The sequence below is a fragment of the Salvia splendens genome, chromosome 17 (assembly GCF_004379255.2).
Source record: "Salvia splendens isolate huo1 chromosome 17, SspV2, whole genome shotgun sequence".
In the NCBI taxonomy this organism is placed as follows: domain Eukaryota; kingdom Viridiplantae; phylum Streptophyta; class Magnoliopsida; order Lamiales; family Lamiaceae; genus Salvia; species Salvia splendens.
This window is the reverse complement of record NC_056048.1, coordinates 15360106-15432194: the sequence shown is the minus strand read 5'-3', so window position 1 is coordinate 15432194 and position 72089 is coordinate 15360106. Positions and strand designations below refer to the sequence as shown.

The following is a 72089-nucleotide window of genomic DNA, read 5'->3' as shown; positions in this document are numbered from 1 at the left end:
GTGTTTCCCCGTTGTGATTTTGGCAATCCTGTCACAAAATCCATTGCTATATGCTCCCATTTCCATTCTGGAATCTCGAGAGGCTGCAACTTTCCATAGGGTCGTTGATGCAAAGCTTTCACTTGCTGACAAGCCAGGCATTTTTCCACAAATGACGCTATGCTTCTCTTCATGCCATCCCACCAAAATTGCTTCTTCAAGTCCTGATACATCTTCGTACTTCCAGGATGGGCAGTATAGGGTGTCTCATGAGCTTCACTCATGATCTCATTTCTGAGTGTCTCCTTATTGGGTACGCATAATCTCCCTTTGAAAGTGAGAGCATTATCCGCCTCTTCGTGGTAGTATTCCCCTTTTCCCGTCCTTACTCTGAGACGGATCTTTTCTAGAGCGTCATCGTCTCTCTGGGCTTCCACAATTCTGGCTCTTAAATCTGGTTCTATGACCAAGGTGGATATTCTGCTGTCCACTGTCTCCGGGGCTCTTACTATTTCCAGCCGCATCTTGGCGAATTCCCGGATAAGCTCTTCCTCTTGTGTGAGGAAAACAGCTGCTTGAGGCGCTGTCTTTCTGCTCAAAGCATCTGCTACTACATTGGCTTTGCCTGGGTGGTAGTTTATACCACAGTCGTAGTCCTTGACTAGTTCCAGCCATCTGCGCTGTCTCATATTCAGATCTTTCTGTTCGAAAAAGTATTTGAGACTCTTATGATCTGTGAAGATCTCACACCGAACTCCGTAGAGGTGATGTCTCCAAATCTTCAGCGCATGGACCACTGCTGCTAATTCCAGATCGTGCGTCGGATAGTTCAACTCGTGCGGCCTCAATTGGCGTGACGCATATGCTATCACCTTACCCCTCTGCATCAGCACGCACCCGAGTCCGACCTTCGATGCATCTGTATACACCACATAGTCGACTCCCGCCTCTGGTACGGCTAGCACCGGCGCTGTGGTCAACTTTTCCTTAAGCAATTGGAAACTTGCTTCACATTCTGGGGTCCAGTTGACTTTAACTCCTTTCTTGAGTTGTTGAGTCATCGGCCTTGCTATTTTAGAAAACCCCTCAATGAATCTTCGGTAGTATCCTGCCAGTCCTAGGAAACTTCGAATTTCATTGGGCGTTGCTGGTGACTGCCAACGTTGCACGGCTTCAACTTTAGCGGGGTCTACTCGGATCCCTTCTGCTGTCACTATGTGTCCAAGGAAATTCACTTCATTGAGCCAGAACTCACACTTGCTGAACTTAGCATAGAGTTTCTCGGCTCTTAACGTTTCCAAGGTGGCTCTCAAATGTTCCTCGTGTTCCTTTTCGTTCTTCGAATAGATGAGCACATCATCTATGAAGACCAGAACGAACTTGTCCAGGTACGGATGGAACACGCGGTTCATTAGGTCCATGAACACAGCTGGAGCATTGGTAAGCCCAAAAGGCATTACCGTAAATTCATAATGGCCATATCTGGTGCGGAACGCAGTCTTTGGTATATCGTCTTGTCGAACTCTCAACTGGTGATAACCCGATCTCAAATCCATCTTCGAGAACACTCCAGCTCCTTGCAGCTGATCGAAGAGGTCGTCGATTCTCGGTAAAGGATACTTGTTCTTGAGGGTTATTTTGTTCAGCTCTCGATAGTCGATACACATCCTTAAGGTGTCATCTTTCTTCTTTACAAAAAGTACTGGTGCGCCCCACGGCGACACACTGGGTCGAATGAAGCCCAGGTCTAGTAGTTCCTGTAATTGCATTTTGAGTTCCTCTAACTCCCTTGGTGCCATTCTGTAAGGCGCCTTTGATATTGGAGCTGATCCTGGTTCCAGATCGATGCTGAACTCCAATTGCCTGTTTGGTGGCAAGCCTGGTAGCTTTTCTGGGAATACATCAGGATATTCTCGTACTATTGCCACGTCCTCAATTTTCTTGTCCTTTTTCTCTTCTTCGTTCAAAAAGACGAGGTATGCAGGGCATCCTTTCCTCATCATGGTTGTTGCTTGCAGGGCAGAAATAATCGATTTTCGTTTCCTCATGGAGATCCCATGAAACATTACGGGTTCTGTCCCAGGGTATTGTAGCGCTATCTGTCTCTCCTTACAACGGATTGTGGCGTAGTTCTCGGCTAACCAATCCATTCCTAGTATAATGTCGACGCTCCACATCAACATCACATGTAAGTTATGAGCTACTAGGTTCAGGTTTCCCATGGAAAATTTTATGTTTGAGCACGTTCGTGTGATCTATCATGCCTCCTACGGGTGAGGACACCCTCATACTATGTTCCATCACGTCCGTAGGCAAGTTCAAAGTATCCACACAAGATGTTGATATAAAGGAGTGTGATGCACCGGTATCAAACAAAAGGGCGATTGGTACGTTGAGGAGAGTTCCCATACCTGCCAAATTGCCTTGCTCCCGTTTCCCTTCCTCGGCCCTGGCCTGCTTCTGCTGCAGTGCGAAGGCTCTTGCCTGTGGGGGAAGTCTCGGGCGTAGCTGTCGCTGAGGACGTGGTGCAGGGAGCATCGCCTTCTCTCTCCTTGGTTCAACCTGGAGTGCCCGCAGTTGCGGACGCTGTCCTCCCGTTCCAGTCGCCTTGCTCGGGCAGTTTCTGGCAAAATGTCCCTTCTGCCCGCAGTGGAAACATCCACCAGTCCCGGCCTTACACTCGCCGTCATGTCTCTTCGAGCATCTCGCACATAGAGGTGCCTGGGCTCCGCGCTCCGCAGCTGGAGTCGGGGCAGTTTGGTACCAACGGTTCTGCTGTGGCTTAGGGGCAAACTGTGGTTGCTTAGCATCAGTCGGGACTCGGTCTCCTTCCCATTTCCTCTTTTCTCGAGGGAACCGCTGCTGTGGCGGCGGTGGAGCAGTGGTGACATGTGTCGTCGGCCTCTCTTTGGGCATAGCTGCCTCAATGTCCAGGGCCCGGCCCAATGACTCGACATAAGACAGACCTCCATGACTGGCCAGAGCCATTCTTATTTCCGATCTCAGGCCAGTACAAAACTTTTCGGCCATTTTCTCGTCCGTGTCTACTAGTTCAGGCGCATAGCGTGACATGTCACAGAATAACCTATCGTACTCGGTCACTGTCATCTTTCCCTGTTTCAAACTGTAAAACTCCACCTCTTTGGCCTTGCGGTAGCTCTTGGGGATGTACTTGCCGTACAGCTCATTCTTAAACTCCTCCCAGGTCAGGTGCTCCAACTGTTCGCGAGTCATAACCTTTCGCCTAGCTTCCCACCAGAAGTCGGCGGACTCAACCAGCTGAAACTTCACACATGAGAGTCGCTCTCTGTCGGTGCACCGAAGAAAATCAAAGATGCGCTCGATCGCACGCACCCAGGTCTCTGCTGCAGCAGGATTCCCCAGACCATTGAACACAGGTGGGTTCTGTTTGAGAAATGTTTCTTCCACTCGCCTCTCCGGCACTGCAGGAGGCGGTGGTGGAGGAGGTGGCGGTTGTGCTCCTGCTCCCCCAGCCTGGTCTCTCCTAGGTATCTGCTCTGGTACTTGCGCGTACCTTCTCGGCCTGCCTGCTTGTCTTCTGGGAGGCATTCTGTTTATAAAGTGATGTTAGTACTAGTTATTCACTTTCTTCAATAACAAAGTGTGTATCTCTTTAGGATTCATTTCATATCTTATGCATTTTCTTTCATGCATATACTTAAAATAAATCAATAGGAGCCATAATTTGTGCAACGTCATATGCATTCATCATAGAGTGGAAAATTGCCTCTCGCGAGGTCTTAATATCTTTTACATATGACATCATCGAAGTTCTACAAAAGAAAGGAAACTAATCTACTACGCTAGCACGGCTATGACCCGTCTGACCGACCCCTACTCCAAGTCACTGTCGATCCACATCGGGTCGTCGTGGCTCGTCCCAGGGAGGGGCATCTCTATAGGTGACCATACCTCCTCCTCGCCCTCAGAGGCGACGACCGGCTGCGGGATCTCTGGGGCCATGCAAGGCGCCACTGGTACGTCGAGGTCGGAGACGAAATCCTTGTCCACATGCTTGGCGTAGTAGTATAGCCCCTTGTAGAACGCCTCATCTATTGGGTGGAGGGGCTGCTCCAACTCCTCGGGAAATGGCTCCATGGGTGGTGGAGGAATCTCTGGTGGTGGCTCGAGGGGCTGTGGAGGGTTGACCCCCACTATCTGGTCCGTGAGACTGCCAATCTGCGGCTCCTCGTCATCATCATCGTCCCCTACTATGTCCTCCTCGGGATCCTCCTCCTCTGGATCCTCCTCCTCTGGATCCTCCTCCTCTGGATCCTCGTTGCTCTCTCCACCTCCTGTGCCACTCTCCATCGGCTCAAACTCGTCGCTGGACTCCGACACATCTCCTATCTCTGCCCTACTCCTGCGACGGCCGGGAACTCGGGACGACTGTCCCTCCTCAAATACCCCGTCTGCCGCCCGCATCAGGGCCAAAGGTGGCAGGCTACGGAACCGCTCACTCCCCGGGGCCTGCATGTCTGGCGGGGGCCCGTTCCCAAAGTGGAAACACCCTGCCGAGACTGCACTCAAGAAGCCCGGCATGTCTCCTATCGGCTCATAGGTCGGAGGCCGCGAAGAAGTGTACAACTGGGCTGTGGTTGCCATCCACCCCTGCCACTCCGGTGGGAACAACTCCACCAGTCTCATGATGCCCTCATAGGGTTTCACCCCATGCCAATTCGCCTCCTCCCATAGCTTACCATAATGGGCGACGAATTCGGCGAGAGTGTCCCCGTGGCAACGCCGGTACGTCCTGTAGTAACGTACCACCGCATCTGGATCAGCACCTGTCCGGAGTGGGCGTCGGTGGGTAAAACGCTGTCGTGCCATCTCTACATAAAAGAAGAAAAGCCCTCAAAACGGCTCGTAACTGAAAGTATGCATATACAAGTATGCGAAAAGCTGTAAAAGATGGTATGAACTGAGTCGTTGTCTCTCGAAGAGGTCGTACTAGATTTGTCTGTGGCTATGTCTCATAACCGGCTGGTATACACATATATCTATATATGTACTATCTGTATGCTCAAAGGAATGGACTTCCTTTCTTTGCTGTCTATTGATATTGCAACGATACTTTCTGGTTCGTTGTTGATTGATTTTTTTTTTTTTTTTTTTTTTTTGAAATTCTGTGGAATTAGGGGTTCTCCCTAACTGATGAGTTCAGTTGGTCTCGTCGCCGTGGAAGGCGGTAACAAGTTCTCATTCTGCTAATACTTGATTCTGCATGTCTCACCTAAGGTACTTCTCTAAAGCACTCTAGGTTCACATACATAGTCCCCATGACATCTATACATTCATGTCAAGCTCATAAAACACAGATACAGTAAGCATATCTCATGCAAAGTATCAGCTATCACGTTGCATCTTGCAAGCATTTCAAATAAACATTTTCGTTCCCATGAGGGCTGTGAAAATTATTTTCTTTTTCTGGAAAAACTTAGAAAATTTCATTTTCTTTCTCAAAATGAAAAAAATATTTTCTTTCTTCAGAATTCTCTTTTCTGGACGAGCGGGCGTCGACCCCTGTTTCTGGTGCAGTTGATCGTGTCGAGCTGAGGTGTTGGGATCTTGTACTGATCATTCTGTTCACTTTCTAGCCTAGTGCTACTGTTCTGGACTGAGGCTTAGAAAGAAGGTTCTTGGGTCAGAGCGAAAGAAAAGTGCTCTGATACCACTCTGTCACGACCACAACTTCCTAGTCAAAGAAAGCGCAGCTATTTCGCGACTAAAAATTCTAAACGGTCTCAACACATCATCATAATTACTGAAATTAAGGAAATACTGTCTAAAAGTCATCAAAATAGCAAATTATTACATCAGAGTGAAAAGGGGGACATTGTCTTTACTGAGACAAAGCTAGGTCTATGCAGCGGAAGAGTTCCAAGACAAGTATAACATGTATGGAGACATACTACACTAGCTACCCTTCTTTTATTTCATCTTCAGTCCCAACACCTCCTCTGCCTCGATCGATCAACCTGCACATTTAGGAAAACAATATGCAGGGCTGAGTACTTGATATACTCAGTGGCTTATGCCGAAAACTGTTTTTCTTTTAATTGTCTGCCAAGCTGAGTGAACGCGGGGTTTTTCTGAAAACAAGTCCCGGTCACTAAAATCTGTTATTTCTTTCTGAAATAGACTGCAGTCTTTTAACTTTCTGATGATATACCATGTCAAGCTGTGTGAATCGGGAATGTGGCCACATTCCACGATCACTGGGTCGGCCAACCTGGCGCTAGCTCACGACCCACGAACCGGCCAACCTTGCGCTAGCTCACGGTCCCTATGTGTACACTAGTCCGAGTAGGATTTACTGACCTACTGGGACCCGAATTCGTTTTAACCATGAATGGCAATCACAAAATAAAACATGGCATGACAATTCATTCAAACGTTCACACTTATTCTCATAGAGTTCTGTAAATAAAAAGGAAAGAAGCCCACACCTCAATTGCTTAACTCTTGCAAAATAGGTGCTTTCCCCTGTTCTGAGATTATGCGTCGAATGACGACGTTCCTTTACAAAATTAATATATTTAAATTAGACCTCAAAAATCTTGCATGAATGCATGCCTAAGCGTGTGCTTATTATTTTAATTTCTGCCTTCTAAAATTAGAAGTCTTAAATCTTTAAATCGGTGATTTAATTTGTTCTGTAACCGGCTGACCCGTTCGGTATTAGAATTCTCGGATTATCTTAAGTATTTAAGAAATACTTTCTGTGACTATTATAGTCCGCCTTAATTATTCACTGGCCTTTATTTCACTCACGGCTTATAAGTTCTTTTCTTCCGTGGCTTAGGAAATAATTTCCATTATACTTGAAAAGAGGCTCTTCACTAAAAGTATTAAACCGAGAACTAATTTCTTAAGTCCAGCAAGGAGTTTACTTAATCTGGGCCAAGGTATTATTTCATTAAGCATTTTCGGTCCAGCTTAACTAATTGGCCCAATTCTTTTCTTCTTCTCATTTAATCTGGCCCAGCTTAATTAATTCCAGGCCCAAGTGATGAATAGTGGAAAAGGCCCAAATACCCCCTTCACCAACCATCGTCACTATCTCTCTCTCATTTCTCAAAAATCCCCAAATTGAAAATGAGGAACCCTAGCCCCCTTTCTCTCCTTCCTCTCGGCGATTTCGCACCCCGCCACCTTCAGCGCTCCTCGTCGGCGTGTGAGGAACCGGAGTCAGCCCATTTCTATTCCGTTCCTCTCCACATCGCACGACCGCTCCCACCCTCTGTCTCCTACTCGGCAAGAAGGGGTCTAAAATTCGGAAACCTGGGGAGGTGGAGGACTCGTCGCTGTCTAACCGGCGACCCACTACCCACCATCTCTTCCCCCTTTGAGGCATAACCTTGTACGGGCAATCTTGACGACGTTTTGTTCGCGGAGGGGTCACCCGTGGAGGGAAGACGTCGTATTCTCCGTCCTTCAGCGGCATCCCTCGGTCCACGCTGCCGTCGCCTCCATCTTCCTCCCTTCGGCGACGCTGGACCCCTCGGCTTAGGGGTGACACGCAGACGGCGGTTCTGCCGCTGCGGAGACCCTCGTAGCAGTGCGTCGTTTAATCAGGCAGTCGCCTCGCCGAAGCTAAGTTCCTACTAGTTATCTTCTTTCTCTTGTCATAGTCTAGTCCTAGTTCGCGTTTGAAAAGCAATGTGGTTGTGCTTCTATGTGACTGATTCTGTGTGGAAGACACCATTCCATGGTTCCTTTCCTCCAGTCTCAAAAGTGCTACACTACCCTAGACATGCATCCTAATGAGGCTGGGGTATGTGCAAGGGAGGTTTACTGATTTCTCAGATTCTCATGTTATCATAAATCGTTTCCATGTTTTGTTTCTATCATGCTCGAATGATGCCATTAAACTTGAGATTTAAGCTGATGGGTGTTACCTTTCCCTTGTAACTCCGCTGAACTTGCTAAGCTACTCCCTTCCTTGGTCTTGACCTCTCTTGCTCCTCCGCTTGCTGCTCCGTTTAGTAACTAGTTTGTTGTGTGGTGGGGGATGGAACTGAGGAGGAGATTGGCATATTTATGCACAGCTTGTAACTGAAAGCTGCACAATGACTGAGGTACTTGGCTGACCTTGCAGCATTCTTTAACTGATTTTGGTGTTTTGTGCTGCCTTGTACTCTGATTCATTCATGAATTTGTCTTCTTTTGCAGGTGCACACTAGAGGTGGCACTGTGGGGGCTGATTTCCGGACTATAACCGGTTTGGGTAGGGAAAGCAAGGGCTGTTACCTGCAGCTTTGCAGAGTATTAGCTGGAGGGGAGCCTGCTGGCTGGAGTTTGCTTCTTTCGGTCCAACACTCACTCACATTTCTGCAAGGTATTGTTTCCCCTTCCCTTTCTTAATACACTTCTCTTGTTGTCTCTGTAAACGATTGAGGAGATCTAACGGCTGTTGAAACGAGTTGTCATAACAGCCGAGCTCTTCTTCATGTTTTGATCTTTCTCTCCAGATCATGGAGTTGCCGAGCTTGGTGCCGAACTGCCGAGCTCGGTGCCGAACTGCCGTGCTTGGTGGCGAACTGCCGAACTCGGTGCCGAACTGCCGTGCTTGGTGGCGAACTGCCGAGCTCGGTGCCGAACTGCCGTGCTTGGTGGCGAACTGCCGAACTCGGTGCCGAACTGCCGTGCTTGGTGGCTGCTCGTTTGGCTGGTGTGAGCCGTGGAGTGCAGGGATAAAGCAACCTCTTACCTTTCTTTTTTTTCGGTAAGTTTTGGTCTTCAAAGCTCAAAGTAGGTTTGTTCCTTATCCTTGCTTACTTTGCCAACTAAAAGCTTTAGTGTCTTATGTAACCTCTTGTTTATCTTGTTGTTTTCTGGCAGGGACAAGAGGCTGACTCTTCTCGGTTGCTGTCTCGTCTGTTCAGCCCAACGGGCCATCGGAAACTGGGCCGAAACCATGCTAGAAGAAGGGCCCGAAGCTAGTAGTTTCATTTGTAAAGAGATAGGGTTTCTATTTGAAATTCTCTCTTTTTCTTAACATGTAAAAGTTTATTGGTGTGTATTTAATTCCAAACACTTGAAATTTGGTGGCTTTGAAATTTCTGAAGTTGTACTTGTACCCTTATTCAAGAAATAAAAATACTCTTTCATTCGTCAATAAAAGTTCTAGTATTTTATTTCATAATTCCCGAGAAATCTAAGTCTCGGCTATTACAGTTTTCAATGTAGGTATGTATGTTTGCAATACATGTGTTGTGTATTTTGTTTATAGTGTGTTTAACATTTGTGGTATGTACCGCGTATGTATACTGAATGTAGTGTGTATAGTGTGTGTGGTGCAGTGTGTGTATTGTGTACTTTGTGCGGGCATTGTGTGTATTCTTTCTATATAATGTGCGTAAAGTTTGTTATTTTTGTGTAGCGTCTTCACTATGTGTATAGTGTATTCTATTTATATTGTGTTTGTGTATTTTGTTTATAGCATATCTAATGTTTGTATTAAGTTTTGCATATGTATATATACCGAGTGTAGGGTTTTTATATTGTTTGTATTTTCTATATGTATCTCGTGTACAATGTGTAGTGTTTGTTTAATATATATGTGTGTAAAGTGTGTGTATATGTGTGGTGTATATACCTTGTGTGCAATGTGTAGTGTGAGCTATGATGTATAAGGTGTGCGGTGTTAGTTATTTTTTGTATAGTGTTTAGTATGTTTATTTGTGTATAGTGTGTGTGTGTTTGTTATTTATATTGGGTTTAATATTTGATGTATGTGCCACGTGTGTATAAATTGTGTATTTTATATGTATATTTGTTGTATAGTATATAAATAGTGTATGTATACTGAATGTAGTATGTATACTGAGCTTAGTGTGTATAATGTGTGTGTTGCACCACTGTGTATTGTGTACTTTGTGCAGGCAATGCGTGTCTATACAATGTGCGTAAAGTGTGCTATTTTGAGCATGAAAGTGAAGAAGATAGTTAATAAAAGACTCCGAATATATTATGTCCTCATACATAATATTATTCTTCTCTCGAATGCTTCCGCTGAATGTTGTTTCTTTCGATTTCAAGTATTGTAGAGTTAATATTCATTTTGAGTTGTTGATTGTCGAAATGATACTCTGAGTGTATTGTGTACTTCGTGCGGGCAGTGTGTGTATTGTGTTTATACAATTTGCGTAAAGTGTGTTATTTTGAGCATGAAAGTGAAGAAGATAGTAAATAAAAGATTCTGAATATATTATGTCTTCATACATAATATTATTCTTCTCTCGAATGCTTCCGCCGATTGTTGTTTCTTTCGATTTCAAGTATTATTGAGATAATATTCATTTTGAGTTGTTGATTGTCGAAATGATACGCTGAGGGTATTGTGCACATTGTGCGGGCAGTGTGTGTATTGTGTATATAAAGTATGTTATTTTTTTTGTAGTGTCTTTAGTATGAGTATTTTGTGTATAATGTGTGTAGTATGTGCAATCCATTTAGTGTTTATGTATTTTATTTAAATCGTTTTGTGTATTTTATTTATATTGTGTTTAATATTTGTAGATGTGCCACATATGTATAAATTGTGTATTTTATGAGTATATTTGTTGTATAGTATATAAATTGTGTATTTTGTGTTAATATCTCAAGTGTGTTCAATGTAGGTATGTATGTTCGCAATACATGTGTTATTTTGTTTTATAGTGTGTTTAATATTTGTGGTATGTACCGCGTATGTATACTGAGTGTAGTGTGTATAGTGTGTATGGTGTAGTGTGTGTATTGTGTACTTTGTGCGGGCATTGTGTGTATTTTTTCTATATTTTGTGCGTAATGTTTGTTATTTTTATGTAGCGTCTTCAGTATGTGTATAGTGTATTTTTTTTATATTGTCTAATGTTTGTAGTATGTGTTGCATATGTCTATATACCGAGTGTAGGTTTTTTATATTGTTTGTATTTTCTATATGTATATCGTGTACAATGTATAGTGTTTGTTTAATATATATGTGTGTAAAGTGTGTGTATTTGTGTGGTGTATATAACTTGTGTGCAACGTGTAGTGTGAGCTATGATGTATAGTATGTATAAGGTGCGCGGTGTTAGTTATTTTTAGTATAGTGTGTAGTATGTTTGTTTGTGTATAGTGTGTGTGTGTGTGTTTGTTATTTATATTGGGTTTAATATTTGAAGTATGTGCCACGTGTGTATAAATTGTGTATTTTATATGTATATTTGTTGTATAGTATATAAATAGTGTATTTTGTGTTAGTATATGTAGTGTGTGCAATGTAGGTAGGCAAGTTTGCAATACATGTTCTGTGTTTTTTATTTATAGTGTGTTTAATATTTGAGGTATGTACCGCGTATGTATATTGAGCGTAGTGTGTATAATGTGTGTGTTGCACCATTGTGTATTGTGTACTTTGTGCGGGCAGTGCGTGTCTATACAATGTGCGTAAAGTGTGCTATTTTGAGCATGAAAGTGAAGAAGATAGTTAATAAAAGATTCCGAATATATTATGTCTTCATACATAATATTATTCTTCTCTCGAATGCTTCCGCTGAATGTAGTTTCTTTCGATTTCAAGTATTGTAGAGTTAATATTCATTTTGAGTTGTTGATTGTCGAAATGATACTCTGAGTGTATTGTGTACTTCGTGCGGGCAGTGTGTGTATTGTGTCTATACAATTTGCGTAAAGTGTGTTATTTTGAGCATGAAAGTGAAGAAGATAGTAAATAAAAGATTCTGAATGTATTATGTCTTCATACATAATATTTTCTTCTCTCGAATGCTTCCGCTGATTGTTGTTTCTTTCGATTTCAAGTATTGTTGAGATAATATTCATTTTGAGTTGTTGATTGTTGAAATGATACGCTGAGGGTATTGTGCACATTGTGCGGGTAGTGTGTGTATTGTGTATATAAAATGTGCGTAAAGTGTGTTATTTTTGTGTAGCGTCTTTAGTATGAGTATTTTGTGTATAACGTGTGTAGTACGTGCAATCCATTTAGTGTTTAAGTATTTTATTTATATCGTTTTGTGTATTTTATTTATATTGTGTTTAATATTTGTAGATGTGCCACATATTTATAAATTGTGTATTTTATGAGTATATTTGTTGTATAGTATATAAATTGTGTATTTTGTGTTAATATCTCTAGTGTGTTCAATGTAGGTATGTATGTTCGCAATACATGTGTTATTTTTTTTATAGTGTGTTTAATATTTGTGGTATGTACCGCGTATGTATACTGAGTGTAGTGTGTATGGTGCAGTGCGTGTATTGTGTACTTTGTGCGGGCATTGTGTGTATTTTTTCTATATATTGTGCGTAATGTTTGTTATTTTTATGTAGCGTCTTCAGTATGTGTATAGTGTATTTTATTTATATTGTCTAATGTTTGTAGTATGTGTTGCATATGTATATATACCGAGTGTAGGGTTTTTATATTGTTTGTATTTTCTTTATGTATCTCGTGTACAATGTATAGTGTTTGTTTAATATATATGTGTGTAAAGTGTGTGTATTTGTGTGGTGTATATACCTTGTGTGCAATGTGTAGTGTGAGCTATGATGTATAGTATGTATAAGGTGCGCGGTGTTAGTTATTTTTAGTATAGTGTGTAGTATGTTTGTTTGTGTATAGTGTGTGTGTGTGTTTGTTATTTATATTGGGTTTAATATTTGAAGTATGTGCCACGTGTGTATAAATTGTGTATTTTATATGTATATTTGTTGTATAGTATATAAATAGTGTATTTTGTGTTAGTATATGTAGTGTGTGCAATGTAGGTAGGCAAGTTTGCAATACATGTTCTGTGTTTTTTATTTATAGTGTGTTTAATATTTGAGGTATGTACTGCGTATGTATACTGAGCGTAGTGTGTATAATGTGTGTGTTGCACCATTGTGTATTGTGTACTTTGTGCGGGCAGTGCGTGTCTATACAATGTGCGTAAAGTGTGCTATTTTGAGCATGAAAGTGAAGAAGATAGTTAATAAAAGATTCCGAATATATTATGTCTTCATACATAATATTATTCTTCTCTCGAATGCTTCCGTTGAATGTTGTTTCTTTCGATTTCAAGTATTGTTGAGTTAATATTCATTTTGAGTTGTTGATTGTCGAAATGATACTCTGAGTGTATTGTGTACTTTGTGCGGGCGGTGCGTGTCTATACAATGTGCGTGAAGTGTGTTATTTTGAGCATGAAAGTGAAGAAGATAGTAAATAAAAGATTCGGAATATATTATGTCTTCATACATAATATTGTTATTCTCTCGAATGCTTCCGTTTGTTGTTTCTTTCGATATCAAGTTTTGTTGAGATAATATTCATTTTGAGTTGTTGATTGTCGAAATGATACGTTGAGTGGATTGGGCACATTGTACGGGCAGTGTGTGTATTGGGTATGTAAAATGTGCGTAAAGTGTGTTATTTTTGTGTAGCGTCTTTAGTATGAGTATTTTGGGTATAATGTGTGTAGTATGTGTAATCCATTTAGTGTTTGTGTATTTTAATTATATCGTGTTTGTGTATTTTATTTATATTGTGTTTAATATTTGTAGATGTGCCACATATGTATAAATTGTGTATTTTATGAGTATATTTTGTTGTATAGTATATAAATTGTGTATTTTGTGTTAGTATCTCTAGTGTGTTCAATGTTGGTATGTATGTTTGCAATACATGTGTTATGTATGTTGTTTATAGTGTGTTTAATATTTGTGGTATGTACCGCGTATGTATACTGAGTATAGTGTGTATAGTGTGTGTGGTGCAGTGTGTGTATTGTGTACTTTGTGCGGGCAGTGTGTGTATTTTTTCTATATATTGTGCGTAAAGATTGTTATTTTTGTGTAGCGTCTTCAATATGTGTATAGTGTATTTTATTTATAGCATGTCTAATGTTTGTAGTATGTGTTGCATATGTATATATACCGAGTGTAGGGTTTTTATATTGTTTGTATTTTCTATATGTATCTCATGTACAATGTGTAGTGTTTGTTTAATATATATGTGTGTAGAGTGTGTATTTGTTTGGTGTATATACCTTGTGTGCAATGTGTAGTGTGAGCTATGATGTATAGTATGTATAAGGTGCGCGGTGTTAGTTATTTTTAGTATAGTGTGTAGTATGTTTGTTTGAGTATAGTGTGTGTGTTTGTTATTTATATTGTGTTTAATATTTGAAGTATGTGTGACGTGTGTATAAATTGTGTATTTTATATGTATATTTGTTGTATAGTATATAAATTCTATATTTTGTGTTAGTATATGTTTTGTGTGCAATGTAGGTAGGCATATCTGCAATACATGTTTGGTGTTTTTTATTTTTAGTGTGTTTAATATTTGTGGTATGTACCGCGTATGTATAGTGAGTGTAGTGTGTATAGTGTGTGTGGGGCACCACTGTGTATTGTGTACTTTGTGCGGACAGTGTGTGTCTATACAATGTGCGTAAAGTGTGTTAATTTGAGCATGAAAGTGAAGAAGATAGTAAATAAAAGATTTTGAATATATTATGTCTTCATACATAATATTATTCTTCTCTCGAATGCTTCCGCTGAATGTTGTTTCTTTCGATTTCAAGTATTATTGAGATAATATTCATTTTCAGTTGTTGATTGTCGAAATGATACTCTGAGTGTATTGTGTACTTTGTGCGGGCAGTGTGTGTTTTGTATCTATACAATGTGCGTAAAGTGTGTTATTTTTAGCATCAAAGTGAAGAAGATAGAACATAAAAGATTCAGAATATATTATGTCATCATACATAATATTATTCTTCTCTCGAATGCTTCCGCTGAATGTTGTTTCTTTCGATTTCAAGTATTGTTGAGATAATATTCATTTTCTGTTGTTGATTGTCGAAATGATACACTGAGTGTATTGTGTACTTTGTGCGAGCAGTGTTTGTTTTGTATCTATACAATGTGCGTAAAGTGTATTATTTTGAGCATGAAAGTGAAGAAGATAGTACATAAAAGATTCAGAATATATTATGTCTTCATACATAATATTATTCTTCTCTCGAATGCTTCCGCTGAATGTTGTTTCTTTCGATTTCAAGTATTGTTGAGTTAATATTCATTTTAAGTTGTTGATTGTCGAAATGATACTCGTGCACCACTTTGTATTGTGTACTTTGTGCGGACAGTGTGTGTCTATACAATGTGCGTAAAGTGTGTTAATTTGAGCATGAAAGTGAAGAAGATAGTAAATAAAAGATTCTGAATATATTATGTCTTCATACATAATATTATTCTTCTCTCGAATGCTTCCGCTGAATGTTGTTTTTTTCGATTTCAAGTATTGTTGAGTTAATATTCATTTTGAGTTTTTTATTGTCGAAATGATACTCTGAGTGTATTGTGTACTTTGTGCGGGCAGTGTGTGTATTGTCTCTATACAATGTGCGTAAAGTGTGTTATTTTGAGCATGAAAGTGAAGAAGATAGTAAATAAAAGATTCCGAAAATATTATGACTTCATACATAATATTATTCTTCTCTCAAATGCTTCTATTGAATGTTGTTTCTTTAGATTTCAAGTATTGTTGAGTTAATATTCATTTTGAGTTATTTATTATCGAAATGATACTCTGAGTGTATTGTGTACTTTGTGCGGGCAGTGTGTGTATTGTGTCTATACAATGTGCGTAAAGTGTGTTATTTTGAGCATGAAAGTGAAGAAGATAGTAATTAAAAGATTCCGAATATATTCTGTCTTCATACATAATATTATTCTTCTCTCGAATGCTTCCACTGATTGTTGTTTCTTTCGATTTCAAGTATTGTTGAGATAATATTTATTTTGAGTTGTAAATTGTCAAAATGATACTCTAGGTGCATTGTAGCACCCCGGAAATTTGTGACTTTTTTTTTATATTTGATGGCTTATTTTATTTGTTTTAATGTGGATGTTGAATAAGAATTTCTTTTGTGGAAATTGAGTCCTATGTGTTTGAGTTAATTAGGTGAAATTAGTTGTTGAGGGTTATGTGAGTTAATGTGATTAAGCTTCCAATGTGTGAATTTAATTAAATGGGATCATGCATAATCATTCTAGTAATTTTATTTGAAATTTTTGGCCCTCCTATTTATTGAAAATAATACTTTTTTTCTTGGATTTAATTAATTGCTTTGGGATATTTATCCAAATTAAATTCAAACCAAATTATCCTTATGCTATTCTACATGATTTTCGACCCCTTGGCCATCCCTTGAGATTTTCGAAATCTCCTATTAATTAGGAGAAGGAATTATTTTTGTAGATTTAATTGGTATCTTGTTTATCTCTTTCCTTGAATTAAAATCCAATTAAATCTTACCGTATCTTGCCAAATCTCTCCATATCTTATTTTAACTAGGATTTGATTCTTTTTATAAAAAAAAGAAAGAAAAGCCCTAACCCTAATCTTCATAATACACGCCTCTTTTCCTCCATCTCCTCCCACACGTTTTTCCCTCTCTTCCTCTCCTTATCCACCAATCCTTCACCAATTCCTTGTTCTTGCATCATTGTGGAGTTGGAAATTCAAGATTCATCGAAAAATCACATCATTCGTCATTCCTACCGATTGTTTTTCAAGAGAAAGGTATACTTTGATTCATCTTTCTCCTTCTTACCATTAAATCCATGTTTCTTGATCCCATCATGCATATAGTGAGTGTAGAAATCGTAGATCTAAAAATTAATCGGTTGGGAAGGATGTTTGCATGAGAAAGTATGTGTATGTGCGTGTATGTATGTGTGTGTGTGAGTTTGTGGATGATTCGTTGGTAAATGATATGTGAATATATGAGAACATGGTTGTGAGATCTTTTTTAAGCATGATTATGTGTTGGATGGATGAATATATGTGTCCAATGAGTTTCGTTTTTTTATTTTACCGACCTAAAGATGTGATTTTGATGTGAAATTTTAACTGGATGATGTTTGATGTGTCTCTACTGTGTTGTGGTAAGATTTCAGCCCCAACGGAAGTCGGATGGATTTTGAATGATTTTTTACAAAATGACTGCGCAGTTTTGCCAGATTTCATGTTAAAATAATACGTGTTGTCAAGTTTGAATGAATTACATGATGCATGTGTGATTAAGGAACGTATCTTATGGCGTGGTTATGTGTTAAACGTTGGGGTATACTATGGTGTGTTTCCTTATGTTGGTGAACGTTTGGGAATGGGCAATCTAAGAAAACGATGAAAGGAACGATAGGGCATGCATGAGTAATGTGTTGATAGAAAACTGATTGTGTTGTATTATGTGGTTATGATGTTGATAAGGGTTGTTGTGCGTACGTGGGTACGAAGAGCAAGGATTTCAATAAAATTGTGAACCGTGTTTGTAAGCAATCGAGGTGGACTTTCTAACTAAAATTTTATTGTGGGCTTTCCTTACTAAAACTCTTTTACATTTCAAAAATATGATTGTGGAGCTATAAGGGTGGTTTAAAGTGTTATGTCATGCCATGATTGTTTTTGATGTTGAGATTGTTGGCTGATGCCTAGTTCGTTTGAGCTTGCTCTGTTAGGCTATAGGACTGTGATTGTTTGATGTTGAGATTGTTGTCTGATGCCTAGTTCGTTTGAGCTTGCTCTGTTAGGCTATAGGGCTATGTGTGAAATGAATTCGGGCATGAGTAGGGCTGCAAACGCTATCAGGCTGTGTACACAGGTGGGATCGGGAGCCGTCCTTGCTAGTCGGCCGGTCTCGTGGGTGAATATTGTGGCCACACTTTCGTCGCACTATGGTAAGAGGATGTGATTGATTGATAGTGGAGAAAGTGGGGAGATTGTTTTGACTACCAGTCTACGAAAATGTTTTGTGATACTCGATGATATTCTTTTCTAAAATGTTAAAACTCGAGTTCACTATGGTATGGATGACATAACATTTATCAAATATTTTGGCATGTGCCCACTGAGTATATTAAGTACTCAGCCCTGCATTTCTTTTTAAAAAAATTTGCAGGTTGAGCGTTGATGTTGCGGCGGATGTTGAGTCGAGCCTTAAGAAATTCCGGATGCGTCGTGTTTTCATACATAGGCGTCTCCCTATGACTCTCTAGACACCTTTATTCCGATGCCTTGTTTCGAAAGTCTTTCATTTTTCTCTACACTACTTTATGACATTAATTACCTTGAGATATTAACCCACTGCTTAATTGTTTAAACAATTAAAACTTTTCTTTTGAAGCTTTGTTTAAGATGTTGTCTTTCATTGCGTCCCCCTTTTCTTCCCCGCTCCTTAGTCCCTCCCCATGTCACGTTTTCCCCGTCTTCATTATCCTTAGTAACGGCGGTCATGACAAAGTGGCATCAGAGCTTCGTTCTTTCGCTCTGGTCTGAGAGTCTTCTTTCAGATTAAGTCTAGATTAGTACCCCTAGACTAAAAGTGTCACGAAGGCTCAACACCCGAGGCATCACGCTCAACCACAAGAAAGTGAGGTATGTTTTAAGTTATTGAAAGAATATGGAATTGATGATGATATGATAAGGGTGTTGTCACGGCCGCCCTTCTAGGGTATAATAAATGCGGCGATCGCGACTTAAATGAACTTAAATGCAACAAGGAAAAATAGGCTAGGGTTTCATCAAAGAGGTTTGACCAAAGTATTTAATGAACAATTAAGTATAAGAGAAGGGGACGCTTTAACAATGAAATCCAATGAAGAGGGACTATCATACTTTAGGTAAAAAAGGCATGGCTTAAAATAATTCAAAACGTAACGTGTTTCAACATTCAAAATGAGAATCAAACATATCAGTATCAACTTAACGACAAAACAATCACGTTTTAGCGGAAGCATCCAAGAGAAGAGTGAAGTCATGTATGAAGACACGACGACACTCGGAGTTTCAAGACAATAGCATTTTTTTAATTGATTTGCTCAACACCGCCAACCGCTCGTCGCCGCTAAACCTGCACATAGGGAAAACACATGCAGGGCTGAGTACTATAAAGATACTCAGTGGGCTCTTGCCGAAAACATTTTCAATAAAAGTATTATTTATCATGCCGTACATAAGTAACTATCGGGGTTTAGCTTTAGAAAGGCCCGAGGCACTCAAAATCATTTCTCATAGTAAAGGTCGACTGATCAGTCATTTTCCCATAGACGTTAGCCATATCTGCTCATACATGACAAGGAATGCGGCCGCAAACCAGGTCACTAGACCGGCCAGCCCGTACGCTAGCACACGGTCTACCATAGGTGTAGACTAGTCAAAGTAGGGTTTGCGGCCCTACGAGGACCCGAATTCGATTTAAATAATAATGGCATAAAGCCATATCAGATAGGCACATTAAAATCAAACAAGGCATGATAAACACAGTTTCATATCCCATCGATAAAACATTTAGGACATCGTCCTTATTTAAAAGAAAGCCCACCTCGACTGCTTAGATTTCAAGTATCTCATTTCCCTTGCTATCACGCTGAGAGCGCGAGTTATCACCTTTGAATTATGAGTATCACAATCAGTCCCAAATACCGACTCAAAATCATGCATGTCCCCAACTTTTCCCCTTTTCCCATCGATTCATTTTGTCAACATGAGGAAACACACCATAGCATGTATCAATGCACAACTTTCTTTTAAATAAGGACGATGTCCTAAATGTTTTATCGATGGGATATGAAACTGTGTTTATCATGCCTTGTTTGATTTTAATGTGCCTATCTGATATGGCTTTATGCCATTATTATTTAAATCGAATTTGGGTCCTCGTAGGGCCGCAAACCCTACTTTGACTAGTCTACACCTATGGTAGACCGTGTGCTAGCGTACGGGCTGGCCGGTCTAGTGACCTGGTTTGCGGCCGCATTCCTTGTCATGTATGAGCAGATATGGCTAACGTCTATGGGAAAATGACTGACCAGTCGACCTTTACTATGAGAAATGATTTTGAGTGCCTCGGGCCTTTCTAAAGCTAAACCCCGATAGTTACTTATGTACGGCATGATAAATAATACTTTTATTGAAAATGTTTTCGGCAAGAGCACACTGAGTATCTTTATAGTACTCAGCCCTGCATGTGTTGTCCCTATGTGCAGGTTTAGCGGCGACGAGCGGTTGGCGGTGTTGAGCAAATCAATTAAAAAAATGCTATTGTCTTGAAACTCCGAGTGTCGTCGTGTCTTCATACATGACTTCACTCTTCTCTTGGATGCTTCCGCTAAAACGTGATTGTTTTGTCGTTAAGTTGATACTGATATTTTTTATTCTCATTTTGAATGTTGAAACACGTTACGTTTTGAATTATTTTAAGCCATGCCTTTTTTTACCTAAAGTATGATAGTCCTTCTTCATTGGATTTCATTGTTAAAGCGTCCCCTTCTCTTATACTTAATTGTTCATTAAATACTTTGGTCAAACCTCTTTGATGAAACCCTAGCCTATTTTTCCTTGTTGCATTTAAGTTCGTTTAAGTCGCGATCGCCGCATTTATTATACCCTAGAAGGGCGGCCGTGACAACACCCTTATCATATCATCATCAATTCCATATTCTTTCAATAACTTAAAACATACCTCACTTTCTTGTGGTTGAGTGTGATGCCTCGGGTGTTGAGCCTTCGTGACACTTTTAGTCTAGGGGTACTAATCTAGACTTAATCTGAAAGAAGACTCTCAGACCAGAGCGAAAGAACGAAGCTCTGATGCCACTTTGTCATGACCGCCGTTACTAAGGATAATGAAGACGGGGAAAACATCACTACATCATCGAATTGGTTTCTTAACACATATGCATCATGTATATCATTCAAAACTTAATCGTCAAGATCATTTGATCGTGGTAGGAACTGGCAGCACAGCGCAAGCGTTTTGTAAAAATCATTAAGAATTTCATCCAACCTCCGTTGGGGCTAACATTTTACCACAATGCAGTAAACATATAAAATACCATCCAGTTAAAATTTCACATGAAAATAACCTTTTTAGGTTGGTCAAATAAAAACGAAACCCACTGGTCGAGAAAACAATTTTTGGCAGAACTGCGCAGTCGATTTCAATAATTCACTAAATTTTCATCTTTTGTCCAAATAGGTTGAAATATTCACACAACACCGAAGACGCCTTAAAGTTTACTCAGAAAAAAGAATCGAACAAAAAGGAGTTCGTTTGGTCAGTCAAACACGCGTCTGAATCTACTGTCCGAACACTACAGATTTCAGGCTTCACAATTTCGAATTAGGGTTTACCAAATATTCATCCCAACACATATATTCATGCTTCAGCAAGATCTCACAATTGTGTTCTCACATATTCACATAGCATTCAACATAAATCATCCACAAGATAAATCATATACAACCATAACGCATAAACATATCTTTTCTCATGAAATCATCAATCCCGCCCGATTAATTTCTTAGACCTACGATCCTACACTCATTATGCATGAGGGAATCAAAATCAATTTTTGAATGGAGAGGATGAGGAAAAGAAGTTCAATTGTACCTTTCTTGATTGAAACGATCGGTAGAAACAAAGTATGAATCTTGATTCTTCAACAAATTCTTGGCAAAAATGAAGAGGTCTTGAGTGGAATAGAAGAACAAGTGGAAGAGGAGTGGAGAGGAGAAAGTGGCGTGTGGGATGTGGGGGGGTGGGGGGGGGGGGGGCGTGTAGTTGTAGGTTTAGGGTTTTCTCTACCTCATATGTAAAGAATTGAAATAAAATCCTAATTAATTACATGAAGATTTGGAGGAAATTTGATGGGGGGAATTAACGTGATTCTTGGGGAGGAATAAGGAGGATTTCGAAAATTATAGGTTATTTAATTAGCCTATGATTTAATTTGGTATTTCACGGAGTAGAATAAAATAATACGGAGCAGAAAAATTAATAATAATCCTCCCAAGATATAGGGAAATAGGCGTGTATTAAGTTCCTCCCACAAGGAATAAATTTCAAATCTTTAATTGAATAAGGTAATGCAAGATTTGCTAGAATATTTCAATTCACTCATGGAAAGAAATAGATAAGGGATAAAAATAAATAATTTCCTCCTCCAATAATTAGGAAAATTTCAAAATCTCCCTAGGAATAAGCATAGGGATCTATTTTTCTCATGAAGAAATAAGGTAATTGAACTTTGGATTTAATTTGAATAATTATCCCAAACAAATAATTAAATCCAAGAAAATAGAATTCCTCTCCAATATTTAATAGTGGTAGAAGATTCTAAATAAAATGGCCAAGATAATTATTGATGATCCTATTTAATCTCACTCACCCTTAGAAAAAAAAATAATTCACCGTAATATATTTCACCCCGCATCAAATATTCAAATAGCCATGTCATCAATTCAATGAAGTTGACTCCGTCAACCCGAAATCATAACGACGAATGAAAATTAGGTCACCAAAGAAATCACAAAACAATTCGTCATTTAATTCACGACATTACAAGAAATAAATGCAATCGTCTTAGGGTTCGAAAATTAGGGTTCAAAAAGTGGGGCGTTACAGGTGTATTGGCAAGAGTATGCATGTGTATGGAAGTTATGTGTTAATATGCTAATGTGATGATACTATTATGTTGGAACATGAGCATGAATTACATGATGTCATAAGTATGTGTTATGTGTGAAAGTACTACGACATAAGCATGCGAACATAGGAAGCCACGTGGGAGTTACAAGATAAGATGAAAGAGAAGTACCCCGATTTGTTTTTGTGAAACGACCAAATTTCGGGACGAAATTTCTGTTAAGGGGGGAAGGATGTAGCACCCCGGAAATTTGTGACTTTTTTTTATATTTGATTGCTTATTTTATTTCTATTAATGTGGATGTTGAATAAGAATTTCTTTTGTGGAAATTGAGTCTCTATGTGTTTGAGTTAATTAGGTGAAATTAGTGGTTGTGGGTTACGTGAGTTAATGTGATTAAGCTTCCAATGTGTGAATTAAATTAAATGGGATCATGCATAATCATTCTAGCCATTTTATTTGAAATTTTTGGCCCTCCTATTTATTGGAAATAATACTTTTTTCTTGGATTTATTTAATTGCTTTGGGATATTTATCCAAATTAAATCCAAACCAAATTATCCCTATGCTATTCTACATGATTTTCGACTTCTTGGCCATCCCTTGAGATTTTTGAAATCTCCTATTAATTAGGAGAAGGAATTATTTTTGTAGATTTAATTCGTATCTTGTTTATCTCTTTCCTTGAATTAAAATCCAATTAAATCTTTCCATATCTTGTCAAATCTCTCCATATCTTATTTTAACTAGGATTTGATTCTTTCTATAAAAAAAAAAGCCCTAACCCTAATCTTCATAATACACACCTCTTTTCCTCCCTCTCCTCCCACACGTTTTTCCCTCTCTTCCTCTCCTTCTCCACCAATCCTTCACCAATTCCTTGTTCTTGCATCATTGTGGAGTTGAAAATTCAAGATTCATCGAAAAATCGCATCATTCGCCATTCCTACCGATTGTTTTTCAAGAGAAGGGTATACTTTGATTCATCTGTCTCCTTCTTACCATTGAATCCATGTTTCTTGATCCCCTCATGCATTTAGTGAGTGTAGAAATCGTAGATCTAAAAATTAATCGGTTGGGAAGGATGTTTACATGAGAAAGTATGTGTATGTGCGTGTATGTATGTGTGTATGTGAGTTTGTGGATGATTCGTTGGTGAATGATATGTGAATATATGAGAACATGGTTGTGAGATCTTTTTGAAGCATGATTATGTGTTGGAAGCATGAATATATGTGTTTGGACGAATGAATAGATAAACCCTAATTCGAATTTGTGATGCATGAAAATTGTGGTGTTCGGACAGTAGATTCCGACGTGTGTTTGACCGACCAAGCAATCTAATTTTGGCACGAATGTTTAACTGAGTAACATTTGAGACGTCTTCTGTGTTGTGTATAAATCTCAGCCTCTTTTGACCAAAGATGAATTTTTAATGAATTTTTAAAGTTCACTGCGCAGTTTTGTCAGAAATTGTATTCTCGTCCAGTGAGTTTCATTTTTTTTATTTTACCAACCTAAAGATGTGATTTTGATGTGAAGTTTTAATTGGATGATGTTTGATGTGTCTACTGTGTTGTTGTAATTTCAGCCCCAACGGAGGTCGGATGGATTTTTAATGATTTTTACAAAATGACTGCGCAGTTCTGCCAGATTTCTGTCATGTTAAAATAATACGTGTTGTCAAGTTTAAATGAATTACATGTTGCATGTGTGATTAAGGAACGTATCTTATGGCGTGGTTATGTGTTATACGTTGGGGTATACTATGGTGTGTTTTCTTATGTTGGTGAACGTTAGGGGATGGGCAATCTAAGAAAACGATGAAAGGAACGATAGGGCACGCATGGGTAATGTGTTGATAGAAAACTGATTGTGTTGTATTATGTGGTTATGATATTGATAAGGGTTGTTGTGCGTACGTGGGTACGAAGAGCAAGGATTTCAATAAAGTTGTGAACCGTGTTTGTAAGAAATCGAGGTGGGCTTTCTAACTAAAGTTTTATTGTGGGCTTTCCTTACTAAAACTCTTTTACATTTCAAAAATATGATTGCGGAGCTATAAGGGTGGTTTAAAGTGTTATGTCATGCCATGATTGTTTTTGATGTTGAGATTGTTGCCTGATGCCTTGTTCGTTTGAGCTTGCTCCGTTAGGCTATAGGGCTGTGATTGTTAGATGTTGAGATTTTTGCATGATGCCTAGTTCGTTTGAGCTTGCTCCGTTAGGCTATAGGGCTATGTGTGAAACGAATTCGCGTCTGAGTTGGGGCAAACCCTATCAGGCTGTACACAGGTGGGATCGGGAGCCGTCCTTGCTAGTCGGCCGGTCTCGTGGGCGAATAGTGTGGCCACACTTTCCTCGCACTATGGTAAGAGGATGTGATTGATTGATAGTGGAGAAAGTGGGGAGATTGTTTTGACAGACCAGTCTACAAAAATGTTGTGATACTCGATGATATTCTTTCTAAAATGTTAAAACTCGAGTTTACTTGGTATAGATGACATAACTTTTATCAAATATTTTGGCGTGTGCCCACTGAGTATATTAGGTACTCCTGCATTTCTTTTTAAAAAAAAATTGCAGGTTGAGCGGTGATGTTGCGGCGGATGTTGAGTCGAGCTTTAAGAAATTCCGGATGCATCGTATCTTCATACATAGGCGTCTCCCTATGACTCTCTAGACACCTTTATTCCGCTGCCTTGTTTCGAATCATTCTTGATAAAGCCTTTCGTTTTGCTCTACACTACTTTATGATATTAATTAGCTTGAGATATTAACCTGCTGCTTAATTGTTTAATCGATTAAAACTTTTCTTTTGAAGCTTTGTTTAAGATGTCATTGCGTCCCCCTTTTCTTCCCCGCTCCTTAGTCCCTCCCCTTGTCACGTTTTCCCCGTCTTCACTATCCTTAGTAAGGGCGGTCGTGACATGCATTGTGTACTTTGTGCGGGCAGTGTGTGTATTGTGTCAATACAATGTGCGTAAAGTGTGTTATTTTTGTGTAGCGTCTTTAGTATGAGTATTTTGTGTATAATGTGTGTAGTATGTGCAATCCATTTAGTGTTTGTGTATTTTATTTATATCATGTTTGTGTATTTTATTTATATTGTGTTTAATATTTGTAGATGTGCCATATATGTATAAATTGTGTATTTTTATGAGTATATTTGTTGTATAGTATATACATTGTGTATTTTGTGTTAGTATCTCTAGTGTGTTCAATGTAGGTATGTTTGCATTACATGTGTTGTGTATTTTGTTTATGTACCGAGAGGCCTCAAGGACATCATTCGAATGGAGCAAATGGGGATCCCCAATATTCGGGTCTGGGAACAGGATGGAGAGCGTGAGTAGGAAAGGATCCCAAGGAAGGACTCTGCCGATTTCGTCGTCATCGAACACCGAAGAGTACGTAGGTGTCGTGCTACCATCGGCATGTCCCTTATCTACTCTTATGGTGTAATTGCTCTAGAAATTTGTACATGTTTTTTGACCTTCTAGGCATAGTTAGGGTGATCGGTTGTCTCTTAATCCTAATTATGTATCCTTTATCATTTATGCAATATAGGGATGAGGGACCCACGAACCCTCCACCGTGAAGGTGTTTGATTAAAAAAAAGCAGGTGGAGTTTTACTTCAGTGATGAAAATCTGCCAAATGATAAGTTTATGCTAAAATACGTTACAAGGAATGTGGAAGGGTTTGTTCCTATTGGAGTTGTTGCCTCATTTAGGAAAATGAAGAAGCTAACAAAAGACACATCGTGGATTGTGGCTGCACTGAAGGAATCTACTTTTCTTGTTGTCAGCTCTAATGGGAAAATGGTGAAGCGACTTCATCCTCTTCCATATGCTGAAATCAAGGATCCAATGGTATGCATTGTACTAGTGGAGTATCTACCCGAGGATCATTCATTGGACAACCTCAATCGACTGTTTGGTGAAGCTGGAATCATAAAGAATATTACCATTCGTGACCCACATGATGTAATTGATCCAAAAAAGTGTACCATTGCGGAGAAACTGATCAGCAAAAAGTTGCATGCTCTTGTGGAGTACAATACTATGGAGGCTGCTGAGAAAGCTGTGATCACTTTGAACAATGAAAAAGATTGGAGATATGGATTGCGAGTCAAGCTTCTGAAAAACCGAACAATCCGGGGCAGAAGAAAAAAGTATGGAGGGAGTTAGAGCCTGACAAGGGTAGCACTGTTCAGACACTAGAGCCAGCTGCCAGTGAGGAGAGAACCATGATGCAAGTGAGCATCATGAAGATTCACACAATGGGGTCGGGGAGGATGTGGATCTCTTATCTAGAGATAAGAACGGGCCGCATATTCCTAGAGACAAAAACGGGCAGAAGGGTCGCAACAGAGGTGGTGGATGGAAAAAGAAGAGCCGCCACAAATCTAGAGAGAGACGTTCTCCCTTCTCTCTAGCAATTCCCCCCCCCCCCCCACTTGATTTTGTCCATCCATACACACCCACGACCCGCCGTGACTCTTCTCACGCCGACCACCACACCTCACATCCCCACCCGCATAATCGTCGAGACCTTTTCCACGCCGGTCGTCACACCACCCGCCCTCAACCCCGCCGACTCCCTACCTTTGTACGGCGTTGCGGTCATACCCTCGAACGGCCATGCCGGACCCCCCCCCCCCCCCCCCCGAACCCACCCCGGCCCCTCCGCACCCCGAGGAGGCTAGGTCTATCCCGGACCAACTTATGGTTTTTCACTCAAGCGATGACCCAACACCGAAGATCTCGGCCAAAGAAGTGAAAATGCAAAGCAAGAAGCATAGGATGATGGCTAGGAAGAGCACGCCGGCACCCCTCACCAAAGGTCATGGTCGGAAAAGGTCCGTACCCTCCCCACTCCCGGAGGACAAACAACTTAGGAAGAAGCTCGATTTTGGAGGAGATGAGACCTCCGAGGCCGAGACCTTTGGCCCGAGCTCCACCCTTGATAGCCCTAAATGCAAGGTAACTCTATTGCCGGCTGGCTCCACCGATAGCAAGGAAGCACTAGGCCTAGGAACCCATCCTAAAGCCCCTACGTCCGAGGATGGAGCCCGAATAGAGGTGGTGGTTCACGGAAATGCACCGGCAGCGGCGGTGGTGCCACCCTCCGACCATGGACCTGTCATGAGCGAGACGACCGTTGGAGGAGATGATGTCGGATCCCTAAGCGTATCCCAAGAGGATTTGGCCGTAGCATGTGTGCCAAAAATTACATTGGAGAGTGAAATAGTCAACTTGCCCGAAATGGGCATGGGAACAAATCACCTTTCGGAAAGTGCTTTTGTCCCTTACCAAAACCGGAAGTCACATGTGGAGCCTTGTTCATCTCTACCGATGCAGCAAATGGAGACAAAAAAGAGTGATATCCTCCAAATCATAGACCTGGCCGCGGCGGAGATGCTTGATGCGACGGCGGCGCAGCCCCTCCTCGCCGGATCCCCACCGGCCACAGTTTACACGACGAAGGCCAACCCTCTTCCAGATCGGAGAGACAAAGATATTGAATCATGCGTGCCTCTCATTGAGAATGGCCCATCCCTTGAAGATTTCCCACCTCTCGAAATGGGAAGGACCCAGAAAATCCGAGCATCATTTGAAACCGGCTCGGCACTAGAGAGAACGGGATGGCCGAAGACCAAGACAATCCGCAACCCCCCTCGAGACACGCCCGCGCCTTCGGCCTCGGACTCGCAAGCGACGGACCAGACGCCGACCGAGATGGAAATGGAAACGCCGCGTCCTACCGATTAAATCATGGACGAGAGGGACCCGTGTGAAGGACCGCAAACCGACACAAACGATGGGGCTAAATCGAAAGGTAATCCGATAAACAACCCCTTAGGAGGCAATACCGAGCTGGGTGTGAGGAACCCCACCAAGCCAAAATCCATGGCGGACATGGTGCGGGTGCCATCGGCTGTTGAAGGCCCGCAAGTCTTTGTCCCGGAGAACATCCAAAATATCGGCTTTGCTTCCATGTCAAACGGAGTGCCATCCATCTACTTCTCCAGGTCAGAAATCCAAAGGTTGGCCTCGTCTCTCGGCCATTCTATTGTAGGTAAGTTCTCGCATTCAATCCCCGCTGCCTATCAAATCCAAAAGGCCCTAGACAATATTAAATTTTGTACATGATTTTCTTGGATTTAATTAATTAATGTACATGTGCCACGTGTGTATAAATTGTGTATTTTATATGTATACTTGTTGTATAGTATATAAATAATATATTTTGTGTTAGTATATGAAGTGTGTGCAATGAAGGTAGGCACGTCTGCAATACATGTTTCGGGTTTTTTATTTATAGCGTGTTTAATATTTGTGGTATGTACCGCGTATGTATACTGAAAGTGGTGTGTATAGTGTGTGTGGTGTACCACTGTGTATTGTGTACTTTGTGCGGGCAGTGTGTGTCTATACAATGTGCGTAAAGTGTGTTATTTTGAGCATGAAAGTGAAGAAGATAGTAAATAAAAGATTCTGAATATATTATGTCTTCAAACATAATATTATTCTTCTCTCGAATGCATCCGCTGAATGTTGTTTCTTTCGATTTCAAGTATTGTTGAGATAATATTCATTTTGAGTTGTTGATTGTCGAAATAATACTCTGAGTGTATTGTGTAATTTGTGCGGGCAGTGTGTGTTTTGTATATATACATCACACACTACAAATTGCACACAAAGTATATACACCACACAAATACACGGACTTTACACACATATATATTAGACAAACAGTACACATTGTACACGAGATACACACAGAAAATACAAACATTATAAAAACCCAACACTCGGTATATATACATATGCGGCACATACTACAAACATTAAACATGCTATAAGTAAAATATACAAACGTACACGAAACGCATGAATTGTAAAAATACATACATACATTACACACGCTACAAATAGTAACACAAAATACACTACTTATATACTATACAACAAATGTATACATAAAATACAACATAAAATACACAATTTAGACATACGTGGCACATATACTATACACATTAAACACAATATAAATAAAATTCACAAAGACAACATAAATAAAATATACTATAAACATACGAAATACGCTATAAAAAAAATAACACACTTTACGCACATTGTATAGACAAAATACACACACTGTACGCACAAAGTACACAACACACACTATACATACTACACTCATATACATATGCGGTACATACCACAAATATTAAACACACTATAAATAAAATACACAAAACATGTATTGCAAACATACATACCTACACTGCACACACTAGAGATACTAACGCAAAATACACAATTTATATACTACACAACAAATATACACATAAAATACACAATTTATACACAAGTGGCATATCTACAAATATTAAACACAACATAAATAAAATACACAAACACTAAATGGATTGCACATACTTCACACATTATACACAAAATACATACTAAAGACGAAATAAAATATACAAACATGATATAAATAAAATACACAAACATTAAATCTAATGCACATACTACACACTTTATACACAAAACGCTACACAAAAATAACACACTTTACGCACATTGTATAGACAAAATACACACAATTTATACACACGTGGCACATCTACAAATATTAAACACAACATAAATAAAATACACAAACTCTAAATGAATTGCCAATACTACACACATTATACACAAAATACACGTATAAAGTCACAACACAAAAATAAAACACTTTAAGTACAATGTATAGACAAAATACACACACAATCTGCATAAAGTACACAATACACACAGTGGTGCACCACACACACTATACTAGTATACATACGCGGTACATACCACAAATATTAAACACACTATAAATAGAATACACTACACATATACTGTAAACATATATACCTACATTGTGCACACTACAGATACTAAAATACACCTTCTATACTATACAACAAATATACACATAAAATACACAATTTATACATACGTGGCACATAATATAAATATTAAACACGATATAAAGAAAATACACAAACACTAAATGGATTGCACATACTACACACACTAAAATGCTACAAAAATTAACACACTTTACGCACATTGTATAGACAAAATACACACACTGCCTGCACAAAGTACATAATACACGCAGTGCACCACACTCTATACAAACTACCCTTATAACATAAGCGGTACATACCACAAATATTAAACACACTATAAATAAAAAATACGACACATGTATTGCAAACATACATAAAATACACCATTTATACATACTTGAAACATACTTCTAATATAAAACACAATACAAATAAAATACACAAACACAATATAAATAAAATACTTAAACACTTATTGCACATACCACTCACATTATATACAAAGTGTACACACTGTCCGCACAAAGTACACAATACACACATTGCACCACACACATTATACGCACTACACTCACTATACATACGTGTTACACACTACAAATATTAAACACACTATATATAAAATATACTACACATGTACTGCAAACATACATACCTACATTGCACACACTACGAATACTAACACAAAATATACAATTTATATACTATACAAAAAATATACACATAAAATACACAATTTATACATACGTGGCACATATTACAAATATTAAACACAATATAAATAAAATAAAAAAACACAATATAAATAAAATACGCAAACACAATATAAATAACATACATAAACAAATATAAATAAAATATAAAAACATTAAATAGATCGCACATACTACACACATTATATACAAAATACACACTAATACACAATTCACAAAATAAACATACGAAACACCACTACACAAAAATAAAAAGTATAAACAATAGACAAAATACACACAGACAACACAAAATACACACTACACACACTATACACAAGATACATGCACACACTTTAAACACATAAATATAAAACAAACAATACACACTGTACACAAAAAACTAAATACAAATATTACAAAACATACTATACATACTCGACACATACTACGAATATTACACACACTATAAATAAAATATGCAAAACACATGCACAACATAAATACATACACACATTGTGCACACACTACAGATACTAATACAAAATAAACTATTTATACATACTACAACAAATGCACAAATAAAATACACAACTAATACACACGTGGTACGTACTACAAACATTAAACACGTTATAAATAAAATACACAAACACAATATAAATAAAAAACACACACACTATACTCAAATAAGCATACTACGCACTATACAAAAACTAACACCGCGCACCATATACTACACAACAAATATACACATAAAATACACAATTTATACACATGTGGCATATCTACAAATATTAAACATAACATAAATAAAATACACAAACACTAAATGGATTGCACATACTTCACACATTATACACAAAATACACATACTAAAGACGAAATAAAATATACAAACATGATATAAATAAAATACACAAACATTAAATCTAATGCACATACTACACACTTTATACACAAAACGCTACACAAAAATAACACACTTTACGCACATTGTATAGACAAAATACACACAATTTATACACACGTGGCACATCTACAAATATTAAACACAACATAAATAAAATACACAAACTCTAAATGAATTGCCAATACTACACACATTATACACAAAATACACGTATAAAGTCACAACACAAAAATAAAACACTTTAAGTACAATGTATAGACAAAATACACACACAATCTGCATAAAGTACACAATACACACAGTGGTGCACCACACACACTATACTAGTATACATACGCGGTACATACCACAAATATTAAACACACTATAAATAGAATACACTACACATATACTGTAACATATATACCTACATTGTGCACACTACAGATACTAAAATACACCTTCTATACTATACAACAAATATACACATAAAATACACAATTTATACATACGTGGCACATAATATAAATATTAAACACGATATAAAGAAAATACACAAACACTAAATGGATTGCACATACTACACACACTAAAATGCTACAAAAATTAACACACTTTACGCACATTGTATAGACAAAATACACACACTGCCTGCACAAAGTACATAATACACGCAGTGCACCACACTCTATACAAACTACCCTTATAACATAAGCGGTACATACCACAAATATTAAACACACTATAAATAAAAAATACGACACATGTATTGCAAACATACATAAAATACACCATTTATACATACTTGAAACATACTTCTAATATAAAACACAATACAAATAAAATACACAAACACAATATAAATAAAATACTTAAACACTTATTGCACATACCACTCACATTATATACAAAGTGTACACACTGTCCGCACAAAGTACACAATACACACATTGCACCACACACATTATACGCACTACACTCACTATACATACGTGTTACACACTACAAATATTAAACACACTATATATAAAATATACTACACATGTACTGCAAACATACATACCTACATTGCACACACTACGAATACTAACACAAAATATACAATTTATATACTATACAAAAAATATACACATAAAATACACAATTTATACATACGTGGCACATATTACAAATATTAAACACAATATAAATAAAATAAAAAAACACAATATAAATAAAATACGCAAACACAATATAAATAACATACATAAACAAATATAAATAAAATATAAAAACATTAAATAGATCGCACATACTACACACATTATATACAAAATACACACTAATACACAATTCACAAAATAAACATACGAAACACCACTACACAAAAATAAAAAGTATAAACAATAGACAAAATACACACAGACAACACAAAATACACACTACACACACTATACACAAGATACATGCACACACTTTAAACACATAAATATAAAACAAACAATACACACTGTACACAAAAAACTAAATACAAATATTACAAAACATACTATACATACTCGACACATACTACGAATATTACACACACTATAAATAAAATATGCAAAACACATGCACAACATAAATACATACACACATTGTGCACACACTACAGATACTAATACAAAATAAACTATTTATACATACTACAACAAATGCACAAATAAAATACACAACTAATACACACGTGGTACGTACTACAAACATTAAACACGTTATAAATAAAATACACAAACACAATATAAATAAAAAACACACACACTATACTCAAATAAGCATACTACGCACTATACAAAAACTAACACCGCGCACCATATACATACTACACATCATAGCACACACTACAAATTGCACACAAAGTATATATACCACACAAATACACACTTTACACACATATATATTAAACAAACAATACACATTGTACACGAGATACATACAGAAAATACAAACATTATAAAAACCCAACACTCGGTATATATACATATGCGGCACATACTACAAACATTAAACATGCTATAAGTAAAATATACAAACGTACACGAAACACATGTATTGTAAAAATAAATACATACATTATACACGCTACAAATAGTAACACAAAATACACTACTTATATACTATACAACAAATGTATACATAAAATACAACATAAATTACACAATTTAGACATACATGACACATATACTACACATTAAACACAATATAAATAAAATTCACAAAGACAATATACATAAACTATAAACATACTAAATACGCTATAAAAAAATAACACACTTTATGCACATTGTATAGACAAAATACACACACTGTACGCACAAAGTACACAATACACACTACACAACACACACTATACATACTACACTCATATACATATGCGGTACATACTACAAATATTAAACACACTATAAATAAAATACATAATACATGTATTGCAAACATACATACCTACATTGCACACACTAGAGATACTAACGCAAAATACACAATTTATATGCTACACAACAAATATATACATAAAATACACAATTTATACTCGTGGCATATTACTTTAAGTACACTGTATAGACAAAATACACATACAATCTGCATAAAGTACACAATACACATACGTGACACATATTACAAATATTAAACACGATACAAATAAAATATACAAACATTAAATGGACTGCACACGCTACACCCATTATATATAAAATACACACTAGTACACAATTCACAAAATAAACATACTAAACACCACTACACAAAAATAAAAACTTAACAGACAAAATACACATTGCACAAAATATACAATGCACACTATGCACAAGATACAATATCATAACTACATAAATACACACACTTTAAACACATACATATAAAACAAACAATATAAAGCACATACTACACACATTATATATAAAATACACGCTAGTAAACAATTCACAAAATAAACATAATACAAATTGTCCACACAAAATACACAATACACACACTATACACAAGATACATACACTACCATAACTACATAAATACACACACTTTAAACACATACATATAAAACAAACAATACACACAATATTATAAAACATACAATACATACGCGGCACATACTACAAACATTACACACACTATAAATAAAATACATAAAACACAAGCACAACATAAATACATACACACATTGCACATACTACAAATACTAATACAAAATACACTACTTATACACTATACAACAAATGCACAAATAAAATACACAATTTCTCACATGTTACATACTACAAACATTAAACACGATATAAATAAAATACACAAAACACAATATAAATAAAACACACACACACACACACCATACTCAAATAAACATACGACGCACTATAAAAATAATGAATAACACTGCGTACGTACTATGTACTATACATCATAGCACACAATACACATTGCACACCTCTATACACCACACAAATACGCACACTTACACATACATAAAATAAACACTACACACTACACAAATTACATACAGAAAGTACAAACACTATAAACACACTTCACGATGAATGACCAAAAATTTGAAGCATCTGAGACGACATCTGTCAGAAAGTTAAAAGAGGAGAAATTGGAGAAAGATGAAAACCCTTGACTTGCTTCAGTATGCTGTCGAGGGAGATTAACGACGCTAGCCTTGCATCTTCAACAACAGTGGAAGGATTCCTAATAGGTGCAGCACCACTTTCTAAATTTAACATCTCCGCGTCGTTTTTCATTTGTTGTAAAATCTAATTCAAGTAAACAGTGTTTGCGGAATTTCAGTATTTGAGAAGTGAGGCAACCAAGATAAAGAGAGCCAGCGCGCTATGATACAAACCTTTCTTCTCTTGTGATCAACAATATTCAAGAGTTGAACTTTGCTTAGCTACTTGAGCTGCTTCAGTCGCCAAAGTACCAGCAATATCCTTATGGACCAATATAACCGTAAATATCAGTATGCGAACCATAAAAAACCACATTACTATAAACAATATAAAAAAACATACAACAAAAGAACTAGATAATGGCAATCTGTCCGTAGCTGCAAAAGGATGGGAATCTAAAGAAAATGGTAAGAACATACCTACAAATGTTGCAGCTGTGAAGTATAAAGATATCTGGCATATTCAGACAGCTGTCCAAGAGCATCGGTAGTCGGAGGCTGGGTAGCACCAAGTCCAGCCATCCAACCATCCATTATTGCTGTAGAGAGAATTTCCAGCTGACCAGTTGCTCCTGCAGCCATGTCATCTGCAATGGAAAGGAAATCGAAGTTCTCTACAAGCCAATTTCGAATTTGACGCTGGAGCGCGCCAGCAGGGGTATGAACAAAAAGAGCCGCAAGAGCCTTTTTTCCAATTGAATAAATTTTTGCTTCTTCGGTTATTTCCTTGAGCTTTCCACCTGCTATATGCTGTCACCAGGTCTCCTATATTAGTAAATGAGATGAATCAAACACACTGCTCAGCATCATTGATCTCACTTATTCGAGCATCATTGATCTCACTTATTCATTGTAAAAAATCAGCAAAAGACCTGAGATAATGCTTTTATAATGGAAATAGAAAGAAAACATAATAGACATCACCAACTGAAGAAACACAATAATAGCTAAATCCTCTTCGATGAACAAAGAGATAAGGAGGAGGAGGAGGAGGAGGTAACTTAAGGGCATATTCTTCCCATTTTTTCCCTTTTTACGTTTATGCAGTTTATCTTAAGGTCAGGCTTGAACTTTGAAATGCTATATATTTTTAAAAAGTGTACGAAAGAATAATACAAAACTAACAATCTCGAGGTACCAAAACCACTCCATGAATAAAAAAATCATTGATTGTTGCTTTGCTTCTGAAATGACAAGGTTAGAACAGCCCGCCCATCCACTGTGTGTGGATTTGTTGCTTTGCTAATGAAATTACAAGGAAATCGTTTCAATTTAGTAGCGTATTCAGGCTTCAGTTGTTAGAGAGGTGTAACTCATCTATACAGAAATAAAGAATAACATAAACATGCTAGAATGGAAAAGACATTAAATCTAGTGATGAGTACAAATGGAATCAAGAAGGAAAACACGTATTCAGGCTTCAGTTGTTAGAGGTGTAACTCATCTATACAGAAATAAAGAATAACATAAACATGCTAGAATGGAAAAGACATTAAATCTAGTGATGAGTACAAATGGAATCAAGAAGGAAAACATTACTAATTTACCTGATCAATTCCACGTATCTTCAGAACTACTGATGACAACTTTGACATCTTTTCTGGTTTTATATTTACTTTGAACCTTAAATTTGGTCCCCAACCAGCATATTCCTTGAACTAGAATCGTAACGAACTGGAGATCTTCCAAGGCTGCTACCACGGCTAGAGCTTCTACTATGTCCATTATTTGGCTTCTCAAGAAAGCGCTCAACCGGAGAAAACTTACATCACAAAAGACATTTTCACTTTTACACTCAATGCCTTATCATATTAAAAGAATTCATGTTTCACTAAAGTAGAAAAATTTGTCTATTCAACTAGTAGATCGACACATGACAGGGAGGGCACCTTAATTGATTGTAGCTCTGGTGATCGAGCAAGCAGGGACATTATATAGAAAATCCTAACACGAGAGACAAGCATCGGATCCATCACTCTTCTGGGCTCCATTTTGCGAATGAAAGAAAAAACATCTCATATTTCAGCCAGGATTTCATGCTCTCTAGAAACACCTGCCTTAATGACTGCAGCCAGTACCTGCACATAGGAAACCAAGCAGTTATCAGGAAGCAATATTCAATGAAAGATGATAGAATTTAAATTTTTAACAATCGAGTTTTTCTCACTGAGACACATACATAACCATGTATGATAACACCAGAAGGATGCAAATGCACACAAAACAAATCTTATTGATTAACCTAGGCGATAGATCCAAATGTATTGAACACCCTAAACCATAGAAGAAAAAGGTAAATCTTAACAAATACTTCAGAGCTTTGTCATTAACACATGCTCTGGAACCAAGCTAATTTTCTTAATCTTCTCAGATGCCAGAATGTTTCTGAAGGAAACTTATTTTGCAGACTGAACTTGCTGAGCAGATGCAATCATGTCATTCTTCAGCACAATGAATTTCAGCTTTCTCATCATCAGGATACCAAAAACTATGTTGCCGACTGTATTCATAAGAGGAGGTCGAAGGTGCTGAACACATAATACTAAGGAGAGCGCAGAAAAATGCAAGAAAGTAACCAAAGGGTTTCCTCAAGGAGATCCAATCCCCAGAAAAATTATAGAATGATCAAATTTATAAAATGATGAGAAAGCTAAAATTTGAATGACCAAAAAATTTGAATCATCTGAGACGACATCTGCCAAGCGGTTTATATTAAGTTCCAGTCTGGTAACTTGCCTCGGAGGGAGCATATAACTGTCTTGAATCTATACCAAGCTTTTACCAGCAATGGAAGAACCTATACAAAACAAATGCCCATGAAAGCACCAAGTAAGGAAAAATGAAAAATTTGATAACTACATATGTATAGAAGGCAAAATCTTCTCATAGTGCAGATATTGCAATGCTTATTGTACAGTAAATACTATAAATATTTGTTATAGACCCAATTGCGACTAGGCATTACTAATAAGTAGTTAAACATCACAAGAAAAAGTTGGAAATGTGTCGTATTTGGATTTTCTCGATGTGTTAAATTTCTGCAGTACATTTAAGATTATTTCAGTTCATTTTTAGAGTACAAAACTTGCTGGATTATCTATGTAATTGTAACAATAGATCTAAAGGGTCTGGGAAATCTTTTTTATTATAAATGCAATGAACATGTATCTCTCTCAGAGTTATGACAGAAATTGCATGATGCTTTGATTTTAGAAACCAATACCTCGAGTCCAACTTTGCCATATTATGAGTTGTTGTGTTGCTAGCCACCTCATCTAGGTATGATACACTTTCAGCTTCACAGAGTTGCAAAAGCTGCAGCGAAAAAAATCACACTTACTTTAAAGAATTAAGCGCCTGTTCACACAACCACACCAAGCACAAGTACAAGCACAAGCACATAAAATTTTTAAGGTGTGCTAACTTTACCAACAGTTGTAAGATTTAAAGACATATATAAATTTATCTTAATTGGAAAGTGCACTCACAATAGATAAAGCTTTAGATTTTAGGCGGGAGATAGCAGCCATGTATGAGGAAATATTGTCTGAGCCCGATAACTTTAAGTTCATGACGGCCTGAACCAGAATCACAACGCCTCCATTGCCCCACTACTCCTGAATTAAAACAAATAATAAAGAAACAAAGGGGGGAAAGGAAAATGAGAAAGTAATCAGGAATGAAGAAAGAATTCAGAAGTGTGAGATTTTAGTTAACCAATGGGATAAAGTTATATGTGCTATTAATAGAACTTGTAATATACTAAGTCATAACAAGGAAGAAAATTCTCTTCTCATAGTTGTAACACCGGTCCCAATGTTAATGTAATCCATAAAGCGCACAATGAGAGAAAGTAGCACAGTTAAACGTCATAATTTACTTACTGAGGTTGATCTAGAAGACCGTGGTAAATCCGACGAGGAAGATTGTATTGACAGCAAAGCACCACTGAGTGACTGCATTGTGGGTTTGAGTAGATTAGCTCTCAAAAATAAAGCCAAAAACAAGGTAAAAATAGAAAAAAGTATCAAGTGAACTACATCAAAGAAGACAAAGACCCTAATACTTGCCTTAGGAAGGGTAGGTGTGTTGTGATGGCTTCATGTAATTAGGAGTCAACTCTCATCTAGAGAACTTGGTGGTCTCTGTTGTAGTGAGATCGAAGAGGGAATTGCTAATCCACACAATATGCTGCCGGGTCCGATCAGAGAAAATGGTGGGCCTGCAATCTGAAACCAAAATAACCGCGTCGGTGATCAGTATTGGCACTATGGCCAACATCAGGTTCAGTATAAGCCGCTGAAATACTGTTAAGTTCCCTCTCTATAAATGCTGCAAAGTATAGGATATGATGGCAGTACTAAGGCCACTCAAGATGGTCCACAGACTGCTCCAATGCCATACTCCCAAATGAAAACATCATAATGTCATAAATCCAAGGTCAGACTATAATTCACAATAATAACATTCCCTGATAACCTAGGAAGGAACAAACTTCTGAATCTGCAGGCTTCCACAAAGCATCTAAAACAGCTCGTAAAGCAATACCCAGCGTAAGGCGAGTCACGCGTTGATGCTTAATGACTGATCTGAAGTAGAAGCATTCACAAAGGATAAACATTATAGGCAAGCTGAAAATTTTACAACAGGGTAACATTACAATTAACATAGTTAGGTTGAAGAGTATTTTACAACATTATTTATCCGGGACCATGTTCACTCTGTAAACCAATAATTTGATTTATCAATCATAATCATCAAACGGACATGTAAAGATAAAAAACTCAAACACAGTAGACTATGTATAAAACTACCTAACTGGCATATAAGAGATGTTAGGTCAAAATAAATTGTTGAGGAACTTGACCAAACAGATCACTTCAACAGAAAAAATCATGCCATCAAATATATAGAGATCAGAGTAGTCTAGATTCCATACATTGTCATTAAATCCGGCATTGCAAAAATATTAAAATCATCAGAAAGATCAGTCACCCTGCCACAGTAGTGGCAACACAGCAAACCGAATGCCAAAGTAAAAGGAAATGTGTCTCATAAGTACTTGGGAAAGAGCTTGTAAAAACATTAACAGATATATTAATATATGCCAAGAGTTAACAATAAATGGGGTTTATATATCAAAGAAACACTAATATAGCACATATTTGTACACGGCATATGAGACGAAGAAAAATAGGAAACTACGTATGCCTTAATTATAAAGCTGCAAGGTACCAAAGAGTGGATTAAAAATGCTGAAAAATATCAGGCACAGTATAATAACACACAAAAATATAATATATGTAACAGATTAATTATAAAGCTGCAAAAGGCAGCAAATAATGAATTAAATAAGTAGAAAAATATAGACGCAACAATTGAGAAGCAGAAGATCAAGCAAAGCAAGCTCAAAAAGCAAAAAATAGACTTGTGCCTTCTGTCTTCAGCCCTTCCCCCCGCTTCTTTTAAGTTAAGAAGTCAGTCAACCCCTACCACCCTCGACCTTCAGATCGACTAAGTACAATCTACTCTATTTATGCAGTAGGATCTATCAAGGAAAACACATTAGTAGTTGAACAATAGATAACATTTGCAAGAATGAATCTAAATGCAAAGAGAAGCTTTCAAATTGACTAAGAGTAACACGAGAATATGCTGAATTATCTCGGCAGCCTCAAGTGCAACAGGAAGTGCAACAGGATTGGCACACACCTCTGTAATCTGACTAAAAAAGAATTTATTTCCTGCATACAGACAAGAAAAGGGTTACATGTTTAGTGCAACACGTAGAAGAATTCCAAAGACATAAAAATAATAAACTGTTGTATGTATTCCACTTCCTACAACTAAACAAAAAATTATATCTAAATGTATGTATAAAGAAGAGAATAACTAACCACAGATCCTGGTATCGTGTTCTTCAGAATTAGACAAAGCTAGACCAACTTCAATTTTATCAGGTACAAACAAGTGTAGAGCATCAGACTGATTATGCAGAAGTTCTTCATTGATGGATGGCTTTAGTATGAAATGACACACTTAATATCGAACTAAAGTTAGGTTTAACAAATAAATGTTTGAATATTGAAGCAAGTATTGGTTGCAGCCCTTCAACTCGCTGGAATAAATAGTGAGGTGGTCAAAAAAAGAGCAGTTATACTGAATGAGATGGTCCAGAAACTGCTCTAATGCCTTTCTCCCGAAGGAAAACATTGGAATGTCATAAATCCAAGGTTAGACTGAAATTCACAATAATAACATTAACCAATAACCTAGGAAGGAACAAACTCTTGAATTTGCAAGCTTCCCTACAGAATCTAAAGCAGCTCGTAGAGCAATACACAGCATATGGTGAGTCACAAGTTGATGCTTATTGACTGATCCTGAAGCAGAAACATTCACAAAGGATAAACATTACAGGCAAGCTGAAAATTTTAGAACGGGGTAACATTACAACTCATAGTTAAGTTGAATAGTATATTACAACACTATTAATTTGTTCTTATGTTCACTCAGTAAACCAGAATTTGTTGTATCAATCATAATCATCAAACGGACAGGTAAAGAAAACAAACTCAAACACAGTAGACTATGTACAAACTACTGAACTGGCATATAAGAGATGTTAAGTCAAATTAAATTGTTGAGGAACTTGACCAAATATACAGAAATCAAAGTAGTCTAGATTCCATGTATTGTACATAGTGGCAACAAGCTGCAGTTTCCATTCCTGCATTGCAAAAATATTAAAATCATGAGAAAGGTCAGTCACTCTGCTACAGTAGTGGCAACACTAACCTCATAGAAAGTATCTTTACTTGACACTAATTGAGTGTCCAACCAGCTTCCAAGGCCCACAGTTTCTTTTTTTAGATGCAATTACAGCAAACCGAATGCCAAAGTAAAAAGGAAATGTGTGTAGTAAGTAACTAGGAAAGAGCCTATAAAAACATTTAACATATATATTAAGAAACCAAGATTTGACAATCAATGGGGTTTACATATCAAAGAAACACTTATATAGCACGTATTTGTCAGGGCATATGAGACAAAGAAAAATAGGATGCTATGTATGTATTAATTAATTATGGTGCAAGGTAGCAAAAAGTGGATTAGAAAAAGTAGAAAAACGTCAGGCACAGTATAACAAACAAAAATATAATATATGGAACAGATCAATTATAACAAACAAAAATATAATATGTGTAACAGATCAATTATAAAACTGCAAAATGCAGCAAAGAATGAATTAAATAAGTAGGAAAAATATAGGCGCAACAACCAAGAAACAAAAGATCACAAAGCAAGCTCAAAAATCAATAAATAGACTTGTGCCTTCAGTTTTCCACCCTTTCCCCCTCATCTTTTAAGTTAAGAACTCAGTCGCCCCCTACCACCCTCGACCTTCGGATCGACTAAGTACTTTCTAGTCTATTTATGCAGTAGGAACTATCACGGAAAACACTTTAGTTCCACGAGAGATAACATTTGCAAGAACGAATCTAAATGCTTAGAGAGGCCTTCAAATCGACTAAGAGTAGCACAAGAATATGCTGAATTATCTCAGTAGCCTCAAACGCAACAGGATTGGTACACAGCAGCTCTGCAATCTGACTCAAACAGAAAGTCTTTCCTAAATACAGCCAAGAAAAGGGTTAAGGTTTAGTGCAACAAGTAGAAGAATTCCAAGGAGATAAAAATAATAAACTGTTGTATGTATTCCACTTCCTACAGCAAACAAAAAAATTATGTCTAAATGTATGTACAAAGAAGAGAATAACTAACCACACATCCTGGTATCGTGGTGATATTGTGTTCTTCAGAATTAGACAAAGCAATTCCAACCCCAATTTTATCAGGTACCAACAAGTGTAGAGTATCATAAAGATTTGGCAGTAGTTTTTCATTGATGGCTTTAGTATGAAATGACACACTAAATATCGAACTAAAGTAAATAAATGTTTGAATATTGAAGCAAATATTGGTTGCAACTTTATACCCTTCAACTTGCTGGAATAAATGTTTAAACAATTACCCACACACATCAAATACTTCCCAAACATAAGTCTTGCTCGCCCTCAAGCAAGTTAGATAAATAAGCACATTCACAAGAAATTAGATAATCCTCTACTTCAAGTCACGTCAAATCACACGAATCATTTAGAGAAACTAGGTTGAGCCCGAATTCACTCGCGAGTAAGACTTTTAGAACAAGAATTGTACACGAACTAATTCCCTAAGAGCTAGGCATCCAATGCTTCAATGTAAGTTCGATTTATGTCTTGGGAGTCTCAAACCATCGTCGCTAATTCATAAAGAGAAGTTCTTCCAGCTATTCTTTATTTTAAGCACATAAGATCTTTCTCCCAAAATCAAGCAAAATTCATCGCTCACAAGTCAATATGATGCATAAATCAAAAGGTCTTTTCATTTGGATGTAACGGGGCTTTTGGTAAAGGTGTGATCATATTTGGATAAGTAGCTTATCACTATTCTTAAAATACTAGCACATCCCTCACAACATCCTTCCCATCTCACTAAAATACAAAATTCTGACAGCTCAACACCCCAAACTTGAGATTTTTCTACCTTCTAAACCAAGTGATCTTATTCTTTTGAGCATATTTCTGTTTTTCGCTCGATATTCTTTTTTCTGGCCTTGGCTTTTTTAACTCATGAAAGGCTGCCTTTTTATTTTATTTTTTTTACTTGCCTTGGCTTTTTATTTTACACATGAAAGGCTGCCTTTTTATTTTATTTTTTTTCTAGCCTTGGCTTTTTTTTACACGTGAAAGGCTGCCTTTTTATTTTTTATTTTTTCAAGCCTTGGCTTTTTTATACACATTAAAGGCTGCCTTTTTATTTTACTTTTGTTTGAAGAGACAGTTTTTTTCATTTGTATCTCAATATAAATGAATACCACCTAATGAATGTTCCAGGACTTCCATCTTTTCCTTGCCACCATAAATACCCTCCCAATAATAATGTGCTAGCACTTTAATTTTAGTGACTAGGGTAGAAAATATAGGCCAACAAACGGATATAATAAGTAGGCTAATATAGTGACTTCAAAATTTTCAACAAAGAAAATAGGCTTTTGGGGCTCAAACCGGCTCACTAGTGGTTTATGTAGGGTTAGGCATGTGATAATTTGGATATGAGGCTTTTAGTCCTATTGCCTAAATCATTTTTATGCACCAATATCAACAAGATTGCAACTCATAAAGCTCTCATTCAGTTGATCGGCCGTATGGCTTTTTGAATTAATTTTTCAAAACCGGAATAGTTCTCTCTCCTTAGCTCAAGAAATCGGGCACCAAAGAACATTATTGTCACTGTATCTGAAGCACGGGAAACCTAGTTCTCCAGAAGTTAGTAAACAACAAGAAGTTTACAGACCAACCCTCGAGAGAAACGAAGTCTACACTAATAACCCATAAAAAAATGGTGAAAGTAGTGACAATCAATAGAGAGAAAATCTTGCATGCACACACAAATAACAAGTGGTGAAACACTGTTCGTGGAAGTTTTTCGTCCTCACTACAAAGTAGCATAGTACTAGGGAAATTTTTGGATATTTATGAAGCTAATATCCTTTGTTTATCGACTGGTGATGTGTATGAAATCATTAAAAACTAGGGAGATGCACAGATTAGAGAGCTGTGAGACAACCTCTCGGAAATTTACTCTTAATCATAACATGTCAATTCACATTTAAATTCTCTATAAAAATCAACATATCAGGCATGAATGAAAATAAATAGCAGCTAGGCACTCATGTATAAGTAGGAAGAATCCCAAGTTGAGTATATACGGGCTCGAACAACACCTGAAAAAGATGAGAAGTAGAGTTACCAGAATCCTCAAAGACCATGATTTTGACGACTACAAAAATGAGAAGTAGAGCTACTCCTTTTTTCATCAGGGCCGAGTCCAACACAGGAAGCTAGTTGCTCCTGCAATCCACCACTTCCCAAGCTCCTGCAAGAAGAAACAAACTTCATTAAAATCTTATCAAGAAGACAACAGATATGACTATGATAAAAACAGATGCACTTAACATTTTATGTAAAAGGATGAATGATATCCATAGGTTAAGCAAGAGAGGTTTTACATGGAATAAATGATCTTCTGATGCAGCACGAACGATTCAGGACTCAAATTGACTTATAAATAACCTACAAAGAAGATTGTCAATCTTAGATAGCCTTAAAAATGCATTAAGTACAGAATGCACGCATGCACATAATGATAAATGTGGTGAGTGAAGCAGGTTTATGAGAGAAATGTCAATGCTTTCAGGCAGTAAAAACTCTAATCAGATGACTGGGTAAAATCTAGAAAAACCTGTTTGTTAACAATGCATTCCCGAAACAACTTTTGCTGACACAGGGACTGTAGAAATTGAAGAGAAGAATCACACTGCAGCCGAGGTGATTCAATGTCTCTTCAGTAGTAGGGGATACACTTCTAGATGAATCATTGGTCCACAGATACTTGACTTCTAAACAAACAGCAGCAAATGCTGCCTCTTTGCATATGTACACCTGCCACCAACTCCACTTACTCAGCCACAACATAATTTGATAACACTTTGAAATAACAACAATCAAGAAGATGAAGTGGGAAGATTTATACCTTGTAATATGCAGTCAATGCTAGAGCAACCTCTTGGTACTGTGAAGAAACAATGACCGTCAACAATTGTAGACTGCAATCTATGAGAGCCGCATGAAAAAGAATCATGTCATTGGGAATGGTGTGATATTCCTAGATACGAAGTAGTAAGTATATATCTACAAACAACGGATAAGGAAATGAATATTGACCTGTATGTATGCTCCAAGTAGAACTAGCAGATAAAAGACCAGGTCAATCAGTTGTTGTTCCGATATCTTCACATCATCAAGCAATATCTGAAGAAAACATATGATGATATATGAATTAAGGGGCATACTGATGATGTATACACATATAACCACATCATAACACACGTAACAAATATGTTGCCAGAAGTTGAGAATGACTATATTTTCAAGTACATAAGCAGGGAAGATAAATTAAGAAAGAGCTAGGATCAATGTGAAGATAAGGAGCTGTGAATCAAAGTTATTAAAGTTAAAGGCTAAAAGGGCTCAGGAGAGGTGGAACTAAAAAACCTATAAAGCATTAAGTAGCTCATATCATACAAATGATGGGTGAGTTTATGATCTTAGGAAGTTGTGGTTTATGCAAAAACATTAGCAACTGCAGTTAAAGAAGACTAGAGGAAATTAAGTAGAAAGGTTGTCAGGATAACTAGAAAAAAACTTGTTAAAATACTTTTAAACTTCCATGTATTACAATAGTTTCTTGACTGCAAATCTCATAATATTGAGAATGAAAAATGAGAAGCAACCAAAAGCAACCTAAAGCAAAAAAAGGAAAGCGAAAACAAGCAGATTGTTACATGATGTAGTGGAAAAAAACCACTGAAGGAATACAGGTCGCTAGTAAAGCAACCAAGTCAAAATAAAGATTTTCTTTCCATCCGTTTATGTTTGTTGTCTTGCATCAATCAGCACACAAATCCAATTATAAGTGTAATATAGGACTTTTGAAAATTAACAAAAAAAATAGAGCAATGCCATCTACTTGATATGATGATAGATAGCTTAGTATCACTTCCGATAACCTGTTCAATTTTGGGCACCCGGGAGGCAAGATCACACATGGAATGCAACTGAAGAATTCCACATAGCAAATACTTGAACGTGGATTTTTCCCTTTCCCAAACCATAATCGTTGCGATAAGGTGAAGAGGAAGATTCCTTGCAAATTTTTCCAAGTCAACTGCAATAATCATGTGATTCCAACATGTGCATTCTGACATGTAAATAGCAATAACAATATCTATAACATAAATAACAACTTTTGCAACAACCCTATTAGTTTCTATGAGTACATCCCAGATACACAGCAGCTCTGCAATCTGACTCAAACAGAAAGTCTTTCCTAAATACAGCCAAGAAAAGGGTTAAGGTTTAGTGCAACAAGTAGAAGAATTCCAAGGAGATAAAAATAATAAACTGTTGTATGTATTCCACTTCCTACAACAAACAAAAAAATTATGTCTAAATGTATGTACAAAGAAGAGAATAACTAACCACACATCCTGGTATCGTGGTGATATTGTGTTCTTCAGAATTAGACAAAGCAATTCCAACCCCAATTTTATCAGGTACCAACAAGTGTAGAGTATCATAAGATTTGGCAGTAGTTTTTCATTGAATTATCTCAGTAGCCTCAAACGCAACAGGATTGGTACACAGCAGCTCTGCAATCTGACTCAAACAGAAAGTCTTTCCTAAATACAGCCAAGAAAAGGGTTAAGGTTTAGTGCAACAAGTAGAAGAATTCCAAGGAGATAAAAATAATAAACTGTTGTATGTATTCCACTTCCTACAACAAACAAAAAAATTATGTCTAAATGTATGTACAAAGAAGAGAATAACAAGCCAAGAAATTGCAGATTTAACCTCTACCGAAAATCCCAACAAACTACAGTTCTAGTATATATATAGATAGATAGATACATATGCACCTACTCCCAATCAGTTTCACTATCACACAATTGTTTCACCACCAAAACTGAGAGAGAAATAGAGAGTCAGTGGATGAGCCCAAATTTTAAGATAAATGCTCAAAGGGATAACACCAATCTACAAATAAGCAAGCGATATCAACCCAAGAATGTTTGGACATCACAACAAGTTTATTAGCTTCACAAATCAAGAAGAAAACCCAATGTCATGAACCCAAATCTAACTCCCTAACATATCTAGCCAAACAAGAAGATAAAATTTGTAAACTGAAAATTAATGGAAACTTACCTAAGCCGAGAAGTCCACGGCAGTCCAACGAAATTGACAGTGCAGCCGATATGGTTGGAGAATGACACCAACCGAAGTGAGACCCCGACGGCAGCGACTGCTCGGTGGATTCTCGAGTGCCTCTCACCGCTCGGCGGCACCTGATATCCGACGGATGGACTGATGGCATGACAGCCTTGCGACGCGGCGGCTGGTGTGCGCGACGTCAGCGATTCCAGACCGAGGAGAGTGCAACTGGAACGGAGGGAGCGGCTCCGAAGGGACGGAGGCCGCTGTCTGCAAGCGAGTCCAACGAGTGTATGCGCAAAGGAGAGTCAGTGCCGGCTGCTATTGACCGACGGCAGTAGCGGTGGGCGGTCATGGTCAGGCGGAATTGAAATTTGGGAGGAATTCAAAATAGCTTTAATCGACCGAACGGAGGCTGCGTCGAATTGTTTGGGGAGAAATCGGACCGGTGATGGAGTGTAGTCTCCGGCGTGAGAAAGGCGGAAGGGTGCCGACGGGAATTGGTTCCTTCATTTGGGGATCTATGATTTGGGGAAAGGAAATTCAAATTGAATAACGGCAATTGAAATTTTTGAGGTTCCTTCATTTGGGGATCTATGATTTGGGGAAAGGAAATTCAAATTGAATAACGGCAATTGAAATTTTTGAGGAATTCAAAATATAGCTTTAGGACGTGTTTGTCGTGAGGAAGCAAAATATAAATTTGATCAAGAAAACAAAAAAAATGAATTCATATATTTGAGTTTGATACACCCAAGAATTGTTGGATGAAAAACTTCCCAATGCTTGACACGTATTTTATTAATATTGTATTAAATGCTATTTAACATTTTTATCCCTAAAATCAATGAGCATACTTAACTCTTTATATCATTGTTATATTGTAGGGTAGGTGCATTTGAATGGCCAAAATATTGGTCTATTAAAATGGCTATGACTTCCAACTTGTAGATAAGGGTGGAAGGAGGCCCCCGAGCACACATTATATCATACTAGTAAATTGATTGATAAAATAAAAATGACTAGATATAATGGCAACTAAAATTTGAGAGGAATTCAAAATATAGCTTTAATCGACAAAAATTTTAACTATTAAGGATAATTCTTTGGGACGTGAGTAATTCCATGATTGGCCAATGAATTGAATAAATTAGGGCTGACTTTAAGTGGGCTATATTTAAATAATTCTTTAAATTGGCTGATTAATTAATTTTTTGGTCTAAATTGATTTAGTTAATGGTGGCTAATATGTTGGATTATTTTATTAACTTCGACACGAATTAATATCCAGATTTATTTAATTCTTCAACATATTCAAGTTAAAGGCAGGAATTACTAGTTTAAGTTCATGCAAAATAATGTTGTAAAGGCAGGAAATAAAATTAACATGCATGCATTCTAATTAAGTTTGAATATTTTATTGAGTCTAGTCAGTATGTTATTCTTATTTTGAAGGAACTATAATGGCAAGAAAGTTAAGACTGAAGTGAGAATTTCAATTAATAATCTAAGCAAACGTGGTGGATTTTCTATCCTACATTATTGTTATTGTGTGGTTTTTCTTCCTAAATACTCCCTCCATCCATGGAAAATAATCTTATAATGTCATTATGGGATTTTCATAAAAAATAGTCTCATTTCTAAAAAAATAGAAAGTTTCACTCTCATATTTTATCTATTTTTTTATCTTTCTCTCTTACTCTATCAATTTCTCATTAGAACACGTGTCGTCCACAAATGAGACTATTTTTTATATCGGAGGGAGTATAAGTTAGTTTCATGTATGTTTTATGAGAAAATGATGTTATGTATGTTATGTAATGTCATGTTTTGTTTTGATCATTTTCTATTTGTTTGACTAGCACCGGGGGAGCATACCTATTTGGCTTTACAAAACTTCTTTTCCGAAAATTAAATACTTTGCACTACCAATCTACTAAACAAATGACGTTGACTTATTTGTTTATTATACATTTAAATATGTAAAACAACCATTAAATGTAAAAATAAAACACATATGAAAAAAATAATTTGTTTTATTCCTTGAAAAATAATCGAAGAATTTTTACAATATTCAAGCACTCGAAAAATATTTTACAGTACACGAAATACTAATAAAGAAAATATGAGATACTTATTTATAGATGAAGTGAGAAAGTATTAATTATGTGTAGTGTGAGACCATTTACTTAAAAAGTAAATTGAACTCAGAATTGAATAATAACAGCACTCTCCCTCTATAGCCATTAGGAGTCTCATTTGAGTTTGACACGGGTTTTAAGAAATATAATGGAAAGTCGGTGAGTAAAAATAGTGGAATGTGGAACCCATTTTTTATACATATTAGGTTTATAATAGAATGTGAGTGGATATGATTACTTCTTCTTTAAGAAATATATTAGTCTAATTTATGTAGTATTAGTACAATTGTATTACTTCTTCTTTATTTACCGCTAATTTGTATATTTTTCATAAATTATGAATTACTAGATATTAAATAAAAGCAGAGTGTGGATATGATTACTCGCTGACAGAAGGACATTCATGCATCTTTTTATTCTAGTTTCATTTAAAGTAAAGTTTGGTTTTCGAAAATTCATACATAATATTGCATTAATTGTGGTAATGAATCATTGGGTAATGATAAAATGCAAACTCTATATATCGTACAAACTCTAAACTATGATCAAGGTCGTTAGAAAATGTCAATAAATGGCCAAATAACAGCAACAAAAATGTCAACATAGCCGTTGACACTGTGTTGACAATTTTTGTTGTTGTTATTTTTTATAACGGAAGACTTGTACAAAACAAATAAACCAGACAAAGGAACTATTTGACAGATTATGGGATTAATAACATGTTAACACAGAATTGCATGTTAGAATACAAATAATTCATGCTTAAAAAAAATAAATCCTAAACATGAATACTACGGTTTAGAGTTACCGATTTGATTCTCCAAAGAATCATCGATTACTTACACCTTCTCCACGTGATGACCTTTAATACGAGACCACAGATCTTTTAATCTGTACTTGAACTCAAGTTATGACCTTTGGGTGGGCAAAGCTTGTCAAAACCGAAAGGATTCGACTAGAAAGTGTCGGGGTTTGGTGCCCCTTGCACAGCGGAAGACTTGGACAAAATAAATTAATCAGATAAGGAACTATTTGATCGATTATGCAGTTAATCAATTCACATGTTAAACAAATAATTTCATGCTAGAACGCAAATAATTCATGCTTAGAAAATAAAAATCCTAAAACATGAATACTACGGTTTAGAGTTACCGATTTGATTCTCCAAAGAATCGTCGATTGCTGGTTCCCGAACTGTATTCTGAAATTAGTGTGGCTGATCTTATCAAAATACTATGACTCGAATAAACAAGACAGAAATTCCTCACGGAGGAGAGCTGAAGAAAAAATCATCTCCTCCAATCATGAGAGGGACAAAAATTTCATAGTAAACAAAATTATATTTTCTATCTCATTTATTCTCTTATTTATATAAAGTTGATATTGGGCCCAGTCGTGGATCTATGGAAGGTTTTGGATATGGCCTCACCCAATTAGCTTTTTACTAATTAAATTGAACCCACAATTTAATACAAGCTTATATTGGAATATTATTAGCAGCCACTACAGAATTAATATTGCACTGCTGATGAGGCTAGTTTCATGCATGTGTTCCATGATAAAACTGCACCCAATTCTACTATCTAACGTGCGAATATGAGCCAGGTGTGTGTGAAAGTCCACCATATTCCAAGGATGTTCTGATCAACTAGGCGGACAGACGAATCGAGAAAAAGGAGCGAAACTGCTGCGTGAACGGATCAAGTCAGATCAACCGGAACCAACATGAGTTCCCGCATAGAAGATGGAGCTAAAAACCCCTACCAAAATCCAAAGGCAGGAATGACATTTCGAGAGGACGGTACCCTAGGGATCAGAGCCCTACGCCTCTCTATAAATTACAAGCCAAGCGCGAGTAGGAGAGGGGGCGCGCACATAGAGAGAAACACATTCCTGATTTCAGCTCTCTTCAAGGGCTAAAATGGGAGCTCCCAACACTCAACACTCCTGAATTCTGGCACTCACACACTTGGTCTTAGTTTAGTTTAGTTTAGCAGCGCGGTGGTGTTAGTTTTACCAGCTCTCTCTTTTGGTTCTGTAATTCCGCTTCAAGAAGAAGCGATGAAACAATTTCTACTTTTAGTTCTGTTTACTTTTAGTTTATGCTTGACGTTCAGACTTGGATTTCAGTTTATTGATCAATGTTTTGTGGAAGTTTGTTATTATGCATGAACTCTCTGATCGATGTTTGATTTCCACACGTGGAATTATGAAGCATGAATTACATGATGTCATAAGTATGTGTTATGTGTGAAAGTACTACGACATAAACATGTGAACATAGGAAGCCACGTGGGAGTTACAAGATAAGATGAAAGAGAAGTACCCCGATTTGTTTTTGTGAGACGACCAAATTTCAGGATGAAATTTCTGTTAAGGGGGGAAGGATGTAGCACCCCGGAAATTTGTGACTTTTTTTTATGTTTGATGGCTTATTTTATTTCTATTAATGTGGATGTTGAATAAGAATTTCTTTTGTGGAAATTGAGTCTCTATGTGTTTGAGTTAATTAGGTGAAATTAGTTGTTGTGGGTTATGTGAGTTAATGTGATTAAACTTCCAATGTGTGAATTAAATTAAATGGGATCATGCATAATCATTCTAGCCATTTTATTTGAAATTTTTGGCCCTCCTATTTATTGGAAATAATACTTTTTTCTTGGATTTAATTAATTGCTTTGGGATATTTATCCAAATTAAATCCAAACCAAATTATCCCTATGCTATTCTACATGATTTTCGACTCCTTGGCCATCCCTTGAGATTTTTGAAATCTCCTATTAATTAGGAGAAAGAATTATTTTTGTAGATTTAATTCGTATCTTGTTTATCTCTTTCCTTGAATTAAAATCCAATTAAATCTTACCATATCTTGTCAAATCTCTCCATATCTTATTTTAACTAGGATTTGATTCTTTCTATAAAAAAAAAAAAGAAAAGCCCTAACCCTAATCTTCATAATACACACCTCTTTTCCTCCCTCTCCTCCCACACGTTTTTCCCTCTCTTCCTCTCCTTCTCTGATGGAAGTCTCTGCACATCTGATTTACTCTGTTCCTTGATTTGGTTGTAGAAGAAGATGAGTTTGTTAGTAAAGTTTTGCTTTATCGTACACTTTTCAGATTTCGGGAAATTACATGATGGGTTGATCAAGTAGATTTTATTCCATTTAGCAAGTGGATCAGTTTAGTTAGTTTAGTCTCTCAAGTAGTAAAGCGTGGCAGCAGCCATTCCCATTCGTGTCCGCAACCAATGTAAAACAAATCATCTATGTGGGATCGATCCTTACTTCCATATACTAGTTAATAGTATTGTGGGTTAAGGTTTTGAAAGTGCTTTTGAGCTCTCACTCAAGTCGGATCTAAGTCAAGTTGACCAGTCTAAATCTCCACTGGATCCACTCGCCGGCATTTTGCAGGTAGAAGACATACAACTGGCCGGCTGGATTAGTTTGACGGTTTAACTTGAGTAATCTAAAACGTCAGAAGACAAAGAGGATAGAGACAACAACAGCAGAACAAAAGCGAACCTTTCAACTGCCCATCCAAATCTGAAATTACAAGTAATCTCGGTTTCCGTTTTGTTTGTTGTTTATTTCCCGCGCTTAAGATATAAATGTCCATTAATTAATTAATGTCTGCTATGGACTTAATTAATTAACATCTTATTTATTCCAAGAGTGGACTCAACAAAAACACTTATTTATTATTCATGGAACAATTAAATTCCAACATGCCAGTTTCTGAATAATAAAACCTTGTTCGAGCTCCTCTTGAGGACATTATCAGATGAGACTCACCTCGCGCACGATTCAACACAATAGCAATCCTAGCACCGCTATAAATTAATCACTACTACCCAATATATCAGGATTATTGGGATGCGAAAAACCCGCACCATTTGATAAGTCGAAGTAGTGCATAATCAATACCGTATGCTCAATGCTAATGTATGTAGATTAAGAAATAATTATTTATCATGACCTAATCTTTCAGTAGATAGCATAAAAACACGACTTGTTGTTAGATCCATTCAGTGCTATACCACACCAATTTCATCTTATTTCAGTAAGGCTTAGAAATAATCAAACTGACATTGCAACCTTTCATGATAGGTAGTCTAAGCCTACCTGGGTTGTGAAATTCATTTTTTTCTTTTGCAAAGCATTGCATAGAACCGACTGTGTTATCTTAAAGTGGACGTCGCCCACAACCAATCTACTAAGCAAAAGACTTAGACTTTGTTTGCTTCTTATACATTTAAATGTTTAAAAAACATCTTATAAATGCATAAGCAAACACAATGTAATAATATATTGATTCTATTCGTGCAAACTGCTCGAATAATACTGAATCGAGTTAAAAGTGGTTTGTAGAGTTTTTCGTATACAAGCAAGATTCTATTCGTGCTCGAAACATGCTTTTCAGTATACCAAACCTAGCAATCTCCCACTTATACTCAAAACATGTCGAGTATACCCACTACCAAAAACTCTCCCACTGATACTCAAAGCAGGTCTTGGTGCTAGATATATCGAACCACCATTCATTTCACATCATGTTCAAAACATGTTGCCACAAAGGCATTTTTCTATGAAAAAATCTGCTTGGTTGTTCTCTGATTATATCTTTTCCACCATAATGTCTTGTTGCGTACTTGATCTTTAAGTAATTTCATCTCTTTATGTGATTGCTTAGCTTTATTAGCTCGTGTGTCTCTTGAGTTAGCCTTCACTAGAGTAATCATAACAAAATATAATACTCATAGGCATACTCAATCTTACGATTAAAACTATTAGGAAGATACTCCTAAGGTAAACACATATTCAGAGGATGACTCCCTCAATCACTGATCAGTCATAAAACTTAGTCAGTGTAACCTCAAGGACATTACATGAATTACTGGTAAACTAGAATATAGCGATTAGTCTTTCTCAAGCACTATATTATTTTCTTTACCTCAATCAAAGTCATTTGCCATGGTTAATATGATATATACTTGCTATGCAAGAGCACAACTAATATCAAACTTAGTACACATCATAGCATACATGAGACATCTATCTTCAAAACTAGTCTCATAATTCTTGATCTCACCCAGCGTCAAACGACACTTGACTAGAGACAAGACAATTCCATCTTAAATGGTAAAAACTTTTTCATGGGATTTCTAATGCTAAAATGTTCCAAGCAATGTATAGATATAGAATTCCTAAGAGAATCTCAACATTCTTTCTAGAAAGGATGCTTATGAAAAAGAAAGAAAAGAAAAAAAAGAGAAAGAAAGGTTGTGAAAAGAAAAGAGAAATCAAAGGTTTGGAAAGTGGGTTGAAGGAGAAAAATAAGTGTTAGAAGTGTCTTGGGTTTAGAAAAGTGGAGTCATTTTAACTCTACTTGGGATATTTTTAATTTTGAATCAATTTTTAGCCAAATATTCCTCACCTACCAAAGAGCCTACATTACAACAAAAAATAAAGACCTTTCGGACTTTTGATGCTTAATCACATCTAATAGAGGAGGGATTAGATTTTGAGCAAAACTTTGCAGGATGCATGATACACTTTGTCATATACACTTTGAGAGCGAGAGATAAATCACTTCCCATCTTTGGAAGTTTGCCACATGAGAGAGTGCATGAATTCAAGGTGTTCCACGAGTTAGTAATGAAAGTGCACTAATAAGCCATGCTTGATTTGATTGCATTATTACATGCTTGATCTATCTATTCCACACTTTGAGGCAATTATGACGTCTAGTCCTTATGCATTCCATGCGTCTATTTTTGTGTCTTTTATGTTTTGTTCGAGGACAAACAAAAATGTAAGTTTGGGGGAGTTGATACGCTCGGATTTTGCACGTTCATTATTTGTTCCGTTTTGAATGTCAAAGTTGCATTACATGTCTATTATTTGCATATTTTATCTATTTTGTTATTATGACATGTTTTGTGAGAAATGTGCATATTTGAACTTAAAGAGGGAGTCAAAACGCGATGTAGGAAATCTGGAGTTTTTGGGAGCGTCCAGCGACCGCTGCAACACCGTCGGCGCCCAGCGGCCGCCATATCTGTAGCGGCCTGTTCCGGGAAAATTGTGCATGGAATGAAGACACGCCCAGCGACCGCTGGGCAATGCGTGGCGACCGCTACCCAAAAGTCAGAACCCTCGGACCATCCCATAGCGACCGCTGGCCAAGGTGAAGCGGTCCGCTGCAAAAACGCGGCGAGCATATTTGCCCTAAATTCTCTCCAAGATTTACCATATTTTGCAACCCTTTTCCTTATTTGAGAAGGAGCGATTTTTCCCCTATAAATAGCCTCTCAAGCTTCATCATTAGGATCCTCTTTTTGAAACATATTTCCAGAGTTTAAAAGTTAGAGTACTTCATTGTGCAAGGAGTTGAAGAAGGATTCAAGAACATCAAAGCTACAAGGATTCAACCTTTGGGTTTTATTTGCTTTTGTTTTATGTTCCCATTGTTTTCCCTTCAATCTATGTTTTTAGATTATTTTATCATGTGTAACTAAATTCATAGGATTCTAGGGATGTGTTAGTAACGATTTTGGTTATACAATTCCTTTTCTATTTAATATCCGTTTTGTTCTTACTTTGTTTCTTCCTTAAGTTAATGGATAATGTTTCACGTTTGAGTGACACATTCTGTGATGAATTAATATAACTTGATACATAATCGTGAGAGGAGGTTGGCGAGTTAGATCCACTTAATACACACTACAATTAGCTTCCTTTAAAACGACACTGTTAATTGAGAGTGAGGACTTTTCAAGGGTCTTAGGAGCTTTTAGGAGTTACGTATTTAGGATTGAAAACCCTATGTTTGTAACCAACGTTTGCATCGCATGAGCATAAACTAGGTGAGTCATTCTATCAAAGTAAGAACTGTGCTAGGGTATTATAGTTGGAATTTGTATAACCATAACTCTGAACGCACATCCGTGGAATTCCCTTATCTCTATACTTTTATCTCTGTGTTTTATCTGCAATTAGTTGTGTATCGCTTTTAAGCTGTTCTTTGTTTTCAAAAATTCAAAAATTTTCTGGTTTTCCAAATAGTAATTGAGTTTTAGTAGATGATAGACAGTCTGTGTCTGTTTTCCCCGTGATCGATATCAGGTACTAACCTTTAGCTATACTATTCATACTTTGTATACTTGCAAGTATTTATAGTGCTAATAAAAAGTAAATGGAGTGGAAGGTGTCCTTATTTTTATGAAATAGAGGGAGTATTATTTTCAAAATTAGCACAATTTGTTTAACTTGCATTAATCTTCTGTCTTATACTAAGCACAAGTTACTGAAAGAATGATTGACCACTTTTTAAGTTTTTGATTGACCACATTTTAAATTTTTTCTTGTTTATTTCTTGGTATGATATTGTCACATATGTTTTCCATGCAATTGAGTTGATAATAAGAGCATCTCCAATGGCGGACGTCCGGTCGGACATCCGCGACAGGCGACCGGGACGTCCGCCATTGTGGCGTGGCTAGTCAGGTACGGACGTCTCGTAAGGACGTCGGATGTCCTCGGACGTGCGGGCGACGGGAGGGTGGACGTCCGCCATTGTGGCGTAGGTCGGACGTCTGGGTCGGACGTCCGGTATTAAAAAATGTTTTTTAAACTAAGTAATTTTTTTGTTTTATTACTATGTAATTTTTTTGTTTTATTACTAGGTAATTTTTTTTGTTTTATTACTATGTAATTTTTTTTTCGAAGCATGTATGTTTTTTTAATGAAGTTGTTAATTTTTCCTGTTCGTATTCGTGTTGAAATTTTATTTCCGTAAACGAAAATTGCTTTATTTGTGAATTTGTGATTTTTTTTTGCGGGAAGTCCTAGTATGAAGGGCGATGGGAAGGGCGGATTGTGCTGGGGAAGTCCTAGTGACGTGGCAGTGGGATGGGAAGTCCTAGTGACGTGGCAGGAGGTGTTTTTGGGAAGTCCTAGTGGATGTCCGAGTGGGACATCCGTGCATTGGAGATGCTCTAAGTCCCAAATCTTTTGCATTCCAGATATTCACGTTCAAGTTTTTTTATATTTTATTTCGTGGTATGATATTGTCACATTTTTTCTATGCAACTGAGATTAAATAAAGTCCTAAATTTTGTGAAATTTATGTTTTCTGGATGCAGAAGTGATGCTCCGTGTAGAGCAAAACAAGGTTTTTCAAAGGTTGAGAATTATATTTTAGCCTTTAAAGATGAAATTCTATTAGACAGTCTAGACAGGTAAAGGGGAACTAAAAAAAATTCTTCTCTCTTCTCCTAGGCGTCGATTGTGAGGCAATGAAGGCTAGAGTAATGTTTTGTCTTCATTTCATTTCTATTTGTAGAGTTATGTATGTATGTGCTAGGTTAGAGATCTATGGATGAATTGGATTGGGCTAATCCATTGGATACTTGCTTATTAAACTAATCAACCTATAATTTAATATTTATCCAATGAAATATTATTTTTTACCACTATGAAAATAATTGACTTATGTCACGCCTGCTCTTTCTAAGAAAGAGCAGTTTATCGTGTCCGGGGAAGGATATAAGAAGCGGGGAAGAAAGGGAATTGAAGCAATATCATTCTTGGACAGAAATAGGCCAAATAACAATTTATTTAATCATCAAAATGGTGTATCAGAGTAATCGAGTTTAAAGTATCTCGGCACAATGCGCATTATTCAAAAAAAATGAATAGTCTTAGCGGAAGCAATCAAGAGTAAAAGAATGACATCATGTATAAAGACACGACCCGTCATGCACAGATAACAAGTAGACTTTAGAGGCTCCACGCAACCCCCACCATGACACGTCATTGCTCAACCTGCACATAGGGAAAATATATGCAGGGCTGAGTACTTCAGTGGACAGTTGCCGAAAATATTTGCATAAAAATAATTGTCAAGCCATCGCGAGTGCTCTCGGTTTTTCATATTTTTCAAAAGTCCGAGACACTAAAATATTTCCATTTGCATCAAAGTCGAGTGATCACTCATTTTTCCGTTGTTCATACCATAATGTAATAACTCGTGTACCGGGAATGTGGCTACATTCCACGACGGTCACTGAACCGGCCAAATGCGCGACAATCATTCATTTCACGTCAAAGTATTTAGCATCATTGGGAATAAATCCCAAAATATTTCATGAACGGTACTTAAAAGAAAGTCCACCTCGTTCGCTTAAAACAATATCGCACTTGAGTATTTCTTCGTTCCGAACTTAGAGTCTCACGGAACAGTTCCCTTTAAATAACAAGATAGTAACACAACAATTAGTGTGGGAAAACTATTAATTAGAATGCATGCACCCTAATTAAAGTTTTTTATCTTGTTTCTCGATTTTCGTATATTTTCGATTATTCGGCGACCGCCCAAGGCGTCGCGTGCGACGCCGGTTGGCCGCTTGCACACCCCAACTCCTACTTTGACTCCTTGTATTTCCTCCATGATGTAGAAATAAAATTCCCGAAAATTATTTAAGCGTATAATTAAATTCTCACCTTCATTTCCCTCGAAAAAATATATTTATTTCGGACTTAAGATGAAATTATTCATACTTCAAATTATCCGGGAGCTAATTAAATAATTCCCCACGATTAATTTATCAGCCCAAAATCAAATTAATTATTTACTTAACCCACCTTTTTCTTCCGGTTAAACTAAAAAGCCCAACTATTATAACTCCAAGAGGGGCCAAATATAATTATATTACCCACCCTTATTTCTCCAAATATAAAAGAGAAGGGAGGCCCAAGAATAATTACCCACCAAGCAATACTCCCTTCTCCACTATCGGCCCTAGAGCTACACAAGGTTTACCGAACCGACGATTAAAACCGAAACTGTAATTGCCGGTTACGGTTCCGAACTGAAACCTCGAAAAAATCCTCGAACCGAAATCGTGAATTTTAGAACCGTAGTTCGGTTCAGGTTCTAAATTTTTCGAACCGAAACCACGACCGAACCGCCGGTTCCGAACCGTCGGTTAACCGGCGGTTTCACGGTTCCGAACCGCCAATGCAATGATAAATTTAAACATAGTTAATCATTATATTAAAACTATACTCCATTAAATAAAACATTATTGAATTATCCGGTTTTTGAGTTTTATACTTTTACAAGTAACTTTCATTTTTGGATTTGGTAATATCTGTGGAAAAATAATGTAAGACAAAATTTTGTAGCAAAAATAACTTTATAATACTATTTGGTAAATTGGATGGTAATTTGGTAAACATAAGAGAAAAGATAATAAAAACAAATAGACTAGATTACAAGATGGAGTGTATGGAGTATGGACCATTGATTATGGTAATAACTTTATAATACTTTTTCCGATTTTATTAATTAACACAGTTTTTTACTTATGGAGTCTATGGAGTATGGATCATTATTAATAAATATTTATTGAACATTGTTTAATAAAACTTAGAAGAATTGATTACTTTAAATAAAGCATAATACTCTAATTAACATTGGTTAATGAATTTGTAGTCTTCAAAATTGATTAGTTGAGTATTCAAAATTGATTGGTTGGCGGTGGGTGATGGCAGCACTATTCAAAATTGATTGCACAAAACACCATTTTTTTATTTTTATTTTTTTATTTATATATTTAAATGCTAATTTTAAATTCAAATTAAATTTTATTTCCCTCTATTTATATCACATTGTAATTTGTTTGTAAATTATATCACATTGTAATTTGTTTATAAATTTTATCACATTGTAATTTGTATATGTAAATTGTAAATTTGATATCATTTTCACCTTACTCGTCTTAATTCAATTTAAACTATCATTTCCTTGTTCCAATTTATTTTATAATTTCAAACTATATGACAAAAAAAAATTAAGGAAAAAAAACCGCGAAACCGAACCTAAACCGCTACGAACAAACCGAAACCGAAACCGAAACCGTGAAACAGCCTCACGGTTCGGTTCCGGTTCCATATTTTCCAAAACCGAAACCGGCGGTTCCGAACTAAAACCGCTGGTTCATGAAAACTCAATTTGAGATCCCCAATTTGAGAGAAAACTCAAATTCCCGTCGCCTCCCTCAATCTCTCCCCAAATTCGGACTCAATTCTCCTCCAACACCGATGTCCGGCGGCTGGGAAACCACTCCCATCAAGTCGTCGTCGACCGCCTATTCATACTCTCCCCCATCTTTTCTAATTCCCACAACTTAAGAAATCCCCCAAATCGGAGGTCACTGCTGCTCGGTTTATCTCTCCAGCCACCGCCACCATTCCTCCTCCGTCTCTCTCTCTCTCTCACGGCCCAATCGGAACCACCGCTGCGTAACCGGATACGAGGAGGCGCCTGCAGCCACCGTCCTCCGTCGCACCGTAGGCATCGTTGTCGTCGGCTCTCCACGCATCAACGGCGTTACCGTCTCCGTCTGTTATCCACTCATCCAACCAGCAGCCGGCGATGTGGTGCGGTGTCTCAGCCGTCCGACTTCTCGAGGCGCTGTCACTGACCGCACCTCACTGCACCAATCGTTGGCTAGCCGCCGTTCGCACAACTCCGCACGTATCCGGACAGCCTCGAAACAGCCCCAAACGACTCTGATACAAACCCGAACCAACCCGATTCACCCCGTAAGATGAGTTCTCTTTACAAAATTATGTTCTTTTTCGTGTTTTCGATTAATTGCCGCGGGGGTTTCGATTATGATGTTCGATCGGTTTTGATTCTTTTAATTTGGTTTCGAGTTCCATTTTTTGTTTAATTTTGGTTTAATGGCTAGTAAATGGGATTAATTGGATAAAATGGTGGAATTAAAGCAGGATTTACTGTGTGTTTAAAGGCTAATTAGTTGTCATGAAGAGTATTAAATTGTATGAATCATTGCAGGATTAAATCTGCAAGTGTAACGTCTGGAGTTCAGCAGAAAACAGGAGACGGAAACATGGAGTTAGGCGTGGGAGTATGTTGAAGAAAGGAATTGGCTAAAATAGGGGTGTACATTCGGTTTTCATTTCGGTTTTTTGTCTAAACCGAACTGAAAACTGAAATATTTTGAAAATTGAAATCGAATCGAAACCGGATAACCGATACCGAAAAAACCAAAAACCAAAAACCAAATTGAAAAATCGAATTAACCCAAATTGAAAAACCGAATTAACCGAAAAAAACCGAAATTGTAAAGATTTCAAAATATCAAAACTTAAAATATGAAAAAAAAATCATACAAACACAATATAATTAGCATCCATCAACCACAAAAACAAATATTAACTCACATAGATTGTCAACCAAAATATGAAATATGTACAACTTCATCACAAAAATGCGAAATCAGTAATACGTACCAAATTGAAATACAACTAGTTCTAGTGAATAAGAAAAGGGAGAATTATGAACTAAATCGGTGAACTAGAAGCATTCAATATTTATGCATTTAGATACAAATATAAACTCTATCAAGATGCTATGAAGGAGTATCTAATGCATAAGAATCAGCGGATTTTGCTGAAATTGGTATCGTATTAGCATATACATTTGAAAATAAACAAGATGATAAAATTAATCCCACAAAACATTAAATCAGTCACACTCAAAATCCCATTAATAAACTAAGGCGATGAAGGCTGGAATCGTGGAAGAGACGGCGTGGAAGGCTGGGAACGACAAAGGCGATGTCGTGGAAGTGTCGCCGGAAGTGTGGAGGCGACGGGAATCACGGGATGGAGGCGTGGAGAAGAAGAGAAGTGGAGATTTCAAATTTCAGAATTGGAAGCGGCACCGATTCTGAATGTTTTAGGGTTAGGGTTTTTTAGTTAAAGTATATATATATATATATATAATATCTAGATAAATTCGGTTTTTCAGTTATTTTTTCATCCGAACTGAACTGAAAAACCGATTTTTTCTGAAATTGAAATCGTACCGAATCGAAAAACCGAAATAATCAAACCGAATTTTATAATTCAGTTTGGATCGGTTCGGATATTCGAGTTTCGGTTTTTTTGCTCACCCCTAGGCTAAAAGCATAACTCATTGTTTATTTGTTTTGGCCTAGATATGATTTAATTTGTTGTAATTAAATCGATCCAAACCATTTTGATTTATTTGCATGGACTTTTATTTTTCATGGCCCAAAGCCAATTGTAATTAGACATTGGAATCTTATTTTATTTGGGAAGCCCAAGTGTATTATTTTATATCTTACATTCCCTTTTTATTAATTAAAGTTCACGGAAAACTTTAATTAAATCTCGTTGTCCCGTTCCCAAAAATTCTCCCAACGAAAGCCAATTAACATTTGGTGTTGTTCCAAATATTAATTCCACAATCGATCCTTGATTCAAACACGCCGAGTACTACGTATAGTACTTTAGATATATTCCACGAAGATCGAAGGTATTCCTCTCCACCAAAACAATTCGCATCCCACGAGTACGAATTTTAAATCAAAGCACGCACTTCTCTTTGCGCAACCCAACAACATAAATAGTCCGTTGGTGTTATGCCAAGTATTATCATAATTCCTCAACATTCATATTTTCCAAGGTTCACAAATGTAAACCCCCGAGTTTTTCGTGCACAGATTTCGGAGTAAAAAATTCTAGGATGAAGAGACGGTTGGAAATTTAAGTGCAAGGAAATTTAAGTGCAAGGAAATTTACGTTTTGAATTACAATTTGTTGAAAAAATAGAAATACAAGAGTGATGGAATCACAAGTAGTACATATAATAGAGACTATACTATCTTGGCAAGGAGACAAGTGGCATTCTAGCCAACTCCTATTTCCCTTTCTTCTCTCCTCCCTTCTCAATTCATGCTTCCACAAGACACCAAGCATGGACAACCATGTACCTACAAATGAAACACCAAAAAGGGATATGAGAAGTAGGCTTCACAAGACTCAAGGTGGGAGACTTCTTCAAGATAGTAAGTATGTGAATCTATGCAATACATCATCAATCTTCAAAAAAAGAAAAAGGACAAGAATGACCAAGGAGTGAGATCATCCCTAAGGCCTTTTAGAGGCAACAATGTACTCTCTTTCCCCTCAACCGAGGCTGAGATAACAGCCAAGAGGGGCAGCCCCTAGGCGTGCAAATCACACAAAAATGGGGTTAGAAAAATAGACTTATAAGAAAGGAAGAGGAGGGGGCCAGCTCGATTGAACATGGAGAGTAAACAGGCTGAGTTGTACAGCCAAGAGGCTGCTCAGGCAGTAAGACAGCCATTTTGTCACAGTCCCCTCTTACACCAAAGTAGAGGTTAGGACAAAGGAGCATTGTAGAATGAACCCAATGTTCATACTCAAAATGAGCATGAATCAGATCCCTTTTTCCGTCACCAAGGCTGGGAGAAAACTGCCAAGGAGGGCAGCCCCAAACATTCATCAACTTAGTAAGAGTAGCAGTATCACAAAGCTCGAAAGGGAGCTAAGGAACAGCCCAAAATTAGCATCACCGCCTCCCAAAAATTAGACACAAAATGCGAAGGAGTTTTGGCTATAAATACCAGCCCCACCACCATCTCCTTCCTCACACCTCTCAACATTCACAAATCACAAGAAGTGCAGCAAGAGAGGAAGGAGTGGCGGCGAGCTTAAGGGCAGTCCGGTGTTCGAAGGAGTCATCGAGAAAGAGGTAAAACACTAGCACACCCTCTGCTTTTGTTTCGAACATCATACTAGGTCCAAGAACATAGAATCATGGCTGTAGAAATCTCATGACAGTAGCAACTCTTAGAACAAGTAGCAGTTGAAGTCCCCAATATAATGAACTCATTTCAGTGAGCTAACAATCCTCCCAAAAGTCATAACTTGCTTCACAAGATGCAAATGGAACTCTCAACATGTTACTGCCATAACTCAATTGAAAAAAAAAGTAGAAGGGAAAGGGGGGAGACTTAGCTTTAGGCCAAGAATAAGCCGACAAGGCGAGCCGGGACGCGGAGGCGACGAGGGGCTGTCCGGCAAGGATCGGACTAGGGCTGGCAAATCGTGCGGATTGGGTCGTTATCGGGTCAACCTGATAATGACCCAACCCAATAAGGCATAACATGAACCCGACCTGTTAAGGAAACTGTAAATCCGAACAAGGACCCGACCTGCTACCTTCAAATCCGAACACGACCCGCACCCGACACGAACCCGTTATCGACACGATATAATATGGGTTGACACGCCACGATAACAACCCGAACCTGATATTACACAATTAAAACCTAATATTAACGATTAAACCTTAATTTTTAACCTAATTTACACCATTAAAATTCGTTTTATACTGTTTAAACCTAATTTATAAGAAATTAAAAAATTAAAGTAATATATATATTTTTAAATAATAATAAAAATAATAATATTATTTTCTTAATGGGTTACCCGTATCCGACCCGCATCCGACCCGAACCCAACCCGAAATTATCGGGTTCTTAATGGGTCAACCCGATAAGGACACGTATCCAATAAGACTTGACCCCAACCCAATAATTTCGTGCGGATTCGTGTCAGATTATCGTGTCGTGTCGAAAATTGCCAACCCTAGATCGGACGACGGCGGAACCCCGGACAGCAGACGGAGGCGGTGAAATGGCAGCTGGCAGCGGGAACTCCACTCACCGAGTACCCGAAGCGGGGACGGCGGCGCTGCAAAACCGTCGGGGGGCCGCTGCATCCCAGAGAGCTCGGCGTGAGAGGAAGAGCTCAGGAATCGATGAGCTGCTGTCTGAGATGTCGACGAGAGGAAGAGCGCTGGATGGAGGGCGCTAGAGGAAGGGCGTGAACTCGCTGGAGAGGGCCAGGGATGGAACGACGCGCCGCTGCCCTCCGTTCCAAGACGAAAACAAAAATTGAGATCAGAAAGGGGATGAGGGAGAGACGCCGGAGGAAGGCGTGAGCGGCAGTGACTGATTCTCGCTGAAGTGGCGGCGAGACGAGGAAGGAGGAGCTGCCATGGTTTCTTCTCAACCTACGACTCCCTAATTTGGAAAAGTGAGAGTGAATTGGGGATTTGAGGGAAGAGGGAGAATGTGGGCTTCATGCCTCTTTTCTTTTTCCATTTAAGTTGTTGGGCCAATAATAAAAAAAAACAGATGGGCTGCATAGTATTAAAAGGAGACTTGGCCAGTATATTTATTTAATTGTTGGGCTGAAATAATTGATCCTTGGGCCAAAATAAATCAAAGAGGGAGAAGAGCAGTTGGGTCAGACGGAATTATTTTACGAAGGAGCTTGGGCTGAAATTAATTTAGTCTTATGCTAGAATTCTAATTAAGTTCTTGAGCCATGATTAATTAGGGCATGCATTCTAATTCTAATTAAAGTTTAAGAATTTCTCGAGTCTTATTAGTACATTGTTTGTTTTCAAAAGGCTATCTCTGCAAGTTAAGGGTGGAGTCAAGAAAATTCAAGTTAAGGAGTTTTAAGCGAACGAGGTGGGCTTTCGAACTAAAGTGTTTCATGTGGGCTTTCGAACTAAAGTGTTTTTATGCGGGCTTTCGAACTAAGATATTTTTAAGGCTTTCTGTTTAAAGTATGTTTACAGTTTTTATGAAAAGTATTTTTTGTGTGCTTCTATTTAAGATGTGATGTTAAGTGCGAGCTTGCTATTTAATGTGTGGTATTATGAAAAGTGCTATTTACCTAAAGTGAAAGTGATGTGATTTATTTGATGTTATGTGTTGCCTTATGAGTGCTTGTGAAGTGTAGCTTTTGTTGAAGTTTTAAGTTCGGCTTTGACCGATAGAAATGAGTTTGTTCCAAATATGTTTACAAGGAAAATGAAGTATTGAAGGTTATGTGTTCGGATTTTGAGGAAAGAAAAAATGAGTTTATGTTGCAAAAATGTTTTATGAGAAAAATAAGGTTGCGAAAGTTAAGTCGAGCCATGTTTTGTTTTGAACTGTGCCTATCTGATTGACTAGCAAGGCGATGTCCCTACTAGACAAGGAGTTTCAGTTTTAGTTAGTGAATGCGGGTTTGTAAGTGGGATGAGCCCATACATTCCGATTCACCAGGAGTTTCGTGAATTCTGTTCACTAGGAGGTTAGTGGGCTTCTGTTCCCCAGGAGTTAGTCAGATACGACATGTGTTCTAGGAAAATAGATCGGCAGGTCGTTTTTGAAAAAGGAAAAGAGGAAAATGTTTCAGTGTTCTCGGACCTTTTCCTAAAACCCCGAGCTCACTCAAAGAGTGACTTGACAAAACTAGTTTTTCAGTAAAATATATTTCGGAACGTGTCCACTGAGTACACCAAGTACTCAGCCCTGTATATGTTTTTAAAATGTGTAGGTTGAGCAGTGATGACGGCGGGCGGTGTTGAACATAGACGATGAAGATCCTTCGATAGAATAGTAGTGATGACGGCGGGGGTGTTGAACATAGACGATGAAGATCCTTCGATAGAATAGTACTCGGATGCGACGTGTCTCCATACATGACGTTATCTGCTCTTGACTCTTCCGCTGCAATGTAAAAGTCGAGTTTGCTCTCCTTGTATCGTGCACTCTAATATATATTATTTGAGTTATTTCGGTTCAAGTTTCAGTTGTGCCACAGTTTTCCCCTTTCTTCCCCGCTTCTTTCATCCTCCCCTAGTCGCGATCAACCGGGCTTTCTATCCCTAGAAAGTGCGGTCGTGACAACAAAGGAACTAAAAGAACTCATCTCCCCAAAGAAAATTATTCGTGCAAACCCAAAAGATTTAATTCCTCGTTCGGCGTGAAATTATTTTTCAGAATGTCCATTTTAATCACTATATCGCATTCAATAGGAAAATTTTTATTATACGAAAATCGCGGGTGTTGCAACTTCCCATCAAATCTCATAAATTACGAATAATTTGGGTTCCATTTAATTTACGATATTTCACGTGCCTAAGATGTCAATATCTATTAAATTAATTCTTTGTTTGCTACATGCCATGAATTAAATTTAATATCTTTTCCAATGAGTTTCTAGTTAGGAACTTCGTTTACTATTAATGGAATAAATTCCAACTGACCAATTTCACTGAATAATAAATTCTTTTTTCCAAACACCTCTTGCGATATTACCATACCTCGCAGACACAGAATTCAATGCAATAACCTATTTGACATATCCTAGTAATCAATTACTATTAACCAAACTATCATATTTATTGGGTTACGAAAATTTGCGCATATCAATAGCTCAAAGTAGCGTATGATTAAATGAAGCATGCCATATGTTATATACAAGGATTAAGAAATACTAAACCTCCAAGATTATATGTTTAAGTAGATAGCAATACAGATATATCTCACCTTACATCCTATTCAATGCTATACCACTCTGTCTGTTTTTCTTAGGTAAGAAAAACATTTCGGACGGACACTGCAACATTTCACGATAGGTAACCAAAGTCTATCTAGGCCGTAACTATGTTTTTCTTTTGCAAGGAACTGACCGAGTCACCTACTGTGATTACATGTTCCACTTATCGTCCTATAATGCAAAAGTCTTAGACTTGTTTAATTTATACATGTACACATACATTTATTACTCCCTCTGTTCCACAAAAGATATCTCACTTTCCTTTTTAACTTGTCGCACTAAAGAGGTCACATTCATTTTTAGAAAAAATTTCTCTTACATTAATATAAAAATTATATTTTCTTTTTTCACTTAACACATAAAACAAAACCTCCTAAAATTCCGTGTCATTCTACAAGTATGACATCTTCTATGGGACAGAGAGAGTATAAAATAAACCATTTATTAATATTATTTGATCTCATTAGGGTTAGAAGTGTATCTAGGGTTTCTCTTACATATATGATTGAGTAAGCACAAGTACATATACGCTTGAAACAACTTTAGTATACAAACCCCAACATCAACATCATTGCACTTGTACGCTTGAAATAACTTAAGTATACAAACACCATCATCAATATCATTGTCCTTCAATAGACATCTGGGGAATTTTCTCTATTGATAAAGTTGTCGTACAAACTGCAACCAAATGGATGACACATGTTTTAATGCATAATTAGTAAAGTAAGAGAGATACAAAAAGAAAAAGAAATTGGAGTTAATGGCGATGGGGCACACCTCATTAGAAAGAAGAAGTTACCAAAAAATAGAAATAAACTATTTTTATGGGACGGGCCAAAATGGAAAAAATCTATATTTTATGGGAAGGAGAGAGTATAAACTAATATTTAAACAAATGAAATTATATAACAAATGTACATGGCCTTCACGCAAATGAGCTAATTGCTACATGGAATGATCTGTGCAATGCTGAGGTGCTATGCTAGATGTTATGGACTCAGTCCACTTAACAATAGAATGACAAATTAGTATGAGGTGTTACACATGAACAATAAATATATTGTGTACTCAACTCACAATAACCTGGGAGGGGTGCACTGAGACTGGACAAGGGGATAATAAAGTTTGTCCTCAAGGTCGACATTCTCCCCTAGACCCACAAATGTAACAAAGAAAGAGGGGTGCCAATGTCTATTTTATGTCCACAAGCACTTTCACACAAATTGTGATAAAGACAATCTAGCCCAACTGTATAATGCAATTATATCAACATCCACAAACAGCGCCATGATAAAATGACATTTTTTCCCTTGTGGTATAAAATCATGCAAACCCGACTGCTTAAGTTTCTTGTCAGTAGGCACGATACCAAGCATTTGGTAATAGTCATTCTTTCAATATGCATGTGAGTAATTTGTCGTATGACCCAGGCATCGACTAGACCCCAAATCACTTGCACCTCATGCAGAGTCATGGCCGCCTCACCGGCTGGTAGATGAAATGCACGTGTCATGGGGTGTTTGGCAATCTAATAGACCACCAAATTTGATCCTCTAGATGTATCCAATTACATCAGCGTGAACGAATTCCATATTTCACATTTTACTCTCATGTATGCAGTAATATGAACGGATCATTTGGACCATACAACAATTATACTCCATATGAGCTAGCCTGAATAATATCTTAACAAAATAACTAGACACTTTATTTTAGCAAAATTTATTACAAAATTTTCAAACCCTAGTTTATCTATAAAAACACCAAAGCAACACAATTCATGGACAAATAATAATACAACAACAATGATAATATTGGAATTTGGTCAATAGAATAGCAAGGGGATGAATTTTTACCGGAGAAAGTAAACACTACAACACTAATGTAATGTCACGTAGGCCAAACTCGGGACTAAAGATGTGTCGCCAAAATTCAACTTTAAAATCGGGTACCTTAAATGAGTTCTACCCCTTTTGTAAATATAAAAAGTTCCCATTTAGGGAACCTAAATTCTATTTTATATTTTTCATTATGAAATACCAACATCTTGAAGAATCATTGCTCTAGGATATACTTATGTTTTTGTGTGCCACTTGTTGGATACATTACTGCAATTCTCAAATAATATAATTCGACTACCAATTAAGTAAATTAAACTTGAAGAATCATTTAAACCTCCATTAGCAAGGAATATAAGTTAAAAGTCTATTTAATTACTCTTGATATTAGTTAGAGAACTATTACAGCATCCCAACACACCATTAAAGTTGTGCATGAACAACTATGTGGTGTTCGGTTGACAAGATTAAATCCCATGATTAAACATGTATCATGTTTGGTTCATAAGACTGAACCCTTTAACTTAAACCTAGATGGATAGTCTCATGATAATTAGTCATAGCCTCCCCCTCCAACTAAAATAATTCCACAACTTAATCCTAGATGGATAGTCTCATGATATTAGTCATGGCAACCGAACGCCACCTATGTGGATTAGTTATTAAAACACAAAAAGTTATGTCACTAGTATGTATCCATAAGGGAGTTGTGAGTGTATACTCTGACCAAAAGTTGGGATCCACTTATCCTCTTTCTTATTTGTCAAATTGTATCTCTAATAAAGTCAAATTAACAACACATAACTTAAGCCTTTACATAATATTCCAGTGCTGATTGGCCAGTTTAGTATTGAATATGGTTAATGCATCTCATCATTTGCACTGGTCCACAATATAATTTAGGTAAATTTTAGTGGTATTTGAATTTGTCGGTCAATTTTTTTGTTGACCAGTCTCAAACTATAACTACTACATGTGCTCAAGGTTAATCGGATCACTGATTAACAGCCGAACTAGAACCTTCGTCTTGACATTTCAATCGGAATCATGCAAAAGGTTTTTGTGGGGTCTTTGAATAACTATTGTTTTGTTTTATAAAGAAATCCTTAAATATTTTGTACCCCTCATTATTTAATAGAAATTTTGAAAATGATATCAATTTTAACGCAAAATTAGTAAAGTAAGATAAAGAAAGATAAAAAATGATTAAAATAAAGGAGATGAAGAGAAAAAGTAGTGAAATTAGTATGAGTAGATTGTTGGGTCCATTTTCTAAATGGAGAGTTTCTATTTATAGAAAACAAAC

At 37.2% G+C, this 72089-nt stretch overlaps 2 protein-coding genes and 3 long non-coding RNA genes across 7 annotated transcripts; 2 read left to right on the top strand and 3 right to left on the bottom strand.

Annotated features, from left to right (window-relative positions):
- The first annotated feature begins 8551 nt into the window (after positions 1-8551).
- LOC121774782 lies at positions 8552-9121 on the top strand. Its single transcript, XR_006045015.1, has 2 exons — positions 8552-8728; positions 8845-9121. It is a non-coding gene; the product is annotated as an uncharacterized LOC121774782 (long non-coding RNA).
- A 17090-nt stretch (positions 9122-26211) lies between these two features.
- Positions 26212-26664, top strand: LOC121774364 (la-related protein 6A-like). The gene has a single exon (XM_042171253.1). The coding sequence runs from the start codon at positions 26212-26214 to the stop codon at positions 26662-26664; it is 453 nt and encodes a 150-aa protein (XP_042027187.1).
- Positions 26665-35331: 8667 nt separating this feature from the next.
- On the bottom strand, positions 35332-37718 carry LOC121774773. Of its 2 annotated transcripts, none has more exons than XR_006045002.1 (5): positions 37536-37718; positions 37194-37408; positions 36067-36411; positions 35821-35908; positions 35332-35731 (listed from the first exon to the last, which is right to left on the bottom strand). It is a non-coding gene; the product is annotated as an uncharacterized LOC121774773 (long non-coding RNA). The 2 variants fall into 2 exon arrangements; XR_006045003.1 differs by having other exon boundaries at positions 36067-36396.
- Positions 37719-38381: 663 nt separating this feature from the next.
- LOC121774779 lies at positions 38382-39604 on the bottom strand. Its single transcript, XR_006045012.1, has 4 exons — positions 39531-39604; positions 39135-39263; positions 38870-38961; positions 38382-38443 (listed from the first exon to the last, which is right to left on the bottom strand). It is a non-coding gene; the product is annotated as an uncharacterized LOC121774779 (long non-coding RNA).
- A 3259-nt stretch (positions 39605-42863) lies between these two features.
- Positions 42864-49188, bottom strand: LOC121774762. 2 transcript variants are annotated; one of them, XM_042171637.1, is made up of 8 exons: positions 48519-49188; positions 47793-47992; positions 47321-47640; positions 46476-46562; positions 46285-46323; positions 45994-46193; positions 45761-45824; positions 42864-45627 (listed from the first exon to the last, which is right to left on the bottom strand). In XM_042171637.1, the coding sequence occupies exons 2-7, from the start codon at positions 47797-47799 to the stop codon at positions 45797-45799; spliced, it is 681 nt and encodes a 226-aa protein (XP_042027571.1). In that variant the 5' UTR covers positions 47800-47992; positions 48519-49188; the 3' UTR covers positions 42864-45627; positions 45761-45796. The 2 variants fall into 2 exon arrangements, with proteins under 2 accessions (XP_042027571.1, XP_042027572.1); XM_042171638.1 differs by having other exon boundaries at positions 47321-47478.
- Positions 49189-72089: the final 22901 nt, after the last annotated feature.

Bases quoted from the DNA above. Each gene is read 5' to 3' on its own strand.
- LOC121774364 (XM_042171253.1), top strand. From the start codon at position 26,212: ATGAAGAAGCTAACAAAAGACACATCGTGGATTGTGGCTGCACTGAAG.
- LOC121774762 (XM_042171637.1), bottom strand. The intron at 46,194-46,284 runs GTATAAATCTTC...AGTTGGTGGCAG, and splicing joins CATTGACTGCATATTACAAG to GTGTACATATGCAAAGAGGC. The intron at 45,825-45,993 runs GTTTTTCTAGAT...TCTTCTTTGTAG, and splicing joins AATGCATTGTTAACAAACAG to GTTATTTATAAGTCAATTTG.